This window comes from Pleurodeles waltl, chromosome 1_1, assembly GCF_031143425.1.
Source record: "Pleurodeles waltl isolate 20211129_DDA chromosome 1_1, aPleWal1.hap1.20221129, whole genome shotgun sequence".
NCBI lineage: Eukaryota > Metazoa > Chordata > Amphibia > Caudata > Salamandridae > Pleurodeles > Pleurodeles waltl.
Window position 1 is genome coordinate 496,822,260 of NC_090436.1, and position 72,089 is coordinate 496,894,348.

Here is a 72,089-nt window from a genome sequence, read left to right on the forward strand (position 1 = left end):
TGAGGTGGGGTAGAGTGCCACATGGCCTACATTACGGAGGGGCCTTGCCTACCGAACTCGCCCTGGCCTAGGGACACCCACAGCCCACCTCCCCCACCCAGACACCTCCACTGTGCGCAAAGTCCACAGAATGAGAGTGTACTCACCCCCTTGTGTCTGCTGTGATGCCCTCAAGCACCCATCCAACTCCGGGTAGGCCACCGCCAGGATCCGGAACATCAGGGGGGTCATGGTGCGACTGGCACCCCTCCCACGTTGGGAGGCCATCCCCAGCTGAGCCTCCACCGTCTTCTTGCTGCAGCGGCGAATGTCCTCCCATCTCTTACGGCAATGGGTGCCCAGTCTCTGGTGGGCCCCCAGGGTCCGGACCTCCTTGGCGATGGCACGCCAAATGTCCCTCTTCTGGTGGGCGCTGACCTACATGACATGCACAAGGAAAGAGGAACAGTCATTAACAACTGCACCGTCGTTGTGAGTGGCCCCCTCCCTACTCTGTCCATGTGGCCCATTCATTCCCATGCATTAATGTATTATGAACTCTGCCCCCTTCCCTCTTCCAACCAGCCCTCTCCACCCAGGCCTAGCCCATACCACATGCTCCCTGTGTACTAACCTGTTGGTCTGGAGGACCGTAGAGCAGCGTGTACTGGGGGAGGACCCCGTCTACCAGTTTCTCCAACTCCTGTTTAGTGAAGGCAGGGGCCCTTTCCCCAGATGCAGCAGCCATTGTCGCTTCCAGACCGAGGTCACAGCAGCACTTGCAGTGTAGGTCCTCTCCTGTCGAAGGTCAGGTATCTAGTGATTGAACAGATTGAAAATGGCGGTGACGTCCGCGGCGGTGACGTCCGCGGCGGTGACGTCCGCGGCGGTGCGTATCATCACCGCCGGCGCACCTGTTCATTGGCTCCTGGGACCCATAGGGTCCAAAGTTAACCAATGCAGCATTGCGCCGCAGGCTACGACCGCCTACCGCGACGGTGTGCAACGCCAGCGCAGTTACCCCACAATCCCATTGTCCCAGTTTAGAGGTCAGCAGCCGCCATTTCAGGGGCCCACACGGCTTAATTTACCTCTGCATCACACATAGCTAGGCCTACACTCAACACACATACAGGAAGGGTTCTGTGAGTGGTGTAGTCTTGTGTGCAACTGTGGTTACATACCTGGAGGAATAATGACTGATTCTTCGCTGTTGTCCTTCGTAGGCACCGCCAGCTGGGACAGTTGAGAAGATGGCGGAATCCTATGGTGTACCGACCGCTGGTGGACCTGTTGACAATGGAAGAGCGACATGTCATCGTCACCTACCGGTTTGACCGTGCCACAATCCAGGAACTATGTACCCAGTTGGAGCCAGACCTGATGTCACCAATCGGCCATCCGACTGGAATCCCCCCTGACGTGCAGGTGCTGTCAGTGCTCCATTTCCTTGCAAGTGGGTCTTTTCAGACAACAGTGGCCATGGAATCAGGGATGTCCCAGCCTATGTTTTCCAACATGTTGTCCAGAGTGCTGTCTGCCCTGCTGAAACACGTACGGAGATACATCATTTTCCCTGAGGTGGCAGATTTGCCTACAGTGAAAGGTGACTTCTATGCCCTTGGACATATCCCCAACGTCATAGGTGCCATTGATGGGACCCATGTAGCTCTGGTCCCGCCCCACAGGAGTGAACAGGTGTATAGGAACAGGAAGAGTTATCATTCAATGAATGTCCAGATGGTATATTTGGCAGACAAGCACATCTCGCAGGTAATTGCTATGTTCCCTGGCTCAGTGCATGACGCCTGCATCCTGCGAAATAGCAGCATCCCTGATATGATGGGTCAACTCCAGAGGCACCGTGTATGGCTATTGGGGGACTCTGGTTACCCCAACCTTTCCTGGCTATTGACCCCAGTGAGGAATCCCAGGATCAGGGCAGAGGAACGCTACAATGAGGCCCATGGGCGTACTAGGAGGGTGATCGAACGCACCTTCGGCCTCCTGAAGGCCAGGTTCAGGTGCCTCCATATGACAGGAGGATCCCTATTCTACTCACCGAAGAAGGTGTGCAAGATCATCATCGCCTGCTCCATAATTTGGCTTTGCGACGCCAGGTGTCTTTTCTGCAGGAGGATGATCCAGATGACGGTGTTATTGCAGCTGTGGAGTCTGTGGACAGTGATGAGGAGGAAGCTGAGGAAGAAGACAACGACAACAGGGAGTCAGTCATACAGCAATATTTCCAGTGACACACAGGTGAGAACATTTTCATGTTTAACATTACATTAACTTTCACACGTCTACCTCTATCCGGTTTGTAGATTTCAAACACTATTTGGTAACTGAGTTGTACCTTTCCATTACGGTTTCACAGGTGTGGTTACCAACGTGTCATCTGCTTGCATCCTTCAAGGACTTGTGATGTGTGACATAAGTATGTTAGCCTTACAATGGGAAACGCATTATGACACTGTCATTGATAATACATAATTAGTAAATCACAGACTGACTCAAGATTGTTTTGTGTTTCAAGGGTGTTTATTGAAGTGCTCAGAAATGTGAGGGGGTTGTAAAAAGAAGATGGGTGATGGCGTAGGAATGTCCATGGCAGAGTCCAGTCTATTAGTCTCACAGATGCACTGCCCATCTGGGCATAGGAAGTGGAGCTGGGGCAGTTTAAGTATGGACAGGGTAACAAGGTGGAACAGTGGGAGGACAAACAGGGTGGTCTCATTTCATGCGGGGGTCTTGCCATCTTGCTCTGTCCTGTTCCTGGATCTCAGGGACCGCTTGCGTGGTGGTTGTCGGTCTGCAGGGGGTGGGCTGCTGGTGTGTTGGTTCTGTGGCGGGGCGTCCTGTCCACTAGCGCAGGCAGAGGTGGTGGGCAGTTCATCGTCCTGGCTAGTGTCAGGGGCCCCTTGGAGTGCCACGGTGTCCCTCATGGTGTTCTGTATGTCCTTCAGCACCCCTACGATGGTGCCCAAGGCAGAGCTGATGGTCCTGAGCTCCTCCCTGAACCCCAAATTCTGTTCCTCCTGCAGGCGCAGGGTCTCCTGAAACTTGTCCAGGACCGTCGCCATCGTCTCCTGGGAGATGTGGTAGGCTCCCATGATAGAGGAGAGTGCCTCGTGGAGAGTGGGTTCCCTTGGCCTGTCCGCCCCCTGTCGCACAGCAGCCCTCCCAGTTCCCCTGTGTTCCTGTGCCTCTGTCCCCTGGACCGTGTGCCCACTACCACTGCCCCCAGGCCCCTGTTGTTGTTGGGGTGGTGGGTTATCCTGTGTTCCCTGTAGTGGTGGACACACCGCTGATTGACCTGTCCTGGGTAGGGAGGTTTGGGCCCGCTGGGTGGGTGCTGTGCTGGTGTTACCAGAGGGTGGAAGGTCAGTGTTGGGCTGTGCCTGTGCAAGGGGAACCGACTGTCCCGAGGCCCACGATGGTCCGGGCTGGTCATCAGGATCCAGTAGGGCAGAGCTGCTATCGTCACTGTGGGCCTCTTCTGGGGGTGGAGTGGTGTTGTCTGGACCCTCTGGTGTGGTGACGGTCCTTCGGGTTCCTGCAGGGGCATAAGAGCATGATTATTGCATGTGTGTGTGATGGTGTGCAATGGGTGGGTGTCTGTGTACCCCAGTGCAAGCATTCCTGTGTGGGGGCTTGTGTGATGATGGTTAGGGTGTTGTTCTGGGTATGTGCAGTGAGCATGCTTTAGTGAGGGGTGACCATGCTTAGTTGTGTCATGCAGGGCTTGGTGTTGGGATGTGTGGTTTGTATTATTAGTACATGAGGAGTTGGAGTGATAGGGGAGGGGGTGAGGGTGGGGGGGTGTGATAGCATGCAGGTAGGGTGGGGGATATGATGGTTAAGATTTGACTTACCAGTGTCCCATCCTCCACCGACTCCTCCGAGGCCCTCTGGATGCATGATGTTCAAGACTTGCTCCTCCCATGTTGTTAGTTGTGGGGGAGGAGGTGGGGGTCCGCCGCCAGTCCGCTGCACCGCGATGTTGTGCCTGGAGACCGTTGAACGCACCTTCCCCCGTAGGTCGTTCCACCTCTAATTGATCTCCTCCCTATTTCTTGGGTGCTGACCCACGGCGTTGACCCTGTCCATTATTCTGCGCCATAGCTCCATCTTCCTGGCTATTGATGTGTGCTGTACCTGTGAGCCAAATAGCTGTGGCTCTACCTGGATGATTTCCTCCACCATGACCCTGAGCTCCTCCTCGGAGAAGCGGGGGTGTCTTTGGCGTGACATGGGGTGGTGTGTGTGATGTGTGGGGTGGTGTATGTGGTGATGAGTGTGGTGATGTGTAGTGGTGTGTGGTGTTTGGTGCGTGGATGTTGGGTGGGTGATAGTGGTGTGTGCCTCTGTGTGATGGGGTTGTCTATTCTGTGCTCTCTCTCTGGCCTTCGTTCGTGATTTTTCGGTCGTAGGGGTTTGCGGGTGATGTGGGTGTGTGTTTTATATAGTATTTGGTGTGTGGGAGTGGTGTGTGTATGTGTATCAGGTGTGTATATTTTGAATTGTCCAATGTGGCGGTGTTTTGGAGATGTGTGTGTATTTTGAGCGCGGCGGTGTGTACCGCCAATGGAATACCGCGGTTAAAAGACCGCCGCATGGATTCGTGGGTTGTAATAGCATGGGTGTGTTTCTGTTGGCGTGGAGGTGGAGGTTTTGTTTTCGCCAGTTTATCACTGACCTTTGGTGTGATGGAGTTGTGTGGTTGTCTGAATTTCGGCGGATTCCGAGCTGTGTGTCATAATAGCTGTGGCGGAATTCCGCGGCCGCGGCGGTGTATTGGCGGTCTTCGGCAGGCCGGTAAGCGCCTTTTACCGCCAATGTTGTAATGACCCCCATAGTCTGCCTCTGTGAATGAGTACTTGCCACAAACACACCTATACAGAAGGCCAGCAGAGCCACAATGATGTCCTAAATAGGGCCTGGTACATTGTGGAAGGGACTTCCAGAGTTCACAAGTACTACTTTGGAGTCAGGATATGTTTGGGGGTCAATTACTCAAATTGCCACCAATGGTTGCTAAACTAAAACTAGTGTGGTGCATATTGCAGAAAATATGTGCATGGCCAAATTTCCCTTGGCCCGAAGACAATGAGGAGCATGAAGAACTGGACGACGAGGAGCAAGCTCAAAATGTACCCTCAGTAGCAGCAACAAGGCTGTTGTCTCATATACTAGAAAATATGTGTGGCACATGTGTGAATGACATTCACAATGTCACAAGACTATGACAGAATAAATCAATCTACCTATGTAAAACAAAACATATAAGCACAACCAGTGTGTAGGTAACCAATTATCTACAAAGGGAAGGGAATTGTGGTTTATTTGGCTCATCCTGCCACTCAGTGTCTCTGCACGGCCTGCTTAATTTTATGGCGCATGATGTGAATGCTGTCCACTTGGCTTCAGGCTGGAGACACAAAACTTTAAGCCGCAAATTCCTGTTGCATGTCCTGCTTAAAGTCATGGGACAGTAAATGTGTTGGAGCAAGGGAGACTGTTTGGGCCATGTGACTGCTGGTAGAGGTGGGTGGATGGTACTGCTCCTGTAGACTCAGCCTTTTCTCTGCCCCGAACCTTGCTGGTGGTAGCTGGTCCCATTGTAGGTATACATTGGTGAAAGGACCTCCAGTGTCCGGATGCAATTTCTTTCTCAACGGTCTTGCCCATCTTCTTGAATGCCTTGAAGCTGCCTAATATGCCTATAATGTTCCTCCCTGGCTGGTGCTATTTTTCTTCCCTGGGGTCATGTTCCCTGTGTAAAGAAAACATGCTATACACAAGTTAACTTGGTAAATGAACACCAACCATGCCACATAAATACAGACATCACATGTTGCACTTTACGCATCCTAAATACATCTTAAAGGTCAAAGTGCTCAAATATCTGCACAATATCCACAATTTACTATGGTCAAAGTACAAAGGCTGAGCTAATGTTGCTTAATAGCAATGCAATGTTTTGAAACATCTAGGCATAACTATGTCAGCATTGGGTATGCTTAGGAACAATGCTGTTCTGTGACCAAGGTATGGCACACTCTTCTGTTGTATAGATCATCAGCGTCCCTCCTGCATCCTGCATTGCCCTTGATTCCATTGGCATTAGCCAAAGTAAGTTGAGCAAGGAATGCACGTAACATGGATTGTGTGACATCATTGGGTGCCTGAAATAGCAAGAACACATATCTGGACACATTGCTACATGGAATCCACATGTGCCAGGTGTCATATGTGATAATGGAAAGTGGATAGCTCATTCACATCAGACAGAGATGTATGAAACAACAACATAATGGGCTGTGCCACGACTTCTTGCAAACTCCCCAAGTAACTGCATGTGTCTCACTACGCAGCCCATTGTCCATACATACATGTCCGATATTCATGTCACCTTGCTGCACAACAGCACTCAGCACAATGACTTGATGTGTGCATGCATGCATGCCCTACATCATTTAATTCCCAACCTTTGGTCCGGGGACACCTGGAAGACCACGGAGCCTCCTCAGGGGGTCTGTGACTGCTTACAAAATTAAATAATATTAACAGATTAATAAAGTGTACATAAATAAAGTGGCTAAATGCACAACTGAAAATTTGAAAATGTACTCTAACTCTCAAGCTGTTTAAATATGGAGGCTAAAAATTTAATTAGTATCCTCACTTTGATTTGTAGATCATTACAGGTGCATCAGAAAGAACATAGTATGGAGGATGTGTGGCTTCAATTAAACTAAGAAAAGCTCCAACCTTCCTATTAAAATATGTTTTTTTTTTTCCTTTATATTTGTTTGCAAATTTAATAAAATGTGCTATCATTTATCTATGTGTTTGACAAATGTTTTTTGCTATATTTTTTCTGTATTGTAATGCGGTTTGAATCATTGACACTGATTAGACCGTGGTCCCAGACTTCTATTAATGCCTCAATAATGATCCAGTGGGGTCCCAGGGTTCCAGTAATGATAACGTGGGGGTCCACAGTAGACAAATGTTTGGAAACCACTGCCCTACATCTCATCTGCACAGGAATATTGGGATGGAAATGGCTAATGCTGTTCTTAGTATGATCCTGTTTGCAATACATTTTTGAGACTATAATGGCTAACACTATCTGAAGATGGATTGGGCATTGGCATGCTTCATGAAAATGCTGTGCAGGCATTCCTCTGGTCCAACAGACATTGCCATATCTGTGAAGATGACAGGGGATAGCCATGTTGATCCATCCAACATAGAGTATGAGGCAGTAAGGTGACAGTTATGGACTGGACTGTGCAAATTGTGATTGATCAGGGTGCATTACAAGTCTTTGCTGTTTAACAATAGATGTGCCAGTACACTTCCTTTTGGCCTTCAGACAGTGTGTTTTAGCACTGGGAAACAGCTGCCTGCACTTTAGGACATTGCCTAGTTTTCCTGAGACTCTGTTTGGACATCCTGGCTGATATTGGGGTTGTTGGGGTTGTCCTGGGGTCTCTGGTCTCCTATGTTCTGCATGTCAACTTCTGGAGTGTGTCCTGTTATTTGTTTTAATCAAATGCAGCATTTTTCAACAGTTTTTTATCCTTTCCACACTCAAAAGTGACACTAGGATGGCTTGCGTCAAATTACGTGCTGCATTTCAGCCTAGCGTCACTGTGCAGCAGTAGCATCATTTTTGAGTCCGGCAAGGAGCACAGGCTAGCGTAATTTTTTTGGATGCAGCCAAGATCCTAACACCACGGTGCGATCTTTTATAAATTTACTGCAAACATGGCTTAGGATCTGTTGTACCATGGTGTTAACATTTTTGATGCATCACTGTGTTGCAGCAGAGATGCAGCATTTCTTGTAAATGAGGCCCTAACATTTAGAAAGTTACCTTCTTACTGCCTAAAGCTCCTGGAGGCTCATTTGGATTAGCTCTCCAGCAGTTGCCCAGACAGTGATTGACCAAAGTGATTGTCCTTAATGATGTCATAAAAGGATGTAAAAGGATATAAAAAGAAAATATTAATAAAAGAAAATATAAAGAGAATAATTCATAAACGGAATTACATTGTATTTGTATACAGTGCATGTTCATACAGCACATGGTATCATAGATAAAAGGAAGAGATGTGTTTGCATTAAGGTTCCCAACGTGTACTATAGAGGAATGGAATGTCACTTGAACAGCTTTTATGAGATTGTTAGAAATGGGGTCTTTGGTTGACAGTCAGGTTACCCCCTGTTCAAGCAAGGACCCTCACTCTAGTTAGGATAAAAGAGAATCACCCTCAGCTAACCCCTGCTTACCCCCTTGGTAGCTTGGCAGAGCAGTAGGCTTAACCTCAGAGTGCTGGGCGTAAAGTATTTGTACCAACACACACAGTAACTTAATGAAAACACTACAAAATGACACAACACCAGTTTAGAAAAATAGGAAATATTTATCTAGACAAAACAAGACCAAAACGACAAAAATCCAACATACACAAGTCAAGTTATGATTTTTTAAAGGTTTAAAATAAAAAGAGTCTTTAGGTAGTTGTAACAACACACTAGCGCTGCTAGCGTGTAAATGTACCTGGTTTGCGTCAAAAATAACCCCGCACGGGCGGTGTGCGTCGAAAATAACCCTGCACGGTTATATGCGTCGAAAACAGCTCGGCACGGCGATGCGCGTCGAAAAAGCCAGCCACGCGACGGTCCGAAAGTCCCGCGGCGCAGGTTGCGATCTCTCAGCCTTCGTCAGCGATGCTGCGCGTCGTTTCTCCTGCTCCGGGCGTCGATTCTCCGGTCGCGTTTCCTGCGGCGTCGTTTCTCAGCTGCGGAGCCGGCGTCGCGTCGTTTTCTCAGCCGCGATCGGATTCGCGTCGATCTTTTCTCCGCACGGCGCTCGGTGCGTGTATTTTTGTCCTTAGGCTGCCAGCCTCTCCTTTCAGGGTCCCAGGAACTGGAAGGGCACCACAGAGCAGAGTAGGGGTCTCTCCAGAGACTCCAGGTGCTGGCAGGAAGAAGTCTTTGCTATCCCTGAGACTTCAACAACAGGAGGCAAGCTCTACATCAAGCCCTTGGAGATTTCTTCTTCAAGATGGAAGGCACACAAAGTCCAGTCTTTGCCCTCTTACTCAGGCAGAAGCAGCACTGCAGGAAAGCTCCACAAAGCACAGTCACAGGCAGGGCAGCACTTGTTCCTCAGCGATCAGCTCTTCTCCAGGCAGAGGTTCCCCTTGATTCCAGAAGTGTTTCTAAAGTTTGTAAGTTTGGGTGCCCTTCTTATACCCATTTTAGTCTTTGAAGTCACCTTTCTTCAAAGGGGACTCACACCTGCTTGTGAAATCCTGCCTTGCCCAGGCAAGGCCTCAGACACACACCAGGGGGTTGGAGACAGCATTGTCAGAGGCAGGCACAGTCCTTTCAGATGAGAGTGACCACTCCACCCCTCCCTCCTAGCAGAGATGGCTAATCAGGAAATGCAGATTACACCCCAGCTCCCTTTGTGTCACTGTCTGGTGTGAGGTGAAAAACAACCCAACTGTCAAACTGACCCAGACAGGGAATCCACAAACAAGGCAGAGTCACAGAATGGTTTAAGCAAGAAAATGCTCACTTTCTAAAAGTGGCATTTCCAAACTCACAATCTTAAAATCAACTTTACTAAAAGATGTATTTTTAAATTGTGAGTTCAGGGATCCCAAACTCCACATGTCCATCCACTCTCTAGGGGAATCTACACTTTAATCATATTTAAAGGTAGCCCCCATATTATCCTATGAGAGAGACAGACCTTGCAACAGTGAAAACGAAATTGGCAGTATTTCACTGTTAGGACATATAAACCACATTACTATATGTCCTACCTTATCCATACACTGCACCCTGCCCTTGGGGCTACCTAGGGCCTACCTTAGGGGTGCCTTACATGTAAGGAAAGGGAAGGTTTAGGCCTGGCAAGTGGGTACACTTGCCAAGTCGAATTTACAGTGTAAAATTACACATACAGACACTGCAGTGGCAGGTCTGAGACATGATTACAGAGCTACTTATGAGGGTGGCACAACCAGTGCTGCAGGCCCACTAGTAGCATTTGATTTACAGGCCCTGGCACCTCTAGTGCACCTTACTAGGGACTTACTAGTAAATCAAATATGCCAATCATGGATAAACCACTTACATACAATTTAAACAGGAGAGCATATGCACTTTAGCACTGGTTAGCAGTGGTAAAGTGCTCAGAGTTGAAAAGCCAACAGCAACATGTCAGAAAAAAATAGGAGGCAGGAGGCAAAAAAGTCTGGGGATGACCCTGCATAAGCAAAAGTCCAACACGACCCCCTACCAGCCTAAAGCCAGGGGAGAACAATCAATACCTTGATGTACTTCCCTGATTGGGGCGATAGAACAGGGACCCAGGCCCACAACAGCAGGGGCATGTTCCAGTTCTACGCCTTCCTGACTCCAGTTGGATCCCTCTGTCCATACTCTCAGGGCCCACTAAGCTAACCCATGGGGAACCCTTCTCCACATCTACAGACACCATCTGTGCAACACCTAACTTTACTTTGCTCACAGATGTATTGCAATGGGCAGATAGTACCACCAGGGCCAACACAGTGGTGTTGCCCACTCCACCCCCGGGGTGTGACTCTCGTCCTCCACCCCCAGGGGCAACTCTGTCCACCAGGACAGCAAGCCACAGTGGCCCCAGACAACTGTCAGGGATGAGAGCCCGACCTCAGGCCTCTCTAACCACTGTGACTGTGGAGAGTGGGGGGTGGTAGCCCCAGGTGCCTGGCACCCTTTGACCACTCTCTCTTCCACCAGGTCAGGGATGTTAACCTGACCCTGGTCCTCCCCTCTGGGGCTCTGTACCCTCCCCGCAGAAGCGGCACCCCCAGAGTCAAAAACTGTCAGGGTGCTTGTAGAAGCAGTCCTGCACAATTCTTCCATCAGTGCAGGGATGTTAACCTGCAACTGATCCTCCAACCTGGGGTCTGTACCTTCAGGTTGGACCAGGGCCAGGGGTGAGGCTTCCCTCCCCCTGCCCTCTCTTCTGGGGTCCTGAACCACCCAACTAGGAGTGGCCCCCCCAGAAGACAACATGGTAGGGGCACTGTTAGCAGTAGCCCCTTCCTCCAGGTCAGGGGGGACACCCTTAACCTGGCCTCCCAATCCAGGGCCTGTACCCACAGACTGGATCACTGCCTGGCAAACCAGGACTTCTTGGGGGGCATACCTACCCCCTACCAGGTCAGAGTTTACCCTCTGAACCTGGTCATCCAACCCAGGGTCACCACCCTGCGGTTGAACCACTGCCTGGCAAACCAGGACTTCCTTGGGAGCACACTTACCCCCCATCAGGTCAGAGTTTACCCCCTGAACCTGATCATTCAACCCAGAGTCACCACCCTGCGGTTGAACCATTGCCTGGCACACTAGGACTTCCAGGGGGGCACACTTACCCCCCTCAAGGGACACACTGTCCCGAAGGGCCACACAAGAGTCTGGCTGGCGCAGGTCTCCTGACCTCTGCCCATCTGACAGAGTCTGGATTCCCCCCAACCCAGAAATGGTCTCACCAAGGTCATTCATGGGGGGCTCTGCTCTCAGAGCTGACCCCTGACCCTCCAGGTTCTCCACTGGGGTCCGCAACCCCCTCTCAACCCTCTGTCTGGACTTCTGCACCCCCTCACTAGGAGTGGTACTGCCAGACACCAGAACTGGTGGGACGCTGGCTACAGCGGCCCCCCCAAGTTCTCCTGACACTGTGGGGTCTCCCTCAACAGATGGCCCTATGGTACAGGCTAGGCTCCCCTCCTGGTGTTCCCGCAGGGAACCCTCCAGGACCTGGGACCGGATCTCGGGCACCTTGGGCCTCAACCCATCCCCATTCCCTCTCCTCTGAGACTGGACATGGGGTCCCTCACCCATCTCACTACACTGGGACCTACCTGGGACACTACAATCCTTCCCTACCTCACCCGGTTGGGAACTACCTAGACCACTCCTCTCAGGAGCACCCCCAAATGCCTCTTCAGACTCTCTGGTACTTACCCAGAAGTCTGCCTCCATTGTAAGCTCCCTGGGGTCAGAGAACTCACACTCCACCTGGTGTTGGCATAGCTCTGGAAAATAAGGACTAGACATATGCTCTCCAGCAATTACATCACTCAGCCCCTCACATGAATTAACCAACGTACCCTTCACCCAACCATCCAGTGACTCTGCTTTGAAAAAGCCCCCCACATCACCCTCCTGAGACTGGTGAGACAGTACCTGACTGTCCCTGACACTCAACCCACACTCTTCTGGGATGTTTTCACACTCCATAACCAGGACTTCTACCTGGGGGGAACCCCTCTCCCTGTCACTCTCACCTAGAGTCAGTAGAGTGCCCCTCCCACCAGTAGGAATATGACTCCCCATGCCAGTTCCCCAATCCACCTCAGGGACCCTGTGCATTACTGGAGCTACCTCATACCCCTGAACCTCCTGGCGTGTGTTAACTCCCTCCTTCAAGTAGGGCACCACCTCTCTGGGCATGTGCACTTCTGCAGCATCACTGGATATACAATTGTTGCTGCCACCATTCCAGCTGGACTCAGCCCTCATGACTTCCAGCTCTTTCAATTTAAGCTCGTAAGCATAAATCATTTTTTTAATCTCTAAGTTCCTCCTCCTTTCTTCCAACTTTTCCCACTCCCAATCGAGCTTTTTCAGCTCCCATTGGTACTCCCTCTTTGCCTGTCTGTCCTGTAACTTTTCAGGAGTCAGACCCTTGGGTGACACCCTGCCATCCCTCCTGGGGACCCTCCCCCCAGGCGTAACAGGTTCCTCCACTACACCACTGTGTATCCTCTGCACTTCCCCACCCATATTCTCCTCCTCTGTGTGCCCTCCAGCCTTCTTGATTGTCACCCAAGCCCTCTGTGCCTGTTGCAGCTCCCCCTCCCTGGTGGAGCTCTCAGTGGGACAGTCAAGATCTTTAAGGAACTGTTTCAATTGAGCAACTGAGTACTCCTTCAGTTTCTCCATTTCAAACACAGCTCCAGCTGTTGCATCTCCAGATTGAGACATGATGGTCACAAGTGCAAAGTTCCAAAGGCAGAAAAAATAATTTCCCAATGAAGTAAAAAGAATCAGTCAAGGGATCAGCAAAATCATGGAAGTAGAATAAAAAGAGTCCTTAAGAGAAAAATCAAAAGATCACCAAACAAGTAGTATGTGGTCACGTAGTGGTCTGAGATCAAAACAGTAGTGTACACTTAATTACTGTATGTCAAGTACAAATACAAGTCCAATCCCGACCGCTGGTCACCAATGTTAGAAATGGGGTCTTTGGTTGACAGTCAGGTTACCCCCTGTTCAAGCAAGGACCCTCACTCTAGTTAGGATAAAAGAGAATCACCCTCAGCTAACCCCTGCTTACCCCCTTGGTAGCTTGGCAGAGCAGTAGGCTTAACCTCAGAGTGCTGGGCGTAAAGTATTTGTACCAACACACACAGTAACTTAATGAAAACACTACAAAATGACACAACACCAGTTTAGAAAAATAGGAAATATTTATCTAGACAAAACAAGACCAAAACGACAAAAATCCAACATACACAAGTCAAGTTATGATTTTTTAAAGGTTTAAAATAAAAAGAGTCTTTAGGTAGTTGTAACAACACACTAGCGCTGCTAGCGTGTAAATGTACCTGGTTTGCGTCAAAAATAACCCCGCACGGGCGGTGTGCGTCGAAAATAACCCTGCACGGTTATATGTGTCGAAAACAGCTCGGCACGGCGATGCGCGTCGAAAAAGCCAGCCACGCGACGGTCCGAAAGTCCCGCGGCGCAGGTTGCGATCTCTCAGCCTTCGTCAGCGATGCTGCGCGTCGTTTCTCCTGCTCTGGGCGTCGATTCTCCGGTCGCGTTTCCTGCGGCGTCGTTTCTCAGCTGCGGAGCCGGCGTCGCGTCGTTTTCTCAGCCGCGATCGGATTCGCGTCGATCTTTTCTCCGCACGGCGCTCGGTGCGTGTATTTTTGTCCTTAGGCTGCCAGCCTCTCCTTTCAGGGTCCCAGGAACTGGAAGGGCACCACAGAGCAGAGTAGGGGTCTCTCCAGAGACTCCAGGTGCTGGCAGGAAGAAGTCTTTGCTATCCCTGAGACTTCAACAACAGGAGGCAAGCTCTACATCAAGCCCTTGGAGATTTCTTCTTCAAGATGGAAGGCACACAAAGTCCAGTCTTTGCCCTCTTACTCAGGCAGAAGCAGCACTGCAGGAAAGCTCCACAAAGCACAGTCACAGGCAGGGCAGCACTTGTTCCTCAGCGATCAGCTCTTCTCCAGGCAGAGGTTCCCCTTGATTCCAGAAGTGTTTCTAAAGTTTGTAAGTTTGGGTGCCCTTCTTATACCCATTTTAGTCTTTGAAGTCACCTTTCTTCAAAGGGGACTCACACCTGCTTGTGAAATCCTGCCTTGCCCAGGCAAGGCCTCAGACACACACCAGGGGGTTGGAGACAGCATTGTCAGAGGCAGGCACAGTCCTTTCAGATGAGAGTGACCACTCCACCCCTCCCTCCTAGCAGAGATGGCTAATCAGGAAATGCAGATTACACCCCAGCTCCCTTTGTGTCACTGTCTGGTGTGAGGTGAAAAACAACCCAACTGTCAAACTGACCCAGACAGGGAATCCACAAACAAGGCAGAGTCACAGAATGGTTTAAGCAAGAAAATGCTCACTTTCTAAAAGTGGCATTTCCAAACTCACAATCTTAAAATCAACTTTACTAAAAGATGTATTTTTAAATTGTGAGTTCAGGGATCCCAAACTCCACATGTCCATCTACTCTCTAGGGGAATCTACACTTTAATCATATTTAAAGGTAGCCCCCATATTATCCTATGAGAGAGACAGACCTTGCAACAGTGAAAACGAAATTGGCAGTATTTCACTGTTAGGACATATAAACCACATTACTATATGTCCTACCTTATCCATACACTGCACCCTGCCCTTGGGGCTACCTAGGGCCTACCTTAGGGGTGCCTTACATGTAAGGAAAGGGAAGGTTTAGGCCTGGCAAGTGGGTACACTTGCCAAGTCGAATTTACAGTGTAAAATTACACATACAGACACTGCAGTGGCAGGTCTGAGACATGATTACAGAGCTACTTATGAGGGTGGCACAACCAGTGCTGCAGGCCCACTAGTAGCATTTGATTTACAGGCCCTGGCACCTCTAGTGCACCTTACTAGGGACTTACTAGTAAATCAAATATGCCAATCATGGATAAACCACTTACATACAATTTAAACAGGAGAGCATATGCACTTTAGCACTGGTTAGCAGTGGTAAAGTGCTCAGAGTTGAAAAGCCAACAGCAACATGTCAGAAAAAAATAGGAGGCAGGAGGCAAAAAAGTCTGGGGATGACCCTGCATAAGCAAAAGTCCAACAGAGATGAAATAATAGGTTTCCAATACTATATACAATACTATATATATGTGTACGTTGCAGCCCTGATGAAGTCACAGGGAGGTTTACCAGACGAAACACATGTTGGCAAGAATCTGATCTGAAATTGCTGTTGCGAGTTGGAGTACTGCACAGAAGCTGCCAATGTGATGTGAAGAACGGATACTATGAAATAAAGAGGAATTCAGCAATAAATTGAGAAGACTGTACAATTGGACAATGGTGGGACGTGTGCCTTATTATATATAAATTGGCCTTAATGATGTTAGGCCTGCACAGTGTCCCTACCTGTCAAACCACTACCCACCACCCACTCGACCCCGGAATACATACAGATTTAAAGACTATAAATAGCTTATATCAGAGACAGATGTTGGAGGAAAAAGTAAGGAACAGGCAGGACTTCTGGGCAAAGGCCCTATTTTTAAGTAAACAAAGGAGCTCTCGGGCATTCTGGACAATGGTAAACAAACTAAACTAAGTCCCCACAATAATGACCAGTTCTGATATTTCCGTATCATCTTGGTTGATTTTTTAACCCAATATTTTATCCAAGATAAAAACTGTCAAGAATTGGTGCTTTGTATCGAGAGGCCATTAGGGACTCATGGCCAGCAAACCGGTGATAAGCTACCCCGCCACAGGCTTAACAAAGAAAATGAACAAATGTTCTCTGTTGCTCAGATTACCAAAGTCATCGTCAGAGCGGGGCACCTAGCCCAAACAGGGTCCCAAATGCCCTAAATAAAACACACTCAGGTTTCTGGACAGAGAGGCTGGTTGTGGTTTATAATAACACACTGAAGCTCGAAATTATTCCAAACTCCTGGAAGGGGGCCATTATTTTTCCGATCTTTAAGGGCAACAACTGTACCAACCCCGAGAATTATCGCCTAATTACTCTAACCGATTCGGAATCAAAATACTATGCTGGCTCTCTTTTGGAAGATCTCTGAACCTGGGATGAAGGAAATAATATTATCCCAGTTAATCATACAGGCTTTATTAAAGGGCTGGGAACAGCTGTAAACATTCTATCACTTACCACCATTATAGATAAATGGAAACAGAAAAAACAACCCCTGTACTTATGTTTTGTGGATTTTAAGTCCGCTTTCGATTAGGTTCAGCTCAGCCATTGATGGGCAAAATTAACCTCCTGGGGTATTGCGGTGAAGCTCTTAAAAGCAATACAGATGCTATACTCAGATACATGGGTTAGAGTGAAAATTGGGGATGGCTCCTTCCTATCAAGAAAAATTGGGACCAAACGCGGTCTAAAACAAGGCTTACCTCTTTAACCTTTATGTATCGGATCTGTCCTCCCTGTTAGACGAAAATAATGCTCACCCTCCAAATATTGATCACTTACTCATTTCAGGCTTGCTCTATGCGGATGTCGCAGTCCTTTTAAGTTATACCAAAGTTGGTCTACAGCATCTGATAGTGAAATTGTCAGAATTCGCAGTAATAAATACATTGGAAATAAATAAGAAGAAGTCAAAAACCATGGAAATATGCAGCAGAATACACAAATCACATAAGTGGTTCCCCGAAGGCAAAATACTTGAACAAGTTTAAACATACAGTTACCTGGGGGTTCTATTTGATGAGAAGGGGTCCTTTACTCCACAGAAACTTGACTTATCCCGAAAAGGGAACACCCGACTAAATATTTCCATACCCTACTAAGATCGCTACATGGCCCTAGCTACAGACCACTGCTACAAGTGATAACCGCCAAACTTATCCCAAGTGTCACTTATGATAGCGAAGCTTTGAGAGGTAGGGTCTCTATTATTCTGAATGAGATAATCAGGAAAGTCTTCAGAGCTCTTTTCCATCTCCCAATGAAAGCCTCTCAGGCCCAAATGAGGCTGGAGTTTGGTTACTCAAACCAAGTAATAGCAAGACAGTGTGCCTACATTAAAATCTAGAAACACGTACAAGCGAAGAGAAACAGGCTAAGCCAAGCACTCTTGAGAGAGATTAGTATGAACCCAAGGACCCCATCACAGCTATATTTAGATCAGGCCCTTGATGATCTGGGGGCCCACTCACTGTGCGAAAAGTCTTTACCACTTGATTCTTTTAAATTAACCATTAATTGTACTGTGAAAAGAAAATCTTTAGCTGTGGACAAAAGTCTTTTTGCTGGTAGATCTCATGCTTGGGCTATAATAAACAAGTACAAAACTCTAAAACGTCAGTCATATCTGGACTTGGGCTGGTCAAAAAAAGAAAAAGACTCACTTACCAAATATCGATTTGGTCTTTTCCCAGGGGGCCTAAGCTCTGCTCCATGGGGAGGCTGTTGCATTAATTCTACTTGCCTTTTATGTGGAAGTGGAGTAGGGAACCTACTACATTTGATTGATATATATGTCAAGGCTTCAGGCAAAAACGTAGAAAATATCTTAAGGTTGTCTTGAACCAGAGAGTCATATGCACATGCAGGCAAGCAGTGATCGCTAGTTTTAATTCCTTGGACACTATGCTGAATACCAAACTAATTAACTAACTAACTAAGGAACAGGCATGTCTGCATACACACTGAGATCCTGCAGGACCCTATGTTGGGTCTTGCAATATCTTGCACATCAGGGAGGCCATCATGGGTGCAGCCTTGTACAAAGGCATGCTCAAACTCAGGGAACTGCAAGTTCTACAGGGAATCCAAACAAGCAGCATTGTGTTTACAGCTTCTGACCAGGAAAACCCACAACACAGACACCTGTACAGTTCTCACTTATCTGAGAGGTGTTACAGTCCAGTTCACTTACAATCTTCTTCCTTGGAGAACCCACAATGAACCCTGCAGGTGAACAGACCCAGGCACCTTTGATAAGTTGAAAGAAAAAGAACAAAGCAGAAAAGAATCAGCACTAAGAAACAAAACTCTGCATTAAATCAAAAAAGGATGTGGTACTTAAGGGACATCCGTTCATGTGATGATTTGAAATATGTTCAAGGTTCATGTTCTAAAAAATAAAATACAAAGGAAAAATTATAAATGAAACTGCATTTTGGTAGAAACAAAGCCTTGTATTTAGGAAAGGAAAAGTGATACATATCCAACATCTGTTCGATCTGTTTGATCCCGACTCTGACAGCAAGCTTTACAAGAAATGACTAGTTTGCAACTGGAAGAAGACTGGACCCTGCTGGTGTCTTCTGCTGGAGTGAATCCTGACCCCTAAGTGCAGTCCTTGTGGCTCTGGGAGCCTTAGTGGGAACCATAAGGATCTACTCTAAATTCTAAGTAAATTCTGGACTTAGAGATATTTTAATCTTCCAGCCCTCTGAGGAACAGGGACGAGCCACTCAAGTCAATCCCCCCAAGGTGTGACTTAGCTGCGCAAGCAAATCAGGTTGGTTCCACCCAGTGCTTCTTTGCAGTAGAAAATTAATTTCTGAGTGTGCTCAGTGAGAAGGTGTCCAACCATGTGGAACTCATCATCAGAAACAGTCTGCTAAATGATTCTGAGCTCCGAAAAAGAGACTATGTCCAAATGTAGAAATCATACCGGGTAAAGGCTGTAAAGGTAACTTGAAGACAAGAGTACTTCCCTGGTCATGAAATTTGGCTCCTCCCTCTCTGAGATTCTCCCAACAAAATCAAAAGCTTCCTCTGGACCTCGCTCAATGCTAAAAAGAGTTTGTCAGACACTGCCTGCTGCCTTGTCCCCCTGAAGGATGTTGACTTCCATTTCAGAGATTAAGGACCTGATTCAGAGTTTGGTGGAGGGATTACTCTGTCACAAGTGTGACGGATACCCCAACCACCATATTACAAGTTCCAGAGGCTATAATGGAGTTTTAATATGGATGAAATATCGGGTACATTTGTGACAGAGTAACCCCTCCATCACACTCCAAATCAGGGCCTAAGTCAGAAGTCAAATCTTTGAGAAGAGTGAACCTGCTCAATATATCTGACCAACCCTCCATTGTGTTTAGCCTGACATTGCAATGAAGTCCTCGTCACATGTGAACAATACCTTTATTGGTATTTCATTTTTTCCTGTCACTTTTTCTCTTAAATCATTAAAAAGGCATATTTTGGGTTCATCTTATTGGATTATTTGTAATTGTGGTGCCATTTTGTTTATTACGTGTTGTTATATTTTTATAAATTGGAGTGTGGTTTTTATTGTGGAGATGTTTTGACACTTTTGAAAATGCTTAACACAATTTCTCTAAGGTAAGCCTGTCTGCTCCATGTCATATCAACCAGGAGGTGACCTTAGATTTAAATTATTTAAACCTGTGTCTTTACCTAACAGGTTAGTGACTTTATTTATTGCAATGGATTAAAATCCACCTCAATTAATAATTCACTTTCTTTCACAAGCCTTTTCATTCCTCACATCTGAAAAGTGCTCATGCAAGAAGATGTTTTTATGTCTAACATTACTATAATGGGAGATTATATCAAGACATGGTGTTGAAAGTGCCGCTTACAGTCATCTTCAGTTCACTTGCAAGGAAAAATTACTTTGGGATCATCTATGTTTAGGGCCTTTCAGCAAAGAAATAAAGGCTTTCAGTTGATTGCAAATTGGTGTAATACATCTGATGTTAAATGTTTTCAGTCATACATTTTGGTGGCTGATATAGAAACTGAAGTCCACATGTGACATTCAGCTTCCACATCACTGGTTCATTACCTGTGCCAACTTACAGTGGCCTTACTGGAAAGTTAAATAAGTCAATTAGATGTAGTCATTTGTACCTCATGTTCTATGGACAGAGCACATGCACTTTGATTCTGAATGGCAGAGTCACTATGCACTGGGCCAAACGACCAGAAAAAATCGGTCCAAATAAAGATGACAAATTTAGCGAGACCAGACAAATAAGTTGAGGTTAGTAAAATGTTTTAATTCTTTTGTGACAGGCTCAACATACCTATAGAAACTTACCTAAACAATATTTTTCTTCTCGTTATTCTTGACACAATATTTTGTCCCATAATATTTTTGGTTCTGATATTCTTTCTAAACAACCTTATGGTTGAAACACCAATGATTTCAATTAGGCTGAGATTTAGAGGAGGACTCAAACTGAGAATGCAGCACTGAACGGTGAATTTAGCATCTGCTGTTCTTGTAATTGCCAGACATGGTGGCAGGAGTGCTTTCAAATGCAGGGTGTTTGGATTCCCACCATTTCTGGTAGAGATAATTTCATGAATGATTGCCATGAAATGATCTCAGACAGTCAAAGAAAAAGAGCATATTGGCCGTATCATAAACTGAATCACATAGAGGACATTCATTCAGCAATATTCGCTGTCATGATGTCTGATGACCATAATGGAGAATGGTGAAAATTCTACACAAATATTTCTCCATAATATATTGCAATGACTTTGATGGATAATCAAAATGTCCTATTGGCCTGCCTGGAACATGGTGGATTTTCAATTGCTGACTAGGCACAGGGATGTTTAGCAACATAGAGGTCACAAATTCTACTGTCCAACCTGTAATTCAGAACTTCGGACCTGATTTAGACTTTGGGTCGACAGAGTATGTACTATTGCCATGGCAGAGTACTTTACTCTTGCTATGGCAAGGGTACTATGTCCAGCAATTTTAGAAATGTCTGCCAGCCTACTTTTCACTGCCTGTTTTGGCCAGTCTTTACCTAGCGGTGAAGGACAGGGAAAATTTGCTGTTGGACTTGGCCCTTTTTGCAGGGTCATTCCAAAACATTTTGCCTTCACCCTACTGTTTTCTGAACTCGTTTATGTTGACTTATAGGACTCATCACACTTTAACAGTGCTAACCAGTGCTTAAGTGCTTGTGCTCACTTCTTAAAACATGGTAGAAGTTGTTCATACTCATTTGACATATTTAATTTACTTGTAGGTCCCTAGTAAGGTGGCACTACCTATGCCCAGGGCCTGTAAATTAAATGCTACTAGTAGGACTGCAACACTGATTGTGCCACCCATTATAGTAGCATGTTAAACATGTCTCAGGCCTGCCATTGCAGCCTGTATGTGTGCAGAACTCCCATGTTGACCTAGCAAAATAAACATATTGCCAGGCCCAAACCTTCCTTTTTAATACATATGTCACCCCCTAGGGTAGGCCCTGGACAGCCCAGAGGGAAGGGTGCAATATATTTAAAAAAAGAGACATGTACTTTCAGGTTTTATGTGTCCCAGTAGTGAAAAACTCCCACATTTGTTTGGAATTGTAATGAAAAATCCTAACTCATACTGAGGTCAGATTTTAAACAACAGTTTTGAAAGTATCACTTTTAGAAATCTGGTGTTTTCTTGCCTTAGCCATTTGGCATCTGTAGCCTGCCTCTGGTCACATGACTGAGTGTAGTTGATAGTCTAGCTTTGTGTATTCCTGCTAGACATTCGCACACCATGGGGAGCTTAGTTTCTACTGCAAAGGCCATCACTGGCAGGATGGGACGGAGGAGCTGGGCTGAGCTCTACTTACACTTGAATATGCTGTGTCCTGTCTCCACACAAGGGACGGCATATCCCCTACAGTTAGTTTGGAGAAAGGCCAGGAAAACAGGGCACCTATGCACCTCAACGGCATGCCTCTAGAAGCTCTTCTCTTCTATAAAGGCAATACTGAGTGTATAAACTGGACCTCAGACACCAGCTCTTCAGCACACTTCTGCACCTGTGGATATGCCAGGGAGAAGGACTGCTGTGCTGCTCAAAGGATTGCCAATCTGCTGGAACGCTGCTCTGAAAGACTGCTGACCTGCTGTGATGGCATGCTGCCTATTGCCTCCTTGCCTGGGTAAGAAGGATTGGACCTGCATCTCTTGAACCCAGAACCCAGAGTGAATTCAAGCTAGTTGGCTGGCCTCTTGATCTGAAAACACAGGGGCACAACTGGATTCCATCAACCGTTCACCTGCACCTGGACTCTGCCATCTGTGAGTCTACCCTGCCAAGAGGTGCCACCGTTGTCTTGGACCCTTGGAAGAGGGTTTAAAGTGCTCTGCCAGCCTCTGTGGATCCAGTGGAACCAATGCACCCCCTCTGCTGTGCAGCGCAAACCCAAGCAGAACCAATACATCGCTGCTGCTGTGTGGATTGTACCCATTGCAAAGACCACCATTGCATCTCAATTCATCAGAACCACCACTGTGTGATGCATTCTTTGTGTAGGCCATCCAATCACTCCTCAAAGACAACCTCAATGACAATGATGGACTCCACATCACAGCCGAGCAGCTCCTTGGAACTAGATTATTGCAAGCCTTATCGACTGGATCCTCAATGATGATGCATGACCTCACTGCATCTTGGAACTGATGCATCGCTTTGTCTGTGCAATGCAATTATAGGTGAGGATCCTCGCAGTGCTCCACTCTTAGACCTGACAGCCTTAGGGTGGTTACCCCTAACTTTTTGCCTGCCTCCCTCCACTTTTTGGACACTGTTTTTGCTGGCTTTTAGACTCTGCGCACTTTACCACTGCTCACCAGTGCTAAAGTGCATATGCTCTCTCCTTTAAAACATGGTATCCTTGAATAATACCTGATTGGACTATTTAATGTACTTATAAGTCCCTAGTAATGTGCACTCTCTGTGCCTAAGGCCTGTAGATTAAATGCTACTAGTGGGCCTGCAGCACTGGTTGTGCCAACCACTTAAGTAGCCCCTTTTCCTTGTCTCAGGCCTGCCACTGCAAGGCCTGTGTGTGCAGTTTCACTGTCACCTCGACTTCGCATTTAAATGTACTTGCCAAGCCTAAACCTCCCCTTTCTCCACTGTGTGGGTGAAAGGAAGGACATGTACCTGTGTAGTTTACATGTCCTGGTAGTGTAAAACTCCTAAATTCGTTTTTGCACTACTGTGAGGCCTGCTCCCTTCATAGGCTAACATTGGGGCTGCCCTCATACAGTATTGAAGTGGTAGCTGCTGATCTGAAAGGAGTAGGAAGGTCATATTTAGTATGGCCAGAATGGTAATATAAAATCCTGCTGACTGGTGAAGTTGGATTTAATATTACTATTCTAGAAATGCCACTTTTAGAAAGTGAGCATTTCTTTGCACTTAAATCTTTCTGTGCCTTACAATCCACGTCTGGCTGGGCTTAGTTGACAGCTCCTTGTGCATTCACTCAGACACACCCCAAACACAGGGTACTCAGCCTCACTTGTATACATCTGCATTTTGAATGGGTCTTCCTGGGCTGGGAGGGTGGAGGGCCTGCTCTCACACAAAGGACTGCCACACCCCCTACTGGGACCCTGGCAGACAGGATTGAACTGAAAGGGGACCTGGTGCACTTCTTAGCCACTCTTTGAAGTCTCCCCCACTTCAAAGGCACATTTGGGTATAAAACAGGGCCTCTGCCCTACCTCATCAGACACTTGCTGGAGAAGAAACCTGAACCAGAAACTACATCCTGCCAAGAAGAACTGCCTGGCTGCTCAAAGGACTCACCTGTCTGCTTTCTACAAAGGACTGCTGCCTTGCTGTTGGCCTCCTGCCTTGCTGAACTCTTGTCTGGCTGTGAAAGTGCTCTCCAAGGGCTTGGATAGAGCTTGCCTCCTGTTCCCTGAAGTCTCAGGACCAAAAAGACTTCTCTTTTTCACTTAGACGCTCCGTGCGGCGACATTTTTGACGCACAGCTTGTTCCGCGGCGAGAAAAACGCCGCACACCGACGCTGATTGACGCGACGCCTTCGGGACGACCGGAACTTCGACACACAGCTTTGCAAGGACAACGCCGCCCGACCTCCAGAGGAGAAATCGACGCAACGCCTGCCGTGAGATCGAAATTTCGACACGCAACCCCGCAGAACGACGCGCAGCTGGAAAACAAGCAGGAAAATCCACGCACAGACCCGGGACATCTGGTAATCCCCGCGATCCACAGAAAGAGACTATCCGCGCGCCGGAAAACGACGCACGACTTCCCCGTGTGAAAAATAACGACGCGAGTCCGTGTGTGCTGGGGAGAAATCGACACACACACCCTTTTTCCACGTATCGCTTCTTCTGTGGCCCTCTGAGGAGATTTTCCACTCCAAACAAGGTACTTTGTGCTTGAAAGAGACTTTGTTTGCTTTTTAAAGACTTAAGACACTTTATATCACTTTTCAGTGATATCTCTACAAATTCACATTGCAACTTTATTCGTTTTGACCTACAATTATCCTGATAAATATTATATATTTTTCTAAACACTGTGTGGTGTATTTTTGTGGTGCTATATGGTGGTATTGTATGATTTATTGCACAAATACTTTACACATTGCCTTCTAAGTTAAGCCTGACTGCTCGTGCCAAGCTACCAGAGGGTGGGCACAGGATAATCTTGGATTGTGTGTGACTTACCCTGACTAGAGTGAGGGCTTTTGCTTGGACAGGGGATAACCTGACTGCCAACCAAAAACCCAATTTCTAACATCCACAAACCAGGATTTAACATACTCTGTTAAGCAGTCCCAACTGGGGCCGGTAGCTGGCCCACACTCCATCACAGTCAGCCTGATCTTGTGACTTTGTTCTGGTGCAGCACGACTTGATACCAAGAGATGGTGCTTTGTGCTTTTTGGTACTATTGTCACTGAAATTGATTAAAGAATGTTCTATTTTCCTAACTTAGTGTGGGATCCTTTATGTGCAGTGTCTTCAATATATTACCTTTTGAAGACTTGCACAAATAGTTTACACATTGGTTGTAAGTTAATTCTGACTGCTCTGTGCCAAACCACCACAGGGCTGAGCAGAGATTCATTTAAGGTTGGTTTGTGCCTCACCCTGAAAAGGATTGTTGCTGCTGTTTGACCAGAGCTCACACCCCAGTCAACCAACAACCAAATTTCTCACTCTTGCCATTTGTCCACCAACTCTAGATATGGCGGACAGACCAATGGTAAAACCTCCAATGGCCTTTACTATGCTGGGCCTTCTGTGGTGTTCGCCAGTGGCTGAGATGGAGTAGTCTCCGCCATCGACATTCTGAAAGTCCACCTAACCCCAATGAGGCAGGTGGACTTTCAGTAAAAACACAAGGATTAAAACAACCAAAACCATTCAAATTCACCACTTACAGTTATCGCAAGTAACTCTAAGTCATATCCTAAGGTAATGATAACTCGTGCACTGTTATGCACAGTTTTGTCATCATTGATGTCAATGCAGTAGTGTAATATGTAGGGTAGTTAGTAGTGCATGGCAATGGAGCGAGTTATAGTTACCTTCGGGCACAAGTTATAGTTAGTTGAGATAACTATAAGTTTTGAATTTCAGGTGTTTTGTTCATTTTAAATGGCATGTTACTTTAACCTTTGTTTTTCCATTGAATTGCTATATTTTTTTCATTTAAAGTTAGATACAATTACCATTTCTAACTATAACATCACTTTAACGTTTGGTTTATTCAGTGAATGTCTAGGTTTATTTGAAGTAAAGTATTATTTTCTTAGAATACGTAAAGGTCATGCATATTGTGGGGTTGGCCGCAGGACCTGCATCCAACTCCTTGTGGGAAGCCACCCCCCTAACACGTACAGCCTTGGTCCTTCAGCTAGGCTCTCCAACTCCCTGCAGGGAGCTATCCCCCAATCGCGCAAAGTCTTCGGCCACAGGGGTTGACCAACCCTTCACTGGTGATGGCGGGAGACAGCAATTATTCTCTTTTAACATTGGAGAGAAGAGTCACACACTTCCCCTCCTAAGGTATTTGGGGCTTTGGGATCCCATCTCTCATGGCTGTTTTATTTAAGATAGGGGCCAGGAGTGCATCCCCCTTCCCTGAGAATCTATGGCCCCTGGCGACCTGATCTCCCAGGGCCCCATCATGTATTTAAAGGGGCAGGGAGCATGGATCCTCACTCCTGAGCCTATAATGGCCCAGGGGAACCCATCCCCTGGGTCTAAACATATAGTTAAAGCAGAGGGCCCATTCATGAGCCAATTGTATTCCTGTTGACCCCATTCCCTGGGGCCTAAACACATATTTAAGGGGGAGGGTGGCCATGAGTCACTGCCGGCCCTGGGGACCCCATCTCCAAAGCTGTTTACTTTTAATTAGGGAAGGGGGTGACTGGCCCCCTCCCAAGTCAATAGTGGCTCAGAGACCTATCCCCAAGTGTATTATGTGTTATGTGTTACAGCAGGGTACCACGGTGCCCACCTGGAGCACCCACCAGAGTACATTTGGGTATCTGTCAGCTCCCCACATGACCACATCCAACATTCCTGTGGGCAGTGAAGACAAGTCTGCTCTTAGGCCGACAGTGTAATAGTGTATAGTGAAGGGGAGTACAGTTGAGTGGAATGAGGTAGAGTAGAATAGCATTGAATGTAGTGGTGTAGAGTGGATGAGCGTGGAGCAGAGTTACATACAGTGCAGTAGCTTACACTGGAGTGCTTTAGAGTAGAATAAGGTTGAGGTTATTGTCATATAGTGGGGTGGGATGGAGTGCCACATATTGGAATAGCAAGAGTTGCATGGTGTAGAGTGATGTGTTATACATGGGAAAAGTATAGAGTGCTGTAATGTAGAGTGGAGTTGGGCACTTTGAAGTTGGATAGAGGAGTGGGGTACAGTGGAGTGCATATAGTCGAGTGTAATAGATTGTCGTGACATATAGTCGAGTGGAGTAGAGTGAAGTCTTGTAGTGTGGAAGATGATGCAAACTTCCAGCTATTAATTTATAGAATAGTTGCAACAACGCTTTCCCCATTGAAGCATATAAATATGATATTGGTGGATTTGATCAATCTGCATAGTATCCTGATCACCCGGTTAAAACCACATTTCCAGATAGTAAGGAGGCGGACAGAGATTGGGACTAGAGTATCAAGGTGGTTCTCTAACTCCTGCCGTCAGGCCAAAATACAGCTATTGGGAGCACTTAAGGAAGGGAACTGCCGAGAGATAAGAAAATCCAGGGCTGTATACAAAGTTGTACTTAAAAACGCAAAAAAAGAGTGGGTAACCAGATATTGGAATAGGATGGTTGATGCACTTCACAAGAAGGATTTTAATCTATTCTGGAAATTAGTGGCAGACAAAAGTAGTTCCCAAGGTGTGGAGAACTACCCTGTAATTCAGCCAGAAACTTGGGTGACGCATTTTTCAAATGTATACAGAAAACCTCAAACTAGTAGTACTACTATTGCTCCCCTAAAACCTAATGACCTTTTTGCTTACACCTTAACGGGTGGGAGAGCTATACCACCCAAATTTGACCTGGACCTTTTCTCCCTAAAAGAAACAACATTGGCTCTCCAATCAATACGTAAAGGGAAGGCCCCTGGTCTTGATGGCATCCCAGGTGATTTATATTTGTCTCGACCGACAACCTGGTCTCTATATCTAAATGCGCTCAGTAATGAGATATTGAGGGGGGGAGGACTTCCTACCACGTGGCAAGGAGCAATCATAGTCCCCATTTATAAGAAAGGGCCAAGGGAACAACCTACCAACTATAGGCCTATTAGTCTAATAGATGTTAGTCAAAAGATATTCAGCAAGCAGGTACTGAATAGACTACAGACATGGATAGAGGATTCTCAAATTCTCTCCGACTCCCAGGCAGGTTTTAGAAAAGGAATGAGTACAATAGATCAGGTATTTAGGTTTAACCTTCTCTGTTGGAAATATTTGTCACTCAATAAGAGCCATTTGTATGTAGCCTTTATTGACTTAAAAGCTGCCTTTGACATGGTACCTCAGGATATATTATGGAAAGTTATGGAGAGTTATCAACTTGATGGAGAACTACTAAGATTGATTAGATATTTACATGAAGGGACTTATGCTCACGTACGTTGGACAGAAAGTGGCGATATAACGGAATTTATACCTGTCAATAGGGGGGTTAGGCAGGGGTGCATTTTGGCACCAACACTGTTTAACCTTTACATCAATGGTGTCACGGACCAACTGTTACATTGCAACCATGATGCCCCAAGGCTAGCTGGATCCCCCATCCCCATTTTAATGTTTGCCGATGATACTTTATTAATCTCAAGAACTCCCATGGGCTTATAAAATGAATTGGATTCCTTTTATAACTTTTGTTGTAATAGAGGACTTGAAATAAATCCAACAAAATCGAAGTTCATGGCTTTTAACCCGCATAAACTGTTTAGGGGGAAAATGACCATAGCAGGCCAACCAGTGGAGAGAGTCAGCCAATTTGATTATTTGGGGATTAGGCTAAGTGATGAACCACATTGGTCGGCACAGATCGGGAAGAGTCTGACAGCACTTAGGCAGAGGTCAACAGTGATAGGGAGGAAAATTGCCAATACTTTGGAAGGGGAGATATCACCTGCCATCACTGTTTACAAAGCAGCGACAGTTGCAGCTTCAACTTATGGCGCTGAGCTTTGGGGACACACTAACTCTAGGTGTCTGACCACGGTAGAAAACCGTTTTATACGAAATTTTTTGAGGCTGCCAATGAGCACCCCTCTCACCCCCCTTAGATTTGACCTAGCCCTAAACGAGATCCACAACGAAATTGCATTAAGACCACTCATGTATTGGATTCGTCTTTGGACTTCGGAGTATTTGTCCACCCTCCATGTAGCATTAGATGAGTTTCTCGTAAGTGACAGTGCACTAAAGATCCCTTGGTTCAGACATATTAGAGATATGTGTACATTTCTCAAGATGGAGGAGGTGTGGAGTGCTCCTCATAATTTGACCAAGGAAATAAAGGAGCGTGTAAAAAGGTGCTACTGGGAGAACATTTTGGCTAAAATTTGGTAAAAAAATCATGGCAACCCTACAGTTCCTAGACCATAAATGTAGCCCCAAATTTGAGGCCTATATGGACAATGTAAATCCTCCCTATACTAAAACACTATTTATCAAGTTCAGATTAGGGACCCTCCCGCTCAAGACATTTACAGCGCAGTGGAGATTGGAGGACTGTAACTTAATATACTGCCATTATTGTCAAAAGACAAAAGAGTCACTCGCGCACTTTATGTTATTTTGTCCTAGATACTTGGCACCTAGGAAGAAGTGGGTTGCTCCGTTATGTAGGTCAGTTGGGATAAGGGAATGGAATACAGCATTACGCCTTTTGACAACTGACAGAAATGACAAAATAATTTTCCCAGTTGCGAGATACTTGCAAAGTGCATTGGCCATAAGAACTAGAGAATTGCTATAATAGAGTGTTTTTAACACATTGGTTTTAGATCATACCTATTTAATACAACAAGTCTTAACTGGTTGGAGTTAAGATATAATGGCCTAATATTTTATATTTTTACTTCTGGATCCTAAGATTTTAAGAACAATGATTGTTTGCTCAGTTTCCTACAACTTTGTGATTCTATAATTTATCTAGGGCTCTTAAAGTAAACTGTGGTATGCTTTGCCTAATTCCTCTCTCTTATACTCAACAACTGATACAAATGACAAAATAGTTCCCCCAGCTGCGAGATATTTGCAGAATATATGGGCTATAAGAACTAGAGAATTGCTATAATCGTGTGTTTTTAACATATTGGTCTTAGATCACATTAATCCAGCTTAACAAGTTTTAATTGATTGGAGTCAAGATACAATGACCTAATAATTTTATATTAAATATTCTGGGATTTTAAGATTTTAAGAATAATGCTTGTTTTGCACCGTTTTCTACAACTATGTTTTATTCAGGACTCTTAAAGTAAAATCTGTTACCTTTTTGCCATTTTCTCTTTCTTATAACTGATATGTTGCATAATTATGTTATGCCGTTTTATTGTCTACTTTTATGGCTTCTAGCCGAAATAAAGTTACTATTTGATTTGATTGAGTGAGTATAGTAGAATAGGGTGTACTGGAGTGGTGGAGAGTGGAGTGGTAAAGAGTGGAGTAGCATAGAGTTGACTGGTGCACAGTGGAAAGTGTGCAATGGAGTGGTGTAGTGTAGAATACCATAGAGTTGAGTGTGGTATAGTGGGCCAGAGCATAGTGGGATAGACCGTAGTGGCCGACAGTGTAATAGTGTATAGTGAAAGGGAGTACAGTTGAGTGGAATGAGGTAGAGTAGAATAGCATTGAATGTAGTGGTGTAGAGTGGATGAGCGTGGAGCAGAGTTACATACAGTGGAGTAGCTTATACTGGAGTGCTTTAGAGTAGAATAAGGTTGAGGTTATTGTCATATAGTGGGGTGGGGTGGAGTGCCACATATTGGAATAGCAAGAGTTGCATGGTGTAGAGTGATGATGTGTTATACAGGGGAAAAGTATAGAGTGCTGTAATGTAGAGTGGAGTTGGGCACTTTGAAGTGGGATAGAGGAGTGGGGTACAGTGGAGTGCATATAGTGGAGTGTCATAGATTGTCGTGACATATAGTCGAGTGGAGTAGAGTGAAGTCTTGTAGTGTGGAGTGGCTCACAGTGGAATAGCATACAGTGGATTGATTTACACTGGAGTGGTGTACAATGAAATGTCATCAAGTGGAATTGCGTAACGTGTAATGTCGTACAGTGCAGTTGCATGCAGTGAAATAGTATTGAGTGGAGTGGCCTGGAGTGGAGGGTGTGCAGTGAAGTGGTATGGAGTGGAGTAGCACAGAGTGGAGTGGGGTAGAGTGGAGTGCCATAAACTGGATTTGAATAGAGTGGAGGGGAGGATAGTGGAGTGACATGGAGTGAATTTGCATATAGTGGATTGGTATAGAGTGGAGTGACATAGAGTAGCGTGTGGTACTTGAAACAGACTAAGGACCTCATTATGACCCTGGTGGTCACCAGACCGCCGGGGTCATGGTCGCGGTCGGACCACCACCAAAGTGGTGGTCCGACCGTGACATTAGGACTGTGGCAGAGCCGCTACGGTCCAACTGCTAACACTGTCAGGCTGCTGTCAACCTGCAGCCCGGCGGTCACGGCGGTTGTAATCTGCCAGGGCAGTGCTGCTGGGGATTACAAGTCCCCTTCCACAAACCTGTCCATGTCGGTTTACACCACCATGGAAATGCTGGCAGAATGGAGGAATTGGGGGGCTCCTGGGGGCCCCTGCATTGCCCATACACTTGACATGGGCAGTGCAGGGGCCCCCACTCACAGCCCTGTTGCGCATTCCACCCGCTGCACCGCCACATTGTCTGCAATGTTGAGGCCCTGCGGTGAACTCCTAATAGGGCCAGCAGGGTTCAGGCCTCATAGGCGGCCTGATGGCGGGAAGAGTTTGGCCTCCGCCGCCCACCAAACTCATAATGAGGCCCTATGTGTGAAATTGAGCAAACTCATATTGATGTAATGCGGCAGGAATATATATTATGGCATGTTGTTGATGCTGGATTCATTAATGACAATGCACACAACAACAACACATTTTAATTCACAAACAGTACATTTTCATACATAAAAAAGTTGCATCACCACTGTTAGATTCCCCGTCATGAACTCTCTGTCAACCCCAGCACATAGGTATATGGCCGGACAGGTTCTGTGACACAGGCCTGAAGGTTAATGACAGGTCACAGGTGGGGTAACATTTAGCCGACAGCCAAACACACAGGGAAACTTACATAAGATCCCACAGAGAGACAGCAACACCACAAAGGTATCCCGTGATTGGCCACAATAAAGTGCACATGGCCAGAGGGATGTGTGCATTCCCAAAGCACCATAAAGTTATATGCCACATGTTGTTCAGTACACTTAGCCAGTCAAGACACAGCACACACAGTGAACACGTGCCCCTCAGGCCAGACATCTGGACATGTACTCGTTGTCCCACATAGAGTCCATGCCAGACTGAGGCCCACCTGCATTCCCTATGTGAAATTGTATTTACAACTCCTTGCCAATTGTTCACATTTTTTACCAAGGAAGGAATAATTTCATGGCTTCAATTCACTGTACAGTGGGAGACAGTTCTCAGACCCTGGTTCTCCCAACCATAATGTTTAATTTAAAGAACCGTTTCCTCTTTTTCCAGGTGCCTCTTTTCTTTAGTTTTTTTAAGGAAAATTCTCATTTGAGCAACAATGTAAATCTTAATTTTTGGTAATAGGTGTAAACAGTGTAAGTGTTGTAAAAGTTACATGGTAAAATACTTAGATTTACAGGGAACTGGAGCAGTGTGGAGCTGCACCAAAATTGGCAGCGACAAGCTGTGTCAGTTCTGAAACACAAGGACGCGCCGTATTCACAAAAAAGACGGTGCACCCCTGTGTTTCCACTAGTGCGGTGCACCTTCCTGCACATAAACAATCTACAATGGTGATTTGGCACTTCTATGTGTGTTGCAGAATGCAGCACACATAAAAGTTGCAAATCGTCATTATTGAATAATTGTTTATGTGCAGGAAGGGACACCTTCCTGCACATAAACAATCATTCATGGCATTTTGCTCTTTCTATGTGTGCTGCATTCTGCAGCACACATGGAAAAAGCATATATGAGGAGAAATAAAAGTATTTCTCCTTGTTGCGTACATGTTAATGCCACCCCTGGGGTGGTGTTAGATTTTAGCAGTGCCTCAGATTTACAATTCCTTGCAAATCTGTGGCAGAATCAAAAGCAATGGGTGTGGTGGTAGAAAGTATTTTGTAAGTTTGCGCTGATTTTGCGTCTAAAACCGACGCAAATGCGGTGCTAAAAAAGTATAAATATGGGCCTAAGTCTGCTCCCAGCCAGCAGGAACTTTAAAAATACTTTAAAAATGCATCAATGTGGGAAGGAAACAAGAATAACATATTGCTCCAGCCTGGAGGGACCAGCATATTAGAGGTACAGCTCAGGCGGATGGGGCTGTGCAATCTCCTCCCCTTTCATCTATATTTTGACCTACGGGGATAGGGCCCATAGAGCCTAATTAGGGTCAGGGAGGGGTGCCATGTGTCACCTCCCTTCATTAATTACTGAGGCTCAGAAACTAGAGCAACATGCCCTCCCCCCTTTTTTAATTAAATTTGGCCCCAGGGGTTGGGGTCCCTGGGCCCAATAAGACTCGGGGAGAGGACTGTGCAGCTCTCCTCCACTATTAAACAAAAAACAGCGTGAGCCATAGAGTTACTGGGGCCTTTCAAGACCTCAGGGAGGAGAGGTGCACTGCCCCTCCCCTTTTTTATAGGTTTGCCCCAGGGGTTGTGATCCCCGGGGTGTAGTAAAGCTCGGGGATTGGGCCACACGGACCCCCCTCCCCTTTTTTATTATATTTGGCTGCAAGAGATGGTTTCCTGGGGCCTAATAAGGCACAGAGAGGGGGCAAGATGCCCTCCTCCTTTTAGGTTTTTGCTCCAGGTAATCGGGTCCCCTGGTCCCAAGGAGGCTTGGGGAGGGAGGCCGCCCTTGATGTGGGTTTGGTTTCCTCTGGGTGTTTGCCTGCATAGAGTTGGACCCAGGGCCTGGCCACAAGGCCACATGCAGAATGGGGTTTCCTGCCTGCAGGGTGGTTGGTTGCCTCAGGGTAGGTTGTCCATACCAAGTCCATTGCAGTGTGGTATACCATATATTCAGAAACCTGTAAGGTAAAAGCTACTAGTGAGCTTGCAGCACTTATTGTGTCCCCCAAATAAGTAGCCCCTTAAAACATGTCCCAGGTCTGCTGTTACAGCCTAAATTCTCCTCTTGTATTGCATATACGTCTCCTCTAAGCCAGGACCTGTAATTATAAGGATGGACATGTAAGTTTATGTTTTTCATGTCTTGGTAGTGAAAAATTCCTAAATTCATTTTTCACTACTGTGAGGCCTGATTCTCTCATAGCAATAGATTTGGTTCCCTTAGCATATTAAATAAATGATAAGTTTTGATTGGGTACAGGCAAACCTTTCATGTATAAGGTCTGAAAAATTGTAATTAAAAATACTATGTTACGGTAAAGTTGCATTTGAAGTTAAATTATGAAAATGGCACTTTTAGAAAGTTGCCATTTTCCTCCCCTAACAATGTGGTGCCTGTTCCTGGGTCACATGACTGGGAGTAGCTCACAGATGGACTTTGTTTATTCCTCCCAGAAATTCACACAGTAGAGGGATTAGATGTGCTTGAATGGGCCATCAACTGGCTTGATGGGGACAACTGCATAGGTTGTTCTCTGCCTTCACACAAAGGACCTATCACCACAGTGTTGTTCATGCAGCCGGCGTGAGGCCAGGGCAGGGGAAGCAGGAAACTTCAGACATGTCAAAGGAAATGCTCTAGAAACATTTCCTACTTCAACGAAGGTGCCAAGTATAACAAGCATTGCTAAATGCATTAGGTTTCATATGTGAATAATATAATTTTTTTTTGTTGTTGTAAGATTTAGCTTGGTGGGCATTTTTTGTGCTATGAGGTCACACACCTAGATAATACAGCATCTCCAATTACTATGGTAGATGGTAGGGAGATGGTTCTACTAAGACGGAGTAGGTTCTGTATCATGTCTTGACGTACAGCAAGTCTTTGTGAAACCATTTTAAAAGTTGTAATTGGTAGCTAAAGTCCAAATTATTTGCAGTTTCCTAGATAGGAGGACAGCAGTTATCACCACAGCTCTGCACTTAATACCACGTTCGAAATCTTCTATGATGTGAGCCCAGTGTTTGCCTCTCTACAGAGTGAGAAAAGTCAGTACCGTTTGGTGTACCACAGAGATGGCTGTTTTCTTTTTTCGTTTGGTCTGGTTTTTAACTGTATTACTATTGGTCATGATATAGGGTTGCTAGGGTGGCAGTGTTTGTTCGCCCACTGTGAAAGTAGAACAATAAAAGTTGCTGCGTTGGGCAGCTTCACCCAGTCTGTGGGATCTTCATTAAAATACTTCTTTTGAAATAGGGTAAATCTAAAGTGCCTTAAATACCTGAGTCCAGTCACTGAACCCGTTTCTCTTCACTGCCTCCCATCTCATGAAATAGAGACCACTCCCTCAAGCACAGCCACCCTGAACCTCACCTGTCCCTCAGGGGTGTGCTCAGACAGCAAGCATAGGAAAGAAGTCAGAATTCCCAGACTGTGACCCCTTGAAAAGATCAATGCTGCTCATGGCTTTGTTATAATATATGCTGCATATTCAAAACGCTGCTGTCCAGGAAATAGTGCTGTCCTGGGATGAATGCACTAGAATGTGTATGCTCTAAACAAGGAATCGTGCAAAACACGAACTGACCAAATGTACACGATTATTACTGACATATCTTCTTTTAAACCTGCTCTTTTCTGGTGTGAAGCTCGCATGGTCATAATCAGTAATTCATCTAATAAATAGTTACATCTCATGGATGTATCATAATGCACTTAGATTTGATGTAAAAGGACAGTGCCTTTGAGAGTGAGGCTATGTTTGTGAAACCAAACTATCTGGTCCAGCCCTTCATCCGCATCAGAGTTGCTGAGCATCATGCATTCATAATTGATCTCCATTTTAAAATTAATTTAAAAATGACAATGTATTTTAACTGCTATGCTACACGGAGCGCTTGTTGAATGAAAACACATGCATAAGTGAGAAAAACTGAAGGGTCTGTGAAATATTAACTTAATTTCAAAATGTCTTTAGTGCTTCATGCTGCACTTCTGCAGAGTCTAAGTGCTGCAAAAGGCAGGAGCTATTATCACTCAGTTAAATGACACTTAATTGATTTATTTTGAAAATATGAAAGGCTGCGTTGGGCTTGACAAAAATTCGAAAGCATAGCCTATAGCCAGTCCCTTTCCACTAATATCACTGCTTCCCAAAATCGTTTATAACTAGCATTTTGGTACATTTTCTTCACAAACGTGAATAGCCCAATTAGTAACAGATGAAAGCAGCTAAGACGATCAACACTTACAAAATTGTTGTCAAATATTAAAATGGATTGTGTGCTATGTCAAACCAACGAATACTTATTATCAATTTTCTCCATGTTTATGTCTGACTTAAGTGTCATTTGATAGTTGCTGTGCCCACATTTAAATTATGATATTCTTATACGTTATAATACGTTTGTTTCTGGGAGCCTTTTCTTAAAGTGACTGAGAGACACAGACACAATCCTGAAGTAGCTATGTAAAACCCTGATGTACCCATTCCTTGGGTAATTTCCCACAGCATACATAAATACAGTATTACAAGTGCCCTCAGGAGTGTGGTGGCCCCATCTGTGAGACCCGTCGGTTACCCTGCAGCCTCTCGCTTACACCAGCCAGAAGTGCCTCCCAGCTTCAGAAACAGGGCGCTTGGCGTGCCTCTGACAACACCTTCCCATGGTCCGTTCATTTAATCACTTTTACAGCCCACTGCTTGGCGCCTGGGACACCGTAGCACTCTCCATAACAATGCAACTGCAGCAGGATCACAAGCCGAAGTATGCTCATGTGCAAGGGCTGCATAAGGGTTGTGCAGAAAGATAGTGTAATTATCGAGCATTCAAATGGAACAAAGCAGGATAACGCTAACTGTGTTTAGGATGCTGCTTCATATAGAGCCTTTCATGCGTATATGACGGCAGTGCCTTGAAGTGTGCTCATTAATTAAGAGGTGCTGCTTTAAACCAAGCCTCTTATTGGTGGGTGGTGGTAACGTACTGTTTCAAACATAACCCCTCGATACATATTGTGCTAACAGGTCACTTGTGAGCGGTATTTGAAGACGTAATTTTACACTGAGCCTATGGTACAGGTATTGTTACGGTATTGATGCGCGCCTCCTATTGAAGGCACACTGTATTAAACTGAGCCTTTCATACATATTGGTGTATTCTCCACAGCCTCCAGTCTCCTAGAGTATATGGGCTAGTCTCCATGGAACTGATGCCCGGAAATTCCCGGAAATCAGAAACCCGAAAGTCAGCGCTCAGACTCTGCAAATTAGACTGGGTGCCTGCTTCAGCCTTGGGAGGACTGGTGAGTGCCATTGCGATCAGGGTTCGAGTCTCTGTGTGAGGCACAACATCCAGTGTTTCTGTGCTTATCACTTAGGGGGTTATTACGACCTTGGCGGGCGGCTACCGCCGGCCGCCAGGCGGTAAACGCCGTGCGGCCGCCGATGCGGCCGCACTCACGCGGGCCCCATTACGACATCCCCGCTGAGACGGCGGGCGCACACCAAGTTTGCGCCCGCCGGCCCAGCGGGGATGAGGCCGCAACATAGGAGCCAGCTCCTAATGGAGCCGGCGGTGTTGCGGCAGTGCAACGGGTGCAGTTGCACCCGTCGCGCTTTTCACTGTCTGCTATGCAGACAGTGAAAAGCTGGGCGGGGCCCTGTTAGGGGGCCCCAGGACACCCCTTACCGCCAGCCTCTTCCTGGCGGTGCAAACCGCCAGAAACAGGCTGGCGGTAGGGGTGTCATAATCCCCAGGGCAGCGCTGCTTGCAGCGCTGCTTGCAGCGCTGCTCTGGCGGATTATCACCGCTGGGGCCTGTTGGCGGTGCTTCCGTCCTTTTAGCCCTGGCGGTCTCGGACCGCCAGGGTCAAAATGACCCCCTTAATTTCTTCATGCCTGTGAAGCTCTCCACTAGCTTCTTTCGGGTTCCCGCTATGAGTAAAGTAGCAAATCAATAAAAAAAGAAGGGCCAGATGCAGCAAAGGTTTTTACCCATTCTGTGTCTATGGGAAAAAGTGTTCGTACATATGGTCCGAAGTTCAGAATGCAGAGCAGAGGAGCACAGTACTTGGGCCGCAGGACACCGATAAGAGGAAACACACGAGGAACACGCATTGGTACCTGCAGGAAATAGTGCTATAAACAATAAAAATGGAGGAAAAGTAAGTGACAAGCAAATTAACCAATAAAAAGCAAGGAAAGGAAGGAGGCGGGATGTAAACCCCTTTAAAGATGTAATATTAAACACACTAAATTTCACAAGCAATCAGACTCTCTGACCCACACTTTAGTTTACTTCCTGGATCTGTGGAAGAACTCTCAAAGGAATGCCTACTGTTCTTGCCTGTTGTGTATATCAAAAGACTGATTAATGTGCTGAAATTTTCCAGTAGGAATTTCTTAATTTCTTCAGCAAATCATAAGTATGTAGATGAGAGAAAATGTTCAATGTTAAAATCTTTTAGTATATGCTGTTTGCATGCTGATAATGTATTATGTTTTGAACTTTTTCAATGCTTATTAATTATTGCCAAACCTTTTTGTCTTATGTAGATACTCCATTCACTAAAACTACTAAAGGTTCCTCTATCATTTTGCATCCCTAGACTGGTTGTGTTTTGTTTGTAATCTAATCATTATCATTACACAATGCCCAGCAATGCAGTTTTGCCATCAATGATCTAACTTCAAGTGTTGCAGTGATGTTATCACTGATGGTATAGAACTAGTCATGAGTAATATGTGAGGTATTAGCTCTGCATGGTGAGGGCTCAATTTATAACTACCCCAGGGCACTAGTTCTAGTTACTGGAGATAATTATAACTGGTGAATCTCAGTTATTTTTTCAGTTTTAAATGTTGTGTTGTCATTGAAATTTTCACCTATGACATCACTTTAATATTATTTTTTTCAGTGAATTTATAGTTTTTAAAAAAACATTAAGTGATATTTTATTGCCATTAATAAACCCAGTCCTGCACCACACATGGCCTTTGGCTGTGCATGGTGTGGTGTTGCTTTCAGGGCCTGGCCAGCCCCTGTGGCTAGGCAAGCCCCCGCCATTGCTAATGGCAAGTCTCTGAGCCAACCCCTTCTGAGTGCCCTACACCTCACTGCATGCTTACCTCAGCTGTGCACAGCATGGAGTTGGGCATAAGGCCTGGCCAGCAGTGAGACCCTGCACCCAACCCCCTAAGAGAATGCTACCTCATGAAGCACACTGCCTTCTGGCATGCACAGCATGCAGGTGGTCTTGCAGCTCCTCATTGCACTCAAAAAAACTTACTGACCTACTGACTTTGTCAAAGAGTCACAACACCAAAATATAAAAAGTGGGCCTTTTGGCTTTATCGCGGGTTGACATATCAATATATGGAAAGAAAATCTATCACCTTTGCCAACAATCACCAATATTTTTAATCAAATAAAATGTTAGTAATTCACACACTGCAATGTTTAATACCAGTGATCGTTATAAAAATGTTTAATGAGGTTTTATAAATATGTCTGTGAAACATTCTTTTACATGTGTTTTTTCTGTATTTTGTTGGCTGAAAAATGTTAATAAAAGTCTCAGAGGCCTTTTAAAAAAAAAAAAAAAAAAACATGTCTCTGAGTCTTTCTGTTACCATTTTTCATCCCACAAAATGCATTCATATAAACACCCAAAATAAGATTTTGCATTCCAACTGAAGAACGCGTTCAACAAAGAGTGATTGGAAATTATGATAATTTCTCCTGGGGTCATATATTTAATGACCTAGGAGTCTTACTTTTTTTTTATGTTGCTGAAAGGGCTGCTGCGTTCCCAGCATCCACACACAACATTGAAAAACTGTTTGGTAATCCCCCTGCCCCTTCTAAGGACATCACCAAGCCCTTACAAAAATGTAAATAATTATTGAAGGGCATAATGGGGTGCTCATTCAAGGAGCACTGAATAAGAAGTCAATGCTGACGGGAGCCGGCACTTTCTCTTCTTTCTCTACTAGGTGCAATTTGGAGCAGCATTTTGTAACTTCTCCCACTAGGTGGGAGCAGTGTTGTGTTCCCTGCCTTGAAGAGTGTGGGCAGGGTATACACTCACACTCCCAGGCAGGGAACCACAGTGTCTCAGGAATAGGGACACTGTGAAGTATCAGGCTATGGTGTCCCTGGTGCCTATACTGGCATAGGGAAGGGGGGTGGTCACCCTCCTCTTTTAAAGAAATACAATCATGGCTAATGGGGTCCCCATCGACTGAGAACAATCATTGTCAGGGCCATGTGTCCTCCTCCCCTTTAATTACAATTTGGTGCTAGGGGGTGGTATCCCTGGGGCCCGACAGTGGCTCAGGAAGGGGTCCACATGCCTCCTGCCCTTGATTTGGTATTCATTCCTAGAGAGTGGGTCCCCCTCCCTTTTTATTTTTATGTAAGGCCAATGGATAAGGAACCAGGTGCCCTAATTGGCTGACGGAGGTGGGCACAAGCTAGTCCTCTCTCACATAAGTCATATAGGTACATGTCCTGTAATGGCTGCTGTAACACTTTTTCATGTTAGAGTCAGTCAATCAAAGCACTTGCTCAAGCAGGGGTGAGGTGACCCAAGGGAAAAAAGCCCTCTAGTCACGAGCGGTGTCCACAGGCCACGGTGCAGGCAGGGATGCCAGGTGATGAAATTAGAGTCGATGATGCTGGCGTTGGTGGACCAGGGCTGCAGTGCGGGATAGTGCTTTGTGTACCTCATGAGAGGTGTCCACAGACCACAGTGCAGGCAGTGGCGCCGGTGTCCACAGGAGTATCGTCGTCGGGGATGCCCAGGCTGTGGTCTGAGCAGGTGATGCCAGAGTGCAGGGCCCACAGGTCACGGTGTGAGCAGCGGCTTAGTGAAGTAGTCCGATGACGCGTCAGTGAGAACAGAGTCGCAGTGCAAGCAGGGCAGTGATGCTCAGGTGCAATGTCGGCAGGTTACATCGCAGGCCAGCAGTTTCATTGCTAGAGTTGCAGTGGTTTCTGTTCTCTTGAACAGCACAAAACACACAGTTCCCAGTGCTACAGGTCAAGGAAACTGAAGTCTTTGGTGTCGCTGAGACTTCCAACAGGAGGCAAGCTCTACTCCAAGGTCTTGGAGAACTTTCTCAAGCAGTTCACCCTTTGCACTCCTGTCAGGCAGAAGCAGCAACTGCAGGCCATTCCAGCAAAGCAACACAGCAAAGGAACAGTACTCCTCTGCCAGTTGTTCAGCTCTTCTCCTTGGCAGAGGTTCCTCTTGATTCCAGAAAGATTCCAAAAGTCTGGGGTTTTGGGTCTACTACTTATTCCCCTTTCTGCCTTTAAAGTTGTTAAACTTCAATGCAAAGTCTCAAGTGTTTGCAAGATCCTTCCTTGCCAAGCCAGGTCCCATACACACACCAGGGGGTTGGAGACTGCATTGTGTGAGGGCAGGCATAGTCCATTTAGGTGCAAGCGACCACTCCTCCCTCCCCTGTAGCTCAAATGGCTCATCAAGATATGCAGGCTACACCCCAGCTCCATTTGTGTCACTGTCTAGAAGAGAGGTGTAAACAGCCCAACTGTCAAACTGACCCAGATGGGGAATCCACAAACAGGCAGAGTCACAAAATGGCTTAAGCAAGAAAATGACTACTTTCTAAAAGCGGCATTTTCAAACTCAATCCAAAAACCAACTTCACTAAAAGATGTATTTTTAAATTGTGAGTTCAGATACCCTCAACTCCACATTTCTATCTGCTCCCAAAGGGGATCTGCGCTTAAAGTGAATTAAAGGCAGCCCCCAGGTTAATCTGCAATAGTGAAACACACGTTTGGCAGTATTTCACTGTTAGGACATGTGAAACACACCAGTACATGTCCTACCTTTTAAATACACTGCACCCTGCCCACGGGGCTACCTAGGGCCTACCTTAGGGGTTCCTTACATGTACAAAAAGGGAGGGTTTGGGCCTGGCAAGTGGGTGCACTTGCCAGGTCGAACTGGCAGTTTAAAACTGCACACACAGACACTGCAGTCTGAGCGAGGTTTACCGGGCTACTTATGTGGGTGGCACAATCAATGCTGCAGGCCCACTAGTAGCATGTGATTTACAGGCCCTGCGCACCTCTGGTACACTGTACTAGGGACTTACCAGTAAATCAAATATGCGAAACCTGGATAAACCAATCAACAGTACAATTTGCCGAGGTAGCACTTGCACTTTAGCACTGATCAGCAGTGGTAAAGTGTGCAGAGACAATAAACCAGCAAAAACAGAGTCCAGTAAAACTTAAAAGCAGGAGGTCAGAAGGCAAAAAGACAGGGGAGACATACCAAAAAGATGCCAGGTCTAACACATGTCCCCTCCAGCTGGGAGAAGGGGGGACTACCCAACCCCAGGGGAGTCCTCCTCACTAAGTACTGCTCTCCCACCATGCTTTGAAGCATCTGTCTGTACCACAAACTCCTTGGAGAAGTCAGGGGCCAGCAGCACAGGTGCCTTCCACATGGCCTCCTTCAGGGTGTCAAATACTGTCTGGCACACCTCAGTCCAGATCACCTTTCTATGCTGCTTCTTAGAAGTCATCTCTGTCAAGGGGGTAACCATGGTGCCATACCCCTTGATAAATCTCCTGTAGTACCCAGTGAGACCTAAGAAGGCTCTCACCTCTGTCTGGGTCTTCTGGGGTGCCCAAGCCTGAACAGTATTAAATTTGGGTTGTAGGGGTACCACCTGGCCACTCCCTACCTGGTCTCTGAAGTACACCACTGACCCCCGGCCTATCTGGCACTTACTGGCCTTGATAGTGAGGCCTCCGGCTTGCAGAGCCTTCAGCACTTCCCAGAGGTGGTGCAAGTGGTGCTCCCAGCTGGAGCTGAACACCACAATGCTGTCAAGCTAGGAGACACTGAAGTTTTCAAGCCCAGTCAGGACCTGATTGACCAACCTTTGAAAGGTGGCAGGGACGTTCTTCAACCCTAAGGGCATGACCCGGAACTGGAAGTGCCCCTCTGGTGTTGAGAACACTGGCCTCTCCTTGGCACCCGCGGTCGAGGCAATCTGCCAGTACCCAGACGTTAAATCAAACGTGCTGAGGAACTTTGCTGCTCCCAACCAATCTTTGAGCTCATCAGCTCTGGGGATGGGATGGGCATCCATTTTGGTGATGGCATTGATCCCCCAGTAGCCCACACAGAACCGAAGTTGTGGTGTGGCACCAGATGCAGCAGTCTTGGGCACCAAAACCACTGGCTGCTGGATCGGTCAATCACCCCTAAAGCCAACATCTTGGAGACCTCCTCCTTGATGCCGGCCTTCACTCTGTCAGCCAACCTGTAAACCTTGTTTTTCACATGTTGGCAGTCCCCAGTGTCCATATCATGCAAGCATGGATGGGTAACACCTGGAGTGAGTGAGTACAGAGAGGAAAAGTGTCCCAGTAACTGGCGACATTCACTCGGTTGTTCTAGAGTCATAGAAGGGGAGAGGACTATACCTTCTACTGACTCATTCTGCTCCTTGGCAGACAAAAGGTGAGGGAGAAGTTCACTCTCCTCTTGCGCCCCACCATCTGTAGCCAGAAGCATGGTTAACTCAGACCTCTCAAAGTGGGGTTTGAGGCGGTTCCTTGGAGTCTGCAAGTCCACCAGATAGGTGACGTCACTCTTGCGCACCTTCACCTCAAATGGCCCTGACCTCCTGTCCTGCAGAGCACAAGGTTCTACTGGAACCATGACCCACACTTTCTGGCCAGGCTAAAACTCAACCAGAGTGGTATTCTGGTCGTAGCAGCATTTCATGTCATCCTGGCTTACCTCTAGGTTCTCGTTCATGAGCTTCCTGAAGCGTGTGGTCTGATTTCTGAAGGCCAGCATGCAGCTAAATACATCCTGGGGTAGCTTCCTAGGAGCTTGCTCCCACCCTTCTTTCACCAGACCCAGAAGTCCTCTGACCGGGTACCCATACAACAGTTCAAAGGGGCTAAAGCCAATCCCCTTCTGTGTACTTCCCAGTATGCATAAAGAAGGCATGGTAATAGGACACCCCACTTACGGCTCATAGGGCCTGACAGACTCCCAATCATGCCTTTCAGGGTTTGGTTGAATCTCTCAACCAACCCATTACTTTGGGGGTGGTAAGGAGTGGTGAATTTGTAGTTCACTCTACATTCCTTCCAAGTTGGTACCCCTGTCAGATACCACCACCTTGGGGAAACCCACACGGGTAAAGATCCCCATCAGTGCCCGTGCCACACCGGGCGCCGTCACTGTCCTCAGAGGCATAGCTTCCGGGTACCGGGTGCCATGGTCCACCAAGATCAAGATGAACCTTTGGCCTAGGGCTGTCTTGGAGTCCAGAGGCCACACTATGTCAATGCCCAACCACTTCAAAGGGGTGATCAAGACTGGAAAAGGTAAGGTTGGAGGGGGGCTTTACATTTTCCTCCACTTTTGTCACTTGCTTGGCCAGTCTGACAGGATCTACAGAACGCATCTGAATGTTTTCTCTTTTGGGGCCAGTAGAAGTGGTTTACAAGCCCGTCAAAAGTCTTGCCCTGCCCCAAATGTCCTGCCAGAGGCACGTCATGAGCCAAACCCATTCGGAAGGCTCTGAAGTGCTGGGGTACCGACAGCACACGGGCTGCCCCAGGCTCAGCAATCTGAGGCTCGCTATACAGACGATCATTCTCCCAGTAGATCAGGTGGGGTCAACACCAGCTGTCTGGTCTTCGGTCTGCTGCCTAAGACCCACAAGAGTAGGGCACACCTTCTGCTCTACGCAGAGCTCCTCCCTGGTGGGATCCCCTTCTTGCTGCCAATGGGTCAGATTAGGTAGTTCTCCCAGTTTGGCCACTGTAGGTGCTGGGGCTTCTCCCTCGAGGTCAGCCTCCTCCCGGACAGTGGGAAGCTCTGGGGCATGGGTTTCCCACGCCCCTTACCGTTTCTCTTGGCAGTCACCTGGGCCACTGTTTCAGGCTCCAGGTCTGTTTGATCACCCTGTCTGGCTGCCATGGCCTGAGTGGTCACGCATGCCACTCTAGCAACACCAAGTGTGACCTGAGCGCCACCTCCTTCCAGATGGAAGTCTCCAGGTTGTTGCCTAGCAGACAGTCAACTGGCATGATGGGACTCACAGCTACCCTCAAGGACACTGAGAACCCTCCCCACTCAAAGGGAACCGCACCACCTTACATTGGTGCTCTTGGTTGTCCACTGCAACTTCTTGGTTGAATCACCAGGGACTATTTGCTCTTCAGACACCAGGTGACACCGGACCGTGGTCACACTGGTTCCAGTATCTCTGAGAGCCTCTACCCTCTGCCCATTGATGGTCACCCACAGCCTGTAATTTTTAGTGCTATAAGGCATTAGGATTCTCTGGACCATCTCACCATCCCCTAGTGAGACAAAGGTAATCTCTGTGGGATCCCCACACCCACCTGGGACCACCTGCTCCCCAAGCGCTACACTGGCCAACTCTTTAGTCTGCCTACCGCTGGGTGGAGGTGTCCACTTGGGACATTTTGGATCTCCCTTCATGTGACCCTCCTGGTCACATGCAAACCACATATAGTGCCCTGCCTCTGCAGGCTTTCCTGCAGAGGCCTATGGTTTCTTCTCTCCTGGGCGGTGGGATTTCTTACATGGGTTACTAGATTGGGGACCTTTGGAATGGTCCTTTTGTTTACCTTTGTCCCCCTACTCTGCTGCTGGAATCCCTGCCCACCTTTGGTGAATTTTTCCCACATACCTTTTTGTGGACTATGGTACTCATCCAGTGGTCCACCTCCATAGCAAGCTTCCTGGAGTCAGGCAGCTTACTATCAGTCAAGTGCTGGTACAGCTCTGTACAACACAGACTAGACAAGTGCTCCTATGCAATTAAGTTGTAAAACCCCTGAAAATCTGTCACATTACAGCCCTTCGCCCAACCATCCAGTGCTCTGCAGAAGGAATCTACACATTCTAACCGTGTCTGGGAATCCGTTTTTTTACTGTGCCTAAACTGATCCCTGTACTTGTAAGGAGTGAGGATATACTTAGTGAGAAGGGCCTCCTTCATGTCAGTGTAGATGAGGTTGTACCCCTTACCCAAAGCAAGCAAAGTGTCACTCCCCTCCTCTGTGAAGCAGTTCCACAATCCTGTCCCCAATTCTTCTCAGGGATCCCATTCGTGTGGATGGATGCCTCATATCCCTGAAACCACCTCTGTGTTGTCTCTCTTCTTGTACTCCCTCCCTACATTCTTAGGAATGTGCACAGTTCTGTCCGACTGCACTGAGGTACTGCTGCCATCATCCTGGCTGGACCTACCCTCACATCCAACTCCTTTACTTTAAGCTTGTGCTCCAAGAGCATTTTCTTCTTCTCCATTTTCAATCTCTCCAACTCAATCTGGTGCCTCCTGGCTTCTTTCCTGTCCTCCAGCTCCTCTGGAGTCAGGCTCTTAGAACCACCATTGCCACCTGAACCAGGGGGTACCTCCCCCTCTAGAAGCTCCTACACCCTCACTACATCTTCTACAGGATTTGTGTCTGCAGACTCCCCATTTGAATCCTTAGATTGCCCACTGGCAGTTCTGGCTGCTACTAAAGCCCTTGGCACCTTTTGTAGCTCCTCCTTTTTGATGAGGCCTCTGTCCTGGACTTTGAGGTTTTTACAAACTGTCTTCAGCCTTGACGGTATAGATTTCCAGCCTCTGCTCCTCAAAAACCAAATCCTGGGATGCAACTGAAGATGCTCTTGAGTGAGACATGATGTCGTGGGGGTTCACTTGAACTCAAGATCAAAAAAACGTCAAAGAGGATAATCAAAAACAAAAATCTGTATGTGGCATGTAATGGTCTGCGATATGGTAGTAGTGTACACCAGTCAAGTCCTATCCTCACCGCTGACAACCAATGTTATAAATGGGGTCTCTAGTTGGCAGTCAGTTTGTATCTTGTCCAAGTAGGGACCCTCGCTCTAGTCAGAATAAGGGAAAGACCTGCTCAGATAACCCCTGCTCACCCCCTTGGTAGCTTGGCACAAACAGTCATGCTTATCTCAGAAGCAATGTGTAAAGCATTTGCACATAACACACAATAATAAATGAAAACAGTATAAAAGGACACCACGAGTTTTAGAAAAATAGCCAATATTTATCTATGTAAAAGAAGACCAAATATGATAAAAAATCTAAATTACAGTAATAAAAATATGAATTCTGCAAGATTTACTAAAAAAAATCAGTTCCTTGAAGTCGACAGCCTCACCTGGGGCTACCACGGCGTTGTGATCAACAAATCCAACAGTTCAGGCCAGCCACAGCATAGCGGGCCATCTATGTTGTCAGGAAGAACCGCAAACAGTAACTTTGGAATTGCAGGGCATTGTGATCCTCATGGTGATTTCTGGAGAGCGGAGTTGGTGTGGCAGTCATTGGGCCATTGAAGTCCTACATGGTGAGGATCGAACTCTGGGCTGATGAAGTCAGGAGCGCTGGTGTGTATGGCGCCGGGGCTACGGTGCGAAGCGGGACGATACGATGTGCGGTGCCCTCAGGTTACAGTGCAGGCAGAGGCTCGGTGATGGCATCCAGCAGCTTCGGTGAGAGCAGGGCTGCAGTGTGGTGCTTCAGCAGCGTCATTGTTGCTGAAGCGTTGTCATCGGTAGGCCCAAGACGGTGGGGCGGGACGGGACAGTGCTTCGTTACCCTCATGAGCGGTGTCCACAGGCCGAGTTACAGGCAGGGAGGCCTGGTGACGACACTGGAGTCGATGATGCTGGCATCGGCGGACCAGGGTTGCGATGCGGGACGGGACGGTGTTCTGTGTACCTCACAAGCAGTATCCACAGGCCACGGTGCAGGCAGCAGCGCCGGTGTCAGCAGGAGTGGTGGCCTTGGAGATGCCCAGGCTGTGAGCAGGTGATGCAGGAGTACGGGGCCCACAGGTCGTGGTGCGAGCAGCGGCTCAGTGAAGTTGTCCAATGACGGCGTCGGTGAGACCAAGGTGGCAGTGCAAAGCGGGGCAGTGCAGCTCCGTGTGGCATCGGCAGGTCAGCGGCTTCGTTGGCTGCGCTGCATGGCTTCTCCTCTTGAACAGCACAAAACACACAGTTCCCAGTACTACAGGTCGAGGAAAGTGAAGTCTTTGGTGTCCCAGAGACTTCAACAGGAGGCAAGCTCTACTCCTAGTCCTTGGAAAAGTTTCTCATGCAGGACACACAGCAAAGTTTACCCTTTGCACTCTTGTCAGGCAGAAGCAGCAACTGAAGGCCAGTCCAGAAAAGCAACACAGCAAAGGGACAGTACTCCTCCTCCAGCTCTTCAACTCTTCTCCTTAGCAGAGGTTCCTCTTGATTCCAGAGAGATTCCAAAAGTCTGGGGTTTTGGGTCTACTACTTATGCACCTTTCTGCCTTTAAAGTTCGTAAACTTCAAAGCAAAGTCTTAAGTGTTTACAAGATCCTTCCTTGTCCAGGCCCCGGAAACCCACCAGGGGGTTGGAGACTGTATTGTGTGAGGGCAGGCATAGTCCTTTCAGGTGCAAGCAACCACTCCTCCCTCCACTCTAGCTCAGATGGCTCATCAGGGTATGCAGGCTACACCCCAGATCCCTTTGTGTCACTGTCTAGAGGAGAGGTGTAAACAGCCTAACTGTCAAACTGACCAAAACGGGGAATCCACAAACCGACAGAATCACAGCATTGTTTAAGTAAGAGAATGCCTACTTTCTGAAAGTAACAGAAAAGGAGTATGGCCCATAAAACAGCTAGGCCACTCCAATCACACTACACAAAAGAAACAAGAGCCAACACTAATTGACTTGGAAAGAAATATTATTTACAATTAGATGGCAAAACCAATTACCTCTCCCTAGTATAAATACATTACATTTATCCGGAACAATTGTAATTGAATAACATTTATCACACACAGAAGAACAAATACAAAAGCGAGCAATTAACTCATATAAAAAAAGTTTTTGGGCACTGCACATATATTACGTACGTCAAAAACATATGACAATATACAAATTGAAAATCACAAATAGACACAAAAAAACAACCTAAAATTCAGGTTCTGCACCAATTTGAAAGAGAGGGAACTCAGAGCCTAACTCATTCGCAAAATATTTAAGGTTCCTCCTTAAAGAGCAGAAAGGCGTGGAGGCGCTAATTATAAGTCTTTCTGCTAGCTCAAACAGGAATGATGTCCAATACAAGACAATACTTTGAATTCTCCCTGAAAGCCATGTCTTCTTTAGTAGCGCTCACCGCTGCTCTCTATTGTCGACGCATTTTGAACCCACTGGATTCAATGGTTCTTTTCAGGACACAGCACACCAAAACACAACTGGTCAGAAGGAACTGCCATTTTATGAATGGGTTACTATGAAAGCAGGGGTCTCATGATTCGAGTAGAGAAACACTCCTCGACTTGATGCACTGAAGTAGAAATCACTTCAATTACAGTCAGGACAAGCTTTTACTTTCTAAAAGTGGCATTTTCAAACTCACTATCCAAAAACCAACTTCACTAAAAGATGTATTTTTAAATTGTAACTTTAGCTGCTCTCAAAGGGAATCTGCTATTTAAAGTGATTTAAAGGCAGCCCCCATATTAACTGATGAGAGAGATAGGCCCTGCAACAGTGAAATCCGAGTTTGGCAGTATTTTCACTGTTAGGACATGTAAAACACACCAGTACATTGCCTACCTTTTAAACACACTGCACCCTGCCCACGGGGCTATCTAGGGCCTACCTTAGGGGTGCCTTACGTGCACAAAAAGGAAATGTTTGGGCCTGCAAGAGGGTTCACTTGCCAGGTCGAATTGGCAGTTTAAAACTGCACACACAGACACTTCAGTGGCAGGTCTGAGCCAGGTTTACCAGGCTACTTATGTGGGTAGCACAACCAGTGCTGCAGGCCCACTGGTAGCATTTGATTTATAGGCCCTGGGCACTTCTGGTGCACTTTACTAGGGATCTACCAGTAAATCAAATATGCCAATTATGGGTAATCCAATCAACAGTACAATTTACCTAGGGAGGACTTGCACTTTAGCACTGATCAGCAGTGGTAAAGTGCGCAGAGACAATAAAACACCAAAAACAGAGTCACAATTTACCTAGGGAGCACTTGCACTTTAGCACTGATCAGCAGTCGTAAAGTGCGCAGAGACAATAAACCAGCAAAAACAGAGACCAGTAAACCATAAAAACAGGAGGTCAGAAGGCAAAAAGACAGGGGAAATACGCCAAAAAACTGCCAGGTCTAACAAAAATCTATTCAACAGTTTTATACCATCACTTTCTGGACTATATGGGGTTCTGACACATTTGGTCTCATTTTATTCAGCAGTTTTTGGGGTTTCATGTTCCAAAAAAGTCTATGGAAAATGCATTGGGATTATGTGCTTTGAGACCCCCCCTCTTTACTCAGCCCCTGCTTCATGGATCATTCTGAAAGTCTTGATGAAGTAACCAGGCTACAAAGAGCACTTTTTATGCAAAGACTTGTGAAGATTCCTCAATCGGTGGCAAAGTTATTCTGTGTGTAATCTATACATAGATTTTGGTGGCTCCTGAGATGCCTTTGAATCAGCTGTAGTCTCAAGGGACATGTCCGTGAATGAACCCTCATCGAGAACATTAACAGGTTCTTGTTCACAGTAGGTGCAGGCTGCATGGCAAGACAATCTATTAGTGCATTCAAAGCGGCACCAATTGCGATGAAAGAATGGCTGGGCACAGGTCAGGACTGGTCTGAATGTCAATGACCAATCTAGCTCCAGCTCCCCAAGCAAAGAAGTGCCAAAATACTGCATCAAGTGTTCACGAGACAGCTGGGCTGCGGATAGCTCCATCACTCCACTTTGCTGAGAGAGAACATCCACTGCGTATCAATAATAGGAGCATCAGAATTTTGCCAACTAACACCAAAGGTATAGCGAATCTACCAAAGACACTCAAAAAGAGGGACTGTATGGCTGAAGGTATGACTCCAAACATGGTCTAGAAGGTGTTGACAAATTCAGATCCAACAGCCTGAAAAAGTGCACAATCCCCACAGTATTCTATGCATTAAAAAGTCTGCTCACCAATTCTCCAAAATGCATGGGGAAGATGCTATTTAATACAGACTGTTTGTGAGCTGATGATCTTGGTATCTGGAGATCATACGTTTCTTTGGCTGATGTCAGGGCCACATGTTTTTTAAACAATTGTGCATTTAGTCTGCTGAGCTTGTCAAAATTTACATTAGAAATAGCAATGTGGGGCCCCAAGTCTGCCACTTTTATCTCTTGTGTGGGGGGGAATAAAACATAACTGCAAAAAGTTATCATTTGAGTAAATGAAATCAAGTAAGTGATTCCTGGCTTCATTCCACAACAGCTTTGATCATTCAGAACCACATAACTTCAATTAGAAAGTATCTGAAATACTGGAGCAATTAAAGAGACAGGAGTACCCTTCAGATAGCATGCCAACTTTGTGACCTCAGCGTTGCAAAGGCATTCCAAGGACACCTGCTTACAGATCATAGAATGATCAACAGTAGTCTCACATTGTCTTCAGCAAAGAAAGACCTCTGTTCCACCATTCATATACTTATAATCAAAAGGCAACTCTCACACTTCGTATATGTGACTGACTCCTAGCCGCTCAAAATTGCCTACTACAAAAGGCTTTAAGCATTTTGTGAAACAACAGTTGGAAATAGGCAGACTTATTCCTCCATGTCTTAACCATAATGGTGAGGGGATTTCTACTACAGTAAAAAGCACATTTTCCAGCTTCTTAGAGTTAAGCATGATGTAACTAGTTTATTTTTTAGCCATTATCTGTTGCTGTCTGGACAAATTAAATATGGCAAACAGTTTAGTAACGTTAATGTGCTGCCAAGGCACACAGCCACTTTTGAGAGCCTGCAGTGTCCAACTTTACTGCATGATGGAACACAGCTGGATCTGTCAATATTGTAAAAAAGACACATTCTGAATTATATCAGTTTCAGATGACACTATATAAATTAAGGTGTTCATGCCATTGTCAACAACATTTAAAGCCTCCTCCATGCCCCTAAAACTACTGCAATCCCCACACCCCTGCCCCTAAAATTGAAAATTACCCTGACACACACCCCCTGGCCCTCCCGTAAAACTACTGCGACCCCTCACACTCACCCATAAAACCCAAAACTACCCTGACCCCCAACCCTTGCCCCTAAAACCTAAAATGACCCTGACCACCCCACCCCACCCCTGCCCTTACAAATTAAAACTACTCCAACCCTGCCCCTAAAACTATCCCCCAACCTTACCCCGGCCCCCCTCACCTGACCACATCCTCTCCCGATCCTGAGTCTGTTTTCCTCTGCCTTAACCATGCATGTTTGTTGTTCAGGACATGCGTGGTTAAGGCATATAAAAACAGAGTCGTTGTTCACAACCACGTTGTTTGGGCAACGCACCTCGGTGTTTAGGAATCATGGTTTAGACTGTTTTCCATACAGGGCACATTCAATTCTTTTACTTTTGCAAACCCAGACAGGATGTTTGCTGGACAGTGTCATTTAAAAATATAGGGGATCATTACAACCCTGGCGGTCGGTGTTAAAGTGGCGGTAAAACCGCCAACAGGCTGTCGGTAAAAAAAATTGAATTACGACCGTGGCGGAACCCGCCAACATAGACAGCCACTTTAACACTCCCACTGCCAAGGCGGTACAAACAAACACCGCGGCGGTAACCGCCTACAAATAGGCGGAGAACAATGTACCGCCCACAGAATTACAACAGGCCAATCCACCACCTTTTCCGGGGCAGATTCACCGCGAACAAAAACACGGCGGAAACAGGACTTGGAAGGGGAAACACTCACCTCTACACACCCCAAGAGGAACCAGGACGCCATGGAACTGGAACTTCAGATTCTTCCAGCCTTTATCTTCCTGCTCCTCTACCAGGAGCACGAACGCCGGTGGCGAAGACCACTGTGAGTACCGCACCTACGACACAGGGGAGGGGGGATGGGAAAAACAGTGACACACACACGCAACACTCCCACCCCCACCCTCACCCATGACAACACACACACTAATACATCATGATACATTACAGTTACACCCCCCAATTAGTCGAATGATTGTAATATATCCAAAGACAGTAATCAAAAATATATACATATATAAAGATATTTACACTATAAACAAATATATACACCAAGAATAAGCCCAAGGTATTCCACTATCATGGTCCGTGGACCACTGGGCCCAAAAGGCATGGGCGAGGCCCAAACTCAATACCTGAACAAGATGGAGAGAACACTGCTGGAGCATCAGATAGAAATAAAACAGGCACCTCAGGGGGAAGGGAAGGGGGGGCACCTCAGCCGGATGAGTGCATGATGCCAGATCCACGAGGGGGCCCCATGGCCACTTTTCAATCCTGGGGAGTGCAAAGCCACAGTCTCTCAAGTCTCTACAGTGGGTGGTTTGCCCACTGTTCAATCCTGGGGAGTGTAAAGCCACAGTCTCTCAAGTCTCTCTAGTGGGTGGTTTGCCCACTGTTCAATCCTGGGGAGTGCAAAGCCACAGTCTGTCAAGTCTCTCCAGTGGTGGTTTGCCCACTGTTCAATCCTGGGTAGTGCAAAGCCACAGTCTCTCAAGTCTCTCCAGTGGGTGGTTTGCCCACTGCTGCAGCTTGGGGAGTGCAAAGCCACAGTCTCTCAAGTGGATAACATTCTCCACTGGTTTCTTGAGGGGGATTTGTGCCCAGAATGCTTCATCCTGCCAAGGACTGAGGTAGTGGATGTCTTTCTCCACTGGTTCTGGAGGGGGCTTTGTGCCCACAGTGCTTCATCCTTACAAGGACTGAGGTAGTGGATGTCTTTCTCCACTGGTTCTGGAGTTGGCTTTGTGCCCAGAGTGCTTCATCCTGCCAAGGACTGAGGTAGTGGATGTCAATCTCCACTGGTTCTGGAGGGGACTCTGTGCGAAGAGTGCTTCATCCTGCCTGTGGCGGCCTCAGTAGCGTCAGACTCATTGGCGCTCACTGGCTTGCGAGCTGCTGGCGGCGGTGTCCTGGGCAGCGGGGCTGCTGCTGGCGGTGTCTGTGCGAAGAGTGCTTCATCCTGCCTGTGGCGGCCTCAGTAGCGTCAGACTCATTGGCGCTCACTGGCTTGCGGGCTGCTGGCGGCGGTGTCCTGGGCAGCGGGGCTGCTGCTGGCGGTGTCCTGGGCAGCGGTTCTGCTGGCGGCGGTGTCCTGGGCAGCGGGGCTGGTGGCGGCGGTGTCCTGGGCAGCGGGGCTGATGGCGGTCTTGTTCGCCGTGCAGATCTTCCCAGACTTGCCGGTTTTACTGTGCCCCTTTTCCACCTTGCATGGTGGCGCAGCTGTGTCCACACTCCCAACTGTACCCCTGGGAGTGGCTGGCACTGGCCAACTTTTTATGCTTTACAGGTGGGGGACTGTCCGTGCTCTGGCTCCTTGCCACACTGGCTGCCCTGCTGCCTGGCACACTCCAGAATCCGGTTACTACTGGCACCCCTGGTCCCACCAATGTTTTGGCTGAGGTGCTGGGTTGGGACCTGGAGAGTCGGGCCCTACTGAAGGAGTGGGGGAGGTGAGGGAAAGAGGTCGAGGTTCGACAGGAAACGTTTTTTAGGAACACTGGGAAGGGTAGCTGGAGGGGGTTTGGGAGTGGAGGAAGAGGTAGCGGTTGTAGGAGGTGTACGTTTGGTGACTTTGGGTGAAAGTGCATGGGCTGGAGGCTGCCGTGAGGTGGATGGCTGTTGGGTGGGTGTGTGGCTGCGTTTGTGTACCTTGGGAGGTGGCCTCACAGATACAATGGGAGAGGACACAGGGGACGTGGGAATGGTAGTGGTGGTGGTGACTGTATGTGAGCGGGGTGTGGTGGTGGGTGTGCTGGTGATGGACTGAGGATGTAGTGCATACAGGTGTGAGTGGAGACGAGACAGGGAGGGAGGAGGGAGACTAGGAGGAGGGGGACACAGTGGAGGCAGTGGATGTTGGTGTGTCTGCATGTGTCTGATGCTTGCGTGAGTGCCTGTGGGATGTGTGGTGGTTATGTTTGCCAGAGCTTCACTTGTGTGTTGACATGTGTGCATGCTGGTCTGATAGTGTGCTTGGGATAGGCTGAGGTACAGGGTTTTTGGTCTGGGTGAAGGAAGTTGGAGGTGGGAGGCTAGAGACAGGGACAATGGCTGCCATCAGTGCTGAGGCCAGAGTCTGAAAAGCTCGCTGATGGGCTGCCTGACGAGGGTGAATGCCCTCCAGGTATGCATTGGTTTGTTGCAACTGCCTCTCTACACCCTGGATGGCATTCAAAATGGTAGACTGCCCAACAGTGAGAGACCTGAGGGGGTCAATGGCCTCCTCACTGAGGGCAGCAGGGGTGGCAGGGGCTGAGGTGCCTGGGGAGAAGGAGATGCCCACCCTCCTGGGTGAGCGGGCACGGGACACACGCTGAGAGGCTGCTGGGAGGGCAGTATTGGTAGGGGGGTGGGGGCTGTACCTGTAGATGCGGGGGCACAGATGGGCCCGTCACCACAAGGGAGCTCCCATCAGAGGAGGAGTCCGTATCGCTGGTCAGTTCCTGTCCCCGCCGTGGAGCTCCCCTCGCCCTCTGTCCCACTGGTGAATTCAGACTCCGTAGTGTTGCCCTCCAGGGGCATGTGGGATGCAGCTCCCTCCTGCTCCGGTGCCACTGCTACTCCGCCTGATGATGCTAATGCACACAAGAAGAGGGAGACCACAAAAAGGGGGGGGGGACAGAAGAAAGACATGTTGAGTGCATGCAATACTGCTACAGTTGGCGGACACTACAGACACAGAAGCCCCCTGCACTACGCCGCACACTTGGAGTTCCCTATTCAATCCCAGGGACATGGGTTACAAGGCTATGCCCGATTGCTGCACACATGGATGTCACAGGAGCCTGACTAGGTGTAGTTGGCACTGTACACAGGTGGGGTGGGGTGCCACACGGCCTGCCTTAAGAAGGGTCCTTGCCTACTAAACTCGCTCTGGCCTAGGGGAACCCACAGCCCACCTCCCCCACCCAGACACCTACCTACTGAACCAGCAGAATGAGAGTGTACTCACCCCCTTGTGGCTGCTGTGATGCACTCAAGCACCTATCCAACTCCGGGTACGCCACCGCCAGGATCCTGAACATCAGGGGGGTCATAGTGCGACGGTCACCCCTCCCACGTTGAGAGGCCATCCCCTGCTGGGCCTCTGCCGTCTTCTTGCTCCAGCGGCAAATGTCCTCCCATCTTTTCCGGCAGTGGGTGCTCTGTCTCTGGTAGACCCCCAGGGTCCGGACTTCCTTGGCCATGGCACGCCAAATGTCCTTCTTCTGGTGGGCGCTGACCTACAGGAATAGTACAGGGGAAAAATAAAAGTTATTACCATCCGCACCATCATAGTCATTGGCCCGCATCCCTACCCTTGCCATGAATCATATGCACTCACCGTCATTTCATGCACGCCTCATTCTCACCCCCCCTATCTTTCATCCACACCACTCCACACAGGCATTGCCCATACAGCATGCTCACAGTGTACTTACCTGTTTGTCTGGAGGACCGTTGAGTAGCGTGTACTGGGGGAGGACCCCATCCATGAGTTTCTCCAACTCCTCCGTGCTGAAGGCAGGGGCCCTATCCCCAGTCACACTAGCCATTGTCTCTTCCAGACTGAGGTCACAGCAGCACTTGCAGTGTAGGTCCTCTCCTGTCGTAGATCAGGTATCAAGTGATTGAACAGAGAGAAAATGGCGGTTACGTCCGCGGCGGTGCGTACCGTCTCCGCTGGCGTACACCGTCATTGGCTCCTGGGACCCATAGGGTCCAATGTTAACCAATGCAGGATTGCGCCACGGTCTTCGACCGCCTACCGCAACGGTGGACAACGCCAGCGCAGTTACCTCATATCCCCTTGTCCCACTTTCCAGGTCAGGCAGCCTCCATTTCATGGGCCCACATGGCATTATTTTGGACTGCGTCACACATATCTAGGCCTTGCCTAAACACTCATACAGGCATATGTCGATTTGCTAATATTTTCAGAGTAAGCTGTGTTTACGTACCTCAGAGTTGTTTGACTCTCTGCTCGCTGTTTTCCTCCATAGGCACCGTCCGCTGGGGCATGTGAGGAGATGGCGGCATCTTCCGGTGTATAGACCGCTGGTGGACCTGTCGACAATGGAAGAGCGACATGTGATCATCACCTACAGACTTGATCGTGCCACAATACAGGAACTGTGTGCCCAGTTGGAGCCAGACCTGATGTCATCTATCCACCATCCCACAGGAATCCCCCCTCAAGTGCAGGTGCTGTCAGTACTCCATTTCCTAGCAAGTGGGTCATTTCAAAGTACAGTGGCCATAGCATCAGGGATTTCCCAGCCTATGTTTTCCAACGTGTTGTCCAGAGTGTTGTCTGCCCTGCTGAAACACATGCAGAGCTACATCGTTTTCCCTCAGGTGGAGGATTTGCTCACAGTGAAAGGTGATTTCTATGCCCTGGGACATATCCCCAACATCATAGGTGCCATTGATGGGACACATGTGTCCTTGTTCCCCCCGCAGGAGTGAACAGGTGTACAGAAACCGGAAGAGTTACCATTCGATGAATGTGCAGATGGTGTGTTTGGCAGACCAGTACATCTCCCATGTGAATGGCAAATTCCCTGGCTCAGTGCATGACACTTACATTCTGAGGAATAGCAGCATCCCTTATGTGATGGGGCAACTGCAGAGGCACCGTATATGGCTACTAGGTAAGGACATGGATCCAATACAGTGTGAATAGTTGTCTGGGTCTGGGGATGTCCCTATGAGTTAGTGTGTGTCTAACAGTTGTCCCTCAACATTTGCAGGTGACTCTGGTTACCCCAACCTGTCATGGCTACTGACCCCAGTGAGGAATCCCAGGACAAGGGCAGAGGAACACTACAATGAGGCCCATGGGCGAACTAGGAGGATTATAGAGCAGACCTTCAGCCTCCTGAAGGCCAGGTTCCGGTGCCTCCATATGACAGGTGGTTCCCTATTCTACTCAGCAAAGAAGATGTGCCAGATCATCGTGGCATGCTGTATGCTTCACAACTTGGCTTTGTGACGACAGGAGCCTTTTCTGCAGGAGGATGATCCAGATGGAGGTGTTGTGGCAGCTGTGGAGCCTGTGGACAGTTAAGACGAGGAAGCAGAAGAAGAGGACATAGACAACAGGTACACAGTGATCCTGCAATACTTCCAGTGAGACACGGGTAAGAAGACAACACTGCCTGCTACATCTGATTTAATTCTACTACCTCTCATCTGTCTTTCATTTTCACCCATTGTATGGTCACTGAGTTGTCACTTTCCCTTATGATTTCACAGATGTGGGTCCCACTGTGTGACATCTGCTTTGTTTCCGCATGGACTAGAGCTGTGTGACATAGGTATGTTGACATTACATTTGATATAGCATTTTGCCACTGTAATTGCTAATAAACAAATTCGAAATCACAGACAGACTCCTGATTGTTTTGTGATTTAACGGTGTTTATTTAAGTGCTCACTATTGGAGGGTGTGGTCAGGGGTGATGGTGGAGGAATGTCCATGGCAGAGTCCAATCTATAAGTCTCACAGGTGCATTGTCCAAAGGGGCATAGGAAGTGGAGCTGGGGCAGTTTAAGGATGGACAGGGTGACAAAGTGGGACAGAAGGATGACATTCAGGGTTGTCTCATTTCTTGGCGGGGGTCTTGGCATTGTTCTCTGTCTTTGTCCTGGATCTCAGTGATCACTTGCAGGGTGGTTCTCCATCTGAAGGGGGTGGGGTGCTGGTGTGGTGGTCCTGTGGCGGTGCCTCCTGTCCACTAGCGCCGGCGGAGGTGGTGGGCAGTTCATCATCCAGACTAGTGTCAGGGGCCCCTTATTGTGCCACAGTGTCCCTCCTGGTGTTGACGAGTTCCTTCAGCACCCCTACAATGGGGCCCAGGGTGGAATTGATGGATTTGAGTTCCTCCCTGACTCCCAAATACTGTTCCTCCTGCAGGCGCTGGGTCTCCTGAAACTTGGTCAGTACCGTTGCCATCGTCTCCTGGGAATAGTGGTAGGCTCCCATGATGTTGGAGAGGGCCTCATGGAGAGTGGGTTCCCTGGGCCTGTCCTCCCCCTGTCGCACAGCAGCCCTCCCAGTTCCCCTGTGTTCCTGTGCCTCTTTCCCCTGAACCGTGTGCCCACTACCACTGCCCCCAGGTCCCTGGTGTTGTTGGGGTGGTGGGTTAGCCTGGGTTCCCTGTAGTGGTGGACACATTGCTGATTGACGTGTCCTGGGGACAGAGGTATGGGCCCGCTGGGTGGGTGCTGTGCTGGTGTTTCCAGAGGGGGGAAGCTCTGTAGTGGCCTGTGCCAGTGTGAGGGGAACCGACTGTCCCGATTTCCCAGATGGGCCGGGTTGGTCATCTTGATCCAGTTGGACAGAGCTGCTGTCATCACCGTGGGCCTCTTCTGTGGGTGGAGTGGACATATCTGGACCCTCCTGTCCGGTGACGTTGGGTAGGGGTCCTGCAGGGGTGCAAAGGCATGATTATTGCATCTGTGTGTGCCGTGGTGAGCAATGGGTGGGTGACTGTATACCCCAGTGCTTGCATTCCTGTATAGGGCCTTGTGTGATGATGGTTTAGGGGGGTGTATGGGTATGTGCAGTGGCCATGCTTTTGTGATGGGTGTCCATGCTTTGTTGTTGCATGCAGGGCTTGGGTTTGGGATGTGTGGTTTGTGATATTGGGACATCTGTGAGGAGTTGGAGTGATGGGGGTGAGGGCGAGGGTGGGTGAATGGGATGGCATGCAGGTAGGGGGGTGAAAGTAGTGAAGAGTGACTTACCAGAGTCCATTCATCCAGCTACTCCTGCGAGGCCCTCAGGATGCAGTATAGCCAAGACCTGCTCCTCCCATGTTGTTAGTTGTGGGGGAGGCGGTAGGGGTCCGCCACCAGTCCTCCGATCCACGATGTGGTGTCTTGAGACCACGGAACGCACCTTCCCCCATAGGTCGTTCCACCTCTTCCTGATGTCATCCCTAGTTCTTGGGTGCTGTCCCACTGCGTTGACCCTGTTCACGATTCTTCGCCATATCGCCATCTTCCTAGCTATGGTGGTGTGCTGCACCTGTGATCTGAATAGCTGTGGCTCTACCCGGATGATTTCCTCCACCATGACCCTGAGCTCCTCCTCAGAGAACCTGGGTTGTCTTTACGGGGCCATGGGGTGGTGTGGGTGATGTGTGGGGTAGTGTGTGTTGTGATGTGTGGGGTGATATTTAGAGGTGTGTTGTGAGGTGCTTGGATGTTGTGTGCGTGATGGTGTTGAGTGCCTGTGAATGCTAGTGTTGTTTCTGGTGGTGTCTCTCTCTGGCCTTCAGTCGCAATTCTGGTCGTAAGGGTTTGTGGGTGTGTGTTTTATATTGTATTGGATGTGTGAGAGTGGTGTGTGTATGTGTATCAGGTGTGTGTATTTGGAATTGTCCAATGTGGATGTGTTTTGTAAATGTGTGTGTATTTTGAACGCAGCGGTGTGTACCGCCAATGGAATACCGCGGTTGAAAGACCGCCGTGTGGATTCGTGGGTCGTGATAGTGTGGGCGTATTCCTGTTGGCGTGACGGTGGAGGTTTTGTTTTTGCCAGTTTATCACTGACCTTTGGTGTGGCGGACTTGTGTGGGTGTTTGCATTTTGGCGGATTCCGGGCTGTGGGTCATAATTACTGTGGCGGAATTCCGCGGCGGTGTGTTGGCGGTCTTCTGCACGGCGGTAGGCGGCTTTTACCACCAATGTTGTAATGACCCCCATAATTTCTAGAGGAATAAGGCATTCAGTAAACAAAGCTTCCCTACCTTGTATCTGCCAATCTTTTGATCCCCATACACTTTTCACATCAATAGTCTTTTTCCAGTACTCATAGCCTTCAACAGCAAGCCAGGAAACAGAAGAATCTGAGCAGATCAGTTTTGTGTCGGTTAGCAATATTTTCCTCATTCTAAAGTGATGGCAATTTCAAATAGTAAGACTCAGTGTTTCTAGTGTCATGCCCAGGAACATACACAAACCTACCTGGATACGTTTTGGAATTTGGCACAGGTGGTGTTGTTTTTAAGCCACATTAACAGCTGACATGTCTTTGATACAATGTCAGTTGCAGAAGTAGATGAGTTAGAAGAAAATACTTCAATGTTGATTAAATAACCAGAAGCAGTCTGTGCAAACACAGGAGCAGGTGCAGAGCTAGTGGATCGACTCATTAGTGGTGGTCATAGTAGACAATGTAATCCATTTGTGCTGAATTTGAATAGTAAAGTTCCACATCTTGGACGTCTCTTGTAAATTAAGTGGAAACAGGAATCAGTAGAAACTCATTCTCCACTCTCCCCTTGCTCGAGGAAACAATTGTAGCATTGGTATTTGCAGAAGCATTGTGTACTGCTTGCAGAGATATATCCTTTCAGATAGTGTGAGGGGAAATGGTGCTACCCGAAGGACCTCTTGATCTAATGTGCAGGATTGGCCACATGGTGCAATTTGGCGTTATGAATTGAACAAATCTGTTCTCTCTGGAACCAGGCAGCATTAGTATGATGACAGTTCTGCTACTGTGTATTTCCAGGAGTGGAACTGGTGCTCTGTAGGATGGGCCAAGCGCCTCTTTCACCACAGTCTTTTCACACACTAGAGCCCCGACTTTAGGAATCCAGCCTTTAGATGTTGTTGGCAATTCCCTTATTCCCAAGGCCACAGCACAGGCAGATGAATTCTCATCACAAAATTGTTGTAGCTCCTATAAAACAGCAAAACATTAATTTATGTCAAATGAGTGTATGCCGCCACCGCATCAGGGCCATCAAGATCAGGGACGTAGATAGGTATCCTGAAGAGGACCTTATTTAGGATCTTTTGGGCAGATTGTTTAGTGCTTTCTGGATGCCATATAGGTGATGAAGCCAACTATGACCTAAACCTATAACTCTCACTGGTAAGGACTGTTTTAAGTCTTGATTCCTCCTCTCCACTACGCTGTTACCCTCAGAATGGTGAGGTATAATGGTGCTGAATATCTATTGTTCCAATGGTGTCCCTGAATGCCCTAGAGGCAAAGGCAGTACATTAGTCTGAGTGGAATACATATGTACCGATAAAGACTTGCAAATCTTTAATAACAGTCTGAGCATCAGCCGACCATTGTGACCATACCCACTGGTATCTAGAACAGGAATCAACAGCAACTAAGATGTGTTTGTATGTAGCATCAGATTGTAAGGGACCAAAATGGTCCAGGTACACACATTGTATTGGTTTGTTGGAAATTAAGAGGGATGTCTGAGTTGGGCATTTGATGGTGGACCCTTTAATTTGTTGGCAAATGTCACAACAAAAGATAAATTGCTTGGTCTGTTTGTAAAGATCTGACCACCAAAAGTATTTTTGTAAAATAGATATGTTAGCCACCACACCTGCGTAAGCAGAAGCGACACCCTCATGCGCTGCTTTGATGATATCTAATCCCTGGTTTTGGTTGTGAATGCAATGTTTTGAGCACTGAGACAGTAGGAAAATGTTTTGCAGGGTATGCTTTTTGTAAAGGTTTGCTGTCAGCCGAATCTTTCACAGTAACTGGCGTCTCATTATCCAACCTCATATGCGAACAAGTTATTGCTGCAACAGAAGCTGTAGCTACAGTATTCCTAAACGTTGATAGTCCAATGTATGTACTACATGAACTTTTGATAATCTATCCTGAAGGTCAGCTACCATTCACTGCAAGTTTCTGTGTTTGATGGTGTTCTCTTTGGAATCTCTGAAGCCGTTCAGGTGCCAGTGATTCATGTAATCATTGTAGGACTAGAGACAATAATATGAATCACACATTTGGTGTTTGCAGGTCTGGAGCCATATGTTTTAGTGCCAAGACAAGAGCCCTAAGCAGTGCCAATTGTACAGTGCAGTCCCCTAGGGTCTGCTAGTAGGTGTTCTGAGGGTAGAAGGTACCATCCCAGCTGTGCAAATGGCTGAATATTGATGTTTAGTACCTACAGCTGATCGTGCTGAACCATCAGTGCAATGATAATTTGGTATTGATCCTGTGGTAATATATTGGTAAGAGTGGTACTCCTGTTTGTTTTGGAACTTTGGAACTAACTTTGGGTCAAAGATGTAATCAATATCAGCAGTAGTTAGGGAGGTTGCCCACTGAATCCAACATGGATGTAATGCTTTTGAGCCAGAACACTAGCTTTAGTGACTTGTGACATGTAATGCTTTTGAGCCAGAACACTAGCTTTAGTGACTTACTCATGCACCCACTCACAGACCCACTCAGACACCGATGCGCCCACTTGTGACCTACTGAGACTGTCACACATCCACTCACAGAAACACTCAGACCCTCACGCACCCACTCTCAGAACAAGACAGACACTGTCATGCCAAAAGACACCCTCTCACACCTCAAATCTGTGCATGGCGAGGAGCAGGATGGGAAAAGGGGCCTGGCTGTAGGGCCAGGCCACAAGTCAGGCCCTGTGGCCAACCCCCACCACACACAGCTTAAGGCCATACACAGCGGTGTTGGGATTAACGCATAGTAATGAAAGTTATTTTACGTTATAAATAACATAGAAATTCACTGAAAAACACAAAGGTTATAGGGACCTTAGAGTTAAGAAACAGATTTTTTTTTAAACCATAGAAATTCACTTAAAACCAAATAATACACTTGTACAAAACCAAAGAGGTTCAGAAGTTAGAGTTACTTCAAATAACTATAGCTCATGCCTGAAAATAACTATAGCTTGCGTTCTGATCATGCACTGCTAATTGCCCCAGATATTACAGCTTAAAAAGCACAACCATGGTGGGAAATGCTGAGGTATATTTACAGCTACACTGCATAATCTCAGTTAGGATATATAAAGTGCTTTAAATGGAAACATAGAAGTGAAGGTACTCAGAATGTAGAGGTGCCTGTTTGCTCCTGAAATGTGCAGGTACTCTGACATTAAGGGGCATATTTATACTCTCTTTGCGCCGAATGTGCGTCAAACTTTTTGACGCACAATCGGCGCAAACACTGCCCCATATTTATACTTTGAAGTCGGACCCTGCGGGCGTCAAAGTTCCACCATGTGCGTAATTTTTTAGAAGGGGGAACCAGCCTTGCGTTAATTATATGCAAGGTAGGCGTTCCCTTCCAAAAAATGACTTTAAGGCCTGTGCACCTTATTTATACTGTGACGTCATTTTGACGCACAGGAGGGGGCAGGGGTGCTGTTTTTTAACGCCTGGGCAGGCGTTAAGGGACCTGTGGGCTCAGAAGGAGCCCAGAGGTGCCCTCCCATGCCCCCAGGGACACTCCCTGCCACCCTTGCCCACCCCAGGAGGACACCCAAGGATGGAGGGACCCATCCCAGGGAAGTAGAGGTAAGTATTTTTTCATATTTTTTTTGTGGCATAGGGGGGTCTGATTTGTGCCCCCCTACATGCCACTATGCCCAATGACCATGCCCAGGAGACATAAGTCCCCTGGGCATGGCCATTGGGCAAGGGGGCATGACTCCTGTCTGTCTTCACGTACTCTCCCTTTCAAAATAAAAAAGTGTAGGTTCTCAGTCCCGGAGAGTACCTGCCCATTTTTTAGCACTGGATATATGAAAAGCTCAGCCATCATGGTTGCCATTTTTATCCAAGTAGATGCTCGCCCATATAAATAACTACTGAGAGATTAATCAACAATTAGGAGTCCTGAGCATCAGGAGCCTTAACAGAATTTTCCATCACTTGAAAAGTGGTGGTGTAAGTATCACCTACCTCGAATCACTCAAGTGAAGTGCCATTGGTAGTGCTTGTGAAGAAAGTTTAACAAAATCTACTCAGTCTGCAAGCACAATGCAGAAACTGCAATCATCCTCTGATGTTTTCCTCCTCCAACGTGACTGATAAGTGAGGCATCCTAGAGTAGGATGTTATCAAAGCATGCATTGCTACTGTAGTCACACGGTGAGAAATACCACGGTTCGTAAAAGATGCCAGTCCAATGGTGGGGAAGAGGAGAGAACTTGTGCCTGCACTTTTGTGGTTCTAAAAATTCTGGACCCATGTAATTTACTTTGCCACAGCAGTACGATTTTAGTATCAAAATACCGATAATGACTAGTACACTAAGCATGAGCATTTTCGCTCAATTCCAGCAGCGTTTTCACCTCGAAATCGCCATTTTCGTCCTGCACTCGTGGCTCCCATTTTATACACGGCAGCCATTTTAAAAGTTGCCCTCACATAGGCTTATAATACAGTCAGATTTGATTCCAAGGACACGTACACCTTGATTGACTTTTCTCTGACCTGGGCAAGCTGGAACCATTGCCTCAGGCCAAACCTGTTTGGTCAGTCCCTCTCCCAGTGGCCGAATCAGATAGCATCAAGGCACACCATGCCATAAAACCCTTATTATCGCTCACACACCCTGCCTAATCTTGCTCACACCTGCACCTGCTCTTTTCTTCTTCTTACTTTACGAGGGGGAGGTGCCCGTTTTTATTGGGGGTCCACACTTATCTGATGTAAAATACTAGGCCTTGCCGGGTAATTTATTATGGGTTGGATGACATGAAATATGAGGTTTCATCATGACACTGTTTTTTCCTTTGTAGTGAAAACATGTGAAGGACCAACCAAAATGTCAAGAATGTTTGCTTGAAGCTTAAAAAACTGTATATAAGGAAACCTGACTTTGCATTGAAACACAGTCTCCTGAGAACATACAAATCGTGCTGTTGTACTTCTAGGACACTTGTCAATTGGTTGCAGCCAATAAATTCGATCTTTGACTTCACCTAGAAGACTCTGAGTTTATGTAGTCTGAATCAGGAAAGTACCCGAGGTCTTTGGGTGTACCCTGGCACCGCTGGGTTACCGGATCAGTACCGGTTCTGAAAAACCCAGTACCTCAGTTGGCGCCCAACGTGGGGCGATACCAGCGGTACCGGTCCAAGCCTGAGGTCCGTGGGGAGCTTCGTGTGAAAATTCTGGAGGAAGGCCGCCACTTCATCGACCCCTGCATGTCGACGTGGTCCGAAAGTCTTTGTTGCGAGGTTCCCCGCTTCCCGACGGCTATGAAGGACTGCTGCCCTGGCTATCGCCCTGATTTGGACCCTTGATTTTTGGTAGAGCGAAACGATAAGACGAGTCTTCTGGTGATGTCATTGATATTTTCAGTTAAGTATAAGTGGAGCGTCTCCCAGTCCTTAGTTGGACACTTGGTTTGGTCCTTAGTTGGACACTTGGTTTGGTCCTTAATTGGACATTTGGTTTGGTATCCCTTTGGGATCACTTTGATTTGGAACTTGCAAGTACCAAAGCCGAAGGACTCGTGTATTCACGAGACTATCGTAAACGATAATCCTTTGAAGTTTGAAGCTAGACTAGTGAGCGAAGATGCCTGGTCTTAGCAGACTTGGAAATTTGTTTTGTCTTGGTTGTAAAAGGGACTCCCGGTTGGAGGACTCATGTCCGGTTCCTCCGATTGGAACTCCAACCTATGAACTATATGTGAAGCACGGAGTGGGCCCCATCACGTTTAATAAAGTATGGGTCCGCTATTCTTGGAAATAATTGAGAAAAGTTTTTTTTTTTTTTTTCTTGTAAATATGACTTACAACTAGGATCTGCAAACGGTTCTGTAAGTAAATTGCGACGGCGCTATTTATGAAAAATGGCTAAAGCGCGCTGTATTGTGTGTACTGAGTGTTTTCTGTTTATATCTGAAATGAGCTCAATGTGTGTTTGTGGGTCTTCTTGATGTTTACAGTTTTTTAAGTAAAATGTTGGTTAATTAATATTAAGTAGAAACTTAGAAAAAATCCAGAAATGAACCATGTGATGTGCTAACATAGCTATATGTTGCTCTTTAATTTATAGAATGAGCAATTGTGCACATATACAAAACTGCCGTTAAATGCTTAATAAATTAGAAAACACATTCAATAGATATAAATAGGGCCCCCCAAAAAAAAACGAAATTATCTATTTTCAATTCAGCCAGCACTTTCCCAGTTAAACATGGGTGGAATTTTGCATAACCTTCCTTTTAAATGAAAGTGGCGCAAAAATGTGACGCATTTCAAGTTAGGTTATGCGCTTAGGCTTGTGAGTTAATGTATCCCAAATAATAGGCAAGGGATGCAGCTTGCTTTTATATGTGGAATTATCACAAAAAAAAGAATAATTGTTTTTTTTTTTTTTTTTTTTTAAAGAAAATTATTAATTATGGAAAAATTATTAAAAAAATAAGTGCCTTTCAAAATCGTTTTTTAATATTTATAAAGCTTAATACCTATACTATGACCTCCTAACATTAAAATTTAATTTAAGTTATGTTGCACCGCTAAAATGACATTTGTATGTGCAATTTTCCCTTGGCGCAGGAGCAAACAAGCTAATTTCTATAAAGTATAAGTTAATATTTTCAATGGCTGACTCATGGATTGTGTAATAGACATTCTGGTAATGCATATTATGCAAGAAAATTGTAGGATATTGATTTTTTAATGCCTAAAATATCAAAGTCGATTTTGGGCAAAAGCACTGTTTAAACTGCTTTTTCTTTCATTCAGAGTACTTTTTAAAGTGTCTCAGGCTTCAGTAAATGCATACATTTAGGTTTGATATTTATTTGCAGGTTGTGCCTTCTTATGATTCAATGAGTCAATGTGCCAGTACAAAGGCTTGTTTTAATATCAAGGTTGAAGGTTCTAACTTCAGCTGGGCCTACTGAGACGTTCATTCATTCGAGGTTGATGAAATATGTACCATTGCATGGGATTGCAACAAGCATTTATTCTAACAACTGGTATGTGTGTTATTAAGGTTTGTGAATTATTCACAGTAAATGTAGTTTAATAATCTGGAAATAGAGATACATTTTTTTAGCGCCTAAAAAGGAAAAATTATTTTTTTTAAATAGAGTGAATTATTGCAGGTTAGAAGGAAAATAGAAAGGCCTACTGTCTTTGACAGATTCAGAGTGGCAGAAGCTAGGAGAGCTACAGAGGCTGGCTCAAGTCATGCTGCTGAGATGCTATCTTTAGTTTTCCCATAAACAATGGAGGAGGCTGTCATGTTGACACTTGTGACCTTTTAAATTAGGGCCTTGTCTCTGTGAAATGCAGAATGACCCTACCGGGCCTCTAAAAGTGGGATTTCTGGTTTCTCCAGAAGAACATCAATACAATTAAAGAACTTAATTCCAAAGGGAAAATATAAAAAAAGGGGTTTCTTCGAAAGTCCCAACATCATGTTAAATGCTCTGCAGAACTGATACATTTGCGTCTCCGCTCTAAAAAAATAAAATTATGCCTGCTAGTTGCTTTTATTTGACAGAAAACGAAGTGTTGCATTAAGTCTTAGACAGAAAATAAGATGCAGCCCTTTTCTAAAATTTTGAAGGCTACATGCCTTAATGAGAACGATTTGCCAATTAAGACTTATTTTTCACAGTGGAAATTGTAGGTGCCAAATTAATATGGAGTGTCAGTGTAACAATTTTTACTTTTAGAAAGGTAAAACTAAGGTGGCTTGATGTTGCGAAGTAACTGACAAGAGGGTAACAGTTAAGTAATGGAAATTTATTTTCATGTATTTGGTCCTATCATGAATTGTTCTTGCTGGTCCTGTATGTTAGAAGAGAAACAGTAAAGTTATATTTGACAGCAGATTTCCATTGCCTGGTGATCTACTGTCAAAAGGAGGGTAAGGATTTTAAACCTGACAAATTAAACAGGCCCAAATATTGGGTTTTGGGCTGCAGGTTTACAGTGCATAAAGTACATGACATGGTGTTGTGTGTCACCGCTTATTCACACATGCTATTGTTTTGTCTATGCTTTTTGTGCTTGATACACAGCAAGTATATCTGATGGCTTGACGTTTTGTGCGTTTTTATTATTTTGTTTATTTGTTTTTTGCATGTTTGTTGCTGCTTTTGATACTATTACAAACTCCCCTGTGTTGTGAGGGGATGGTCATGACGATGCCCATCGCTATGCAACAGTTGGTTGAACTTGTTCTGGTTACTAAATTCCACAGATAATGATATTTCATGCTGTGAACATAAAAGACAACACTTCACCAGTGAATGTCTATGTGGCTATAATGGTTTTGAAGGAAAATAAAAAGAGATATACAGGATCAAAGTGTGTCACCTGCAGTTAGTCACGTTACTGCCCCTTCCCTTAAAGGAACAGGCAGCCCTACATTTATGTATCCTTGATTGGACCTAAGGATGAAATTATAGATCTGTGACTCAAGGTGGCCTAATTTCTATATTACATTAGTTAATGATGTTCTGTTTCCTAAGTAGCATATGGCTTTCGTTCCTTAAATGAAAACCAGGTTTTCATTTTTTCCTGAAGAAGGAACTGAAACATTAGCTAGGAGTACCGTATATGGTGTAGTCGCCAACGGTAGAGTTAAAATTTGTGTAACTTTGGCCTTTGTGTATCACCCGTACTCTTGGTGTTGTGTCACATGCCTGACTATCACCCAAATAATTTCTTTTGTTCTTTCTATAGATTTTTTCTTTGGTTACTTCCCCTGAACAATGTCGCACCATGCTTAGTTATTGAGATTTTAGCTATGTCCTAGTCCCATTTCTCTTTTTCGAATTCCTTTCACCAGTCAGCCCTTTTATTATTATTGATGTATTGTTCAGGTTCACATTTCCAGACTGCAGTGATGTACCAGGGACCCCCATGTTATGTATAATTCCCTTTGGTATGACCAGACTGGTTTTCAAGAATTTGCCTGCTTCAATGTTTTCCAGCCTGACTGTCAGGGTAGCGATAGACTGGTTAACTGACTCAATATTATAGTAAGACAAGTTTTCCATCTCAATAGGAGATATCTTATGTTTACCTTTTTGAACATGACAAATTTTCAATGTCTATTTTAATTTGGTTTTCGGTTCCCTTCTGTTCCTGCTACTTTAATTTTTTGTGGGATCAGATGTGTCCTAGTCATGCAAATATCAGGACTCTCTAGTTCTTGTCTTTTTGTTTGCACATTTGACTATTAGCCTGTGTATTGCATAGTGCACCTGATGCACAGTTTTTAAAGGAAGGTTTCTACATGTCCCTGATAATCGGTATCATGTGATTTCTCTATTGAGATGTTCTAAGGTAAGGAGGAACACCTAGACTTAATCATTGAGGCAAATATGTGTTTACCCCATTAGACAATGCCACTGTGTGAGGAAATCCATTCAGATAGAATTCTCATGTAGCTATAGATGGCAGAGAATAATGGAGAGAACTGAATTAAAGATGCTACAGATCCTGTTTTGCCCTTCTGCCTTTGTCTTTGTATTTTATGCCCATGGTGTATGGCTTCTCCTTTGAAGATTGCAGACCACCTGCTTGCAGTCCCCTTGTTAAAAACCATGAACTGTTTTTGTACTAAATTGAAGGAAACTAACAGCTGTGGCACACTTCCTACGTCACTAGATTCTGCGGGTATCAAGTCATAATAACCTGCAGGACATTGATTTAAGCCTAATTCCCATCAGTGACAGCTACAGATGAAAGACGGACGTCTTGGCCCTACAGTCTCAGCACCCAGGAAGTAGCAAAGCTGGACAGCGATCGCCAGCGCATGGTATCGTACTTGCTCCATCAGACGGCGTTGGACATCACAAAACCAAAGTTTCAGTGTAAAAGAGCTAAAGAGAAGAATTCCTGTTGTTGATGGCAGAGCTGTTTTGAGGTTTCATTTCTCTACCTGTCATGTGCTGGTAACCTCTGACAGTGTGCAATCCCTTGAGCCCCTTGGCCTGAGTTTTGGCCACACACCCCCTTTTCTTTGCTCCAACGGAAGAAGGGCAGTGCACCGGAGATTTCAAGTTTGGAAAAAGGGACTATATTTTGGTGCCCATGAAAGAGCAGCTTGAGCGTCCTCTGACACTAAATAATGAGTGTTGGAGTCTGAAAGTGCTGCTGAGCTTGAGCTATTTCCCAATTAATGGTGCTTGGGTCTGCACGAGATGATTTGTGCCCTTGATCAATGAAGAGCACATTGTTTGTAGTATCTGCCACAGAGGAGAGACACTGGTGCATTGCTTTAAGACATTGAGACTTTCGAGTGAGCTGTGGGTGTTTGCCAGGAGGGCACTTCAACTAAGCAGTACTTTTCTCACGAAGAGGCCTGAATTGAGAGGCCCATGCGAAAGAAAACAACAAAAGAAAATTTGATGGACAATAGAAGCCTGCCAGAGAGGCTTTTTGAACGGACTCTGGGCATAGTTGGTTTCACAAGAGGTTTCCGTGTGATTGTATAGACTAGGTGTTAGGAGACTGATTGTTTTGCTGGCATTGTTTTAAAGTACTATTCTGTTTAGTAAAAGCAGAATAAAGTCCATTTTCTGTGGAAAGAGTACCCCCTTTTCACCTTAGAGCATTGATGAGTCACCACTGTTCCACCTGAACATACAAAAATTACTGAAATGCAGAGGAGCCCTAAAAATGTTACTAGATAATTTTAGGATTTGCTTTTTGGTTAGGGTTGTGAAAAATTATTATTTCATTTGTAAATAGTGGTCACTACTTTCTCCCGTTGTCTATATGTTCTTAATAACGTGTTTTCTAGTGTCTTTTAAACATGACGTTGTCATTTATGGGTGGGATTGTTTTTCTCTACTCAATTGACTTCTGCACCCACTTCCCAACCTATGTCTTTTCCTACTATTGTTTCTTTGCACTCTTTTCACCCTTTTCCTGAACATGAGCAGGTTAGAAGATCCGAATTTGTAAGCAATTCTTTTGTACAGCTTCTGCATCAACACTAGTTAGTAGTGAACATCACTAATTGTTGGGTGTGTGATCTTATGCCACCTACTGCAGATAGAGGTATTCCTTATTTTGTCCTGCCATATGTGGCCTTTTGTGCTACTTCATGTTCGAGGAGACCTGTCCAGAGAGAGTTACCAAGTACTAGAATTTTGCTCCAGCAACATCTCCATGGCCTTATAAACATAGACCTGGACTCAGATTAGCATGAGAATAGGTTTATTGCCTATGTAAGGGCAAAAGGAGGGTTTGTGGTTCTAAAAATTCTGGACCCATGTAATTTACTTTGCCACAACAGT